We start from the raw sequence: 72,089 nt of genomic DNA on the forward strand, positions 1-72,089 counted from the left end.
TGAGTGAGCTGCGTGTTGGATGCGTTTTGTATTTTTCGGAAATTGAAATTGCATATTTAAATAGGGCAACACTGGCAGCACCCTCTTTCTCTCTCTCTCTCTCTCTCACTCTCTCTCACTTTAAGCCTGCTCCAAAAACAGGAAATAAATGCTTGTTACTCGTACTGGTTACAGTTAGTCAAGTTAGTCAAGTGCCACTTAGCCTACGCTTCCATAATTATTATACCCTGTACTTCTTGTTCTAAAGGGTATGATGTCATTTAAACAAACACAATTTAACCAACTCAATATTATTTCCATTCCTACAAATGTTTTCCATTTAAATCTTCATTTTAAATTTTACAGGGTATCTGCCCGTTGAGAACTATTGCTTCAATCATTCTTATCGTATTTGTTTGGCTTATTGCGGTCGGAAAATACAGTTATTGTCCGTTATGTCCTTGTTTCCTGATTAGTTGCGCTCATTTCAAATTTCAAATTCCATTTGACTCTAGATTCGGTGATTAGCAAACCGGATATTGAGTGGAGCTTACCTTTCCGTATCCCGTTAATAATCAGAATGAAAATAATATAAAGTAAGTTTGAAAAACAAAAAGTTTTCATAAATGAAAAAATTTCGATATTCTAAGTCAGAAGATATCAATTTGGATCGTACTTTTTTATTGACAAAATTAATAACTTAATCACAATTGTAACAAAAAATCGAAATAATCTTAATAATATCAAACCTACAGAAAATTATCTAGATTACCATTCAATCATAAATATAATTTTTTAGATGTTGTTTCCTAAAAAAATGATATACTTTTAATTTCAATATGAATAAGATTCAATTTAATTTAAAAATCATCAGTTTTTGTTTTTAAAATTTAAAATACATGTTTTTCTTTCAGTTTTTGTAATAACATGCTATCAAAAAATACTAAGTTAAATTTTTTTTGAATCTTTTTAATTATTTTGGTGTGAATGATATTTTAATTTTCTGGTTTTTTTTTTTTAATTAAAAAGTCACTTTATATGAAAATTAAATATATTACTTATAATAATTAAGTTATTATTTCAGCATTTTATATTCAGACCAAAAAATAACAATTATTTTTAATTTTTTAATAAATATTCACAAGAATTTTTTTATTCTTTAATTAATACTTACTTTTTTAATTATAATTTCAAATCCAAAAATTTATATGGTTTTTAGCTCACTTTTTATAAACCACCCAAAAGAAATAAAGCCAATTGCACTCGTTTAATTTCATTTTTATTTATATTTATATTTTTCTTTTTCTCTTTGTCACATAATACTTTTTGTTATCTGCTTTCCGCTTGCTGTTTTCTGTTTTCTGTTTTCTTTTCCATTTTTTTTATGTTTTCGTTTTCGTTTCGTAAATTTTTGCTTTTTGTTGTTTCGTTTGTTATGGTAAAATAATAGTATAGGTAAAATAAAATGATAGTATATAATTGTTTGCTATGAATTGTTGTCATCGGTTGTTCAGTAATTTGTTTGCCATTTTTTATTCATTCATATTGTATAGTTGTAGTAGTTGTATATGTATTTGTTTATAGTATATATAGTATTATATCATCGCATATATGTATAGTTTATTTGTAAGTAGTATATATATATATATTTTGCTTATATGGCAACACAATAGTAACTTACAGTCGTGTGGAAATCGTTTTTCATTTATACAAATAGATCATTTTTTTCTACTACTCCTAATTGTGGTATGAAGAGGGGGAAGAGGGGAAATACGTTTTCAGAAACGATATATAATTGCACGAATTCTTAACTGGCGCCGATAACGATAACTAAATAACAAATATGTTACAAACGCATAAGCTAATTGCTATAAAACTAAGTGCTATCTTTTACTTGTCCACTGTCCAGCACTGTTGCAGTTGTTCTTCTCTTACACATGTATAATATATATATTTATCGATATATTGTATTTATCGTTTACAAAAAAAAAAAAAATACAATACAATTATTATGATTTGGTTTGCGTCCTACTTAAGATAAGCCTAAAACTGTAGTTTATATGCATTTAACGCGCTAGTCTAAATTTAATTTATGTTATCCACTTAGTTATCGATAGTTCGATAGATCGATAGCTCGATTTCAATTCGTTTTTGTAGCATTTTTAGCTTTGTTTTGCTTTGCTTTTCTTGTATACTCATGAATTTTGTCTATGTAGCCCATATATATATATATTAATATATATATGTATAGGTATGGTATGGTATGGTATATGGTATGGGCATTACTTAATTCTGTAGTGTAGTGTTGTTCTTAGCATAATATACATACACATGCATACATATATATTTTAACTAGTTAGCTCTCTTTATTATATTTATATATTTATTCTATTCTATTGTATTATATTGTATTTTATGCCCAACTTTATTTCATTTTCCTCCTGCATTTTAATATTTTTTTCTTTTGGATTTAATTTTTTCGCACTTGTTCTGTTTATTTTTTTTTCTGCTTTTTATACCCTTGCAGAGAGTATAACAGTTTTCTGAAGCAGTAAGTCACGCCTTTTTGGCATACATTTTTTTGTTTAATTCGTCTGTCTATGTGGATGGAACTTGTTCAACACTTTTATCATATAAATGTCCTAAATCTAGCTCAATCGGACTACTATATAATAGGAGTAATCGATCCAAAAATTTAGTTAATTTCAGTTAGTTTCTGCTATCGGAACAATCTGCAAGGGTATTTAAGCTTCGGCTTGCCAAAGACTATAATTATCTCTTGCTTATATATATATATATATATATATATATATATATATATATATATATATATTTTTTTTTTTATTTATAGAAATCTTGTGTATACTTTAAATGAATATTTATTTTTGATCTATTTTTTTTAGTATTGTTTTTCTGCATTTCTTCTCTATTTTCCCAGTTTTTCTTCATTTACTATATATACTATATGTATTCATATAAGTTTTGTTTTCTTTAGTTATTGTCCACCCATCCAGTTTACGGAAATTCTTATTTTGTTTGCTGTATCGCATTATTCATACCCTTGCAGAGGTTGCTATCAATTACTTATAGAAAAGATTTTACAGATCTTAGTTGACACTAACTTAATAAATAAAAAAAAAAAAAAATGGAATCTGATCAGAAGATTATAAAAATGGAAAAATTTTTAAATTGGAAATTAACAATTATTAAACAATTATAAATCTTTGTCGCAAAATTTAAAATAATTAAAATTACAATTAAAATTATTTTAAAAACATTTTAAATATTAATATTAATTTTATTAATATAAATATAATATATTAATTAAATACAAATATTAATTTTTAACAGGATTTCTATAACTTTTTGTTGTAAACACTTCTGCAAGAGTATTTAAACTTCGACTTGAGCCAAAGTTGTTGTACTTATTTTTTGTTATTTTATTTGTTGTTGTGTTTCTTTTGATGTTGTTTTGGTGCAATGGAAATGCAATGATAAATTAAAATTAAAAAATATTTATTTATATAAACAACAATAATGTTGTGCATAATCAATAATTGGCCATAAATAAAATCAAACAAAACAGAAAGTCGAAAGCAATTAATAAACAAATTTCCCAGCTATACATATAACAAATATATATGTATGTGTGTGTGTGTGTGAGCGTGCATAAAATATATATACACCTACTAAATTAATATTAGACCCGAAAATATTTATATTATTGCATAAATCTGATAAGACAGCAATTAATTTATGGCAATGTGACTGAATGTGTGGGAGAGCACAGTGGGCAGTACGACTGAATTTGCTTGCAAAATTTCGGAATTCAAAATACAATTGCAACTTTTTATTAATTTTTGCTTAATTTTGATAACTATTATATGACAGATTTTAAAGTTCAAAATTTATAATTATATTTGGGTAGAATTTAAGCTACGGACATAAACAAATATACACTTTATATTTCTTCGAAATTTATTATCAGTTAACTGGTTTAGTTGATGTCAAATTTAATTTTTGGGGATAAAAAATATATTAAAAATGAAATATATTTAAAATAAACAATAATAATGCAAGCAAATCTAGCGGCTTTGCCCACTGTGCCCACTATCCTGCATTCCACCACCTTACAACTCACTACACACATACCCACGCACACACCCATCCACCCACACACACACAAACACATTGACACTCACATATGCGCCGAATGCAACACATAAAATATAAATATTTAGGCGTGAAATTAAATTTTCAGTCTGTGTGCGTTTTGTGTGTGTGTATGTGTGTGTGAGTGTGCCTGTGTGTGCGTGTATTTTACTTATGTTTAGGCTGTTGTGATAGCTATTTTATTATATTTTGCGGTTTTGTGGCTTTTAATGCGTTTTTCGTTCGTGTTTTCCCTTTTTATTCCCATCATAATTTTAACATTTTGTTGTTATACCCTAGAATACCCTTGCAGAGAGGGCATATTCGCTTGCATTTTCATTAAGACGGCTGTCGATGTCAACGAAACTTTTATTTCCAAATACAGTCTTATTTTTATAAAATAAAATGTAAAGATTTGAAATATTTTAAGTATTAAATAAGTCTAGAAATATTAAGAAGATAGAAATTAAAAAACGGATAAAATCTAATAAAAGTCGTTTGGTATTAAGGCAAATAATAAATTATCTCAATAAAAAATATGAGCTTTAATCATAAGTTAAAATTAATTTGTTAAAAATATCAAATGTCAATAAAAAAATAAAAAATTAAAAAAGATAAAAATCATAAAAAATAAATTTTATTTTAATTCGATTTTGGCGACCTAAGTAATTTTTTTAAATTAGTTTTGAATAACTTTGAATGCTTAAAAAATTAAATTTCAACAAGAGAGTTAGAGTTGATATTTTGTAATAAAATAAAATTATGAAAAAGAGTTTTATAATTCAGATGTTCTTCATAGCAAAGCTGGACTGTATTTCATATAGCTACCATAGGAACAATCAGTATATTTATAATATTTTTTTTTTCCAAATCGCTGTCATAGGAACAAACTGCAAGGGTATTTTATAAATCTTTTTCTTTTTTTTCTAAATTAAATTCTATAGCTTTTGTAATTTTACCGTATTGTTGTTGTTGTTGTTGTTGTTGTTGTTGCCCACACAATGCGATATTTGTTGTTGTTGTTGTTGTTGTTGGATTGCATTTGTTGGAGAAGGAATGTTGCAAGCCAAACGAATCCTGAGCTCGTTTCAAAAACGTTAATATCAAATTTGAATGCGGCATCAAAAATGCGAAATGCAGTTGCAGTTGTTTTTGTTGTTCTTGTTGTTGTTGTTGTTGTTGTGTTTATAGCTGTTGTTGTGCATTGTTGTTGTTGTTGTCAACGTATCAAAAGTCCCGTATCGGGTGACCAACGATTCGCTCGATAGTACATATCCTTTGACATGGAAGGACATGCATTTTGATTTTGCTGCAAAAGGAATACAAATAAATCGATTACTTACATTAACTCATATTTAGATATTGCCATCAAATGCAGAATTTACAAATGTTGCTCAATAATTAAAAAGTTGTCAGTTAAATAAGTGATTTTTTAAAACACATTAACGAAATTTCATATTTTTTTTATATTTTTCGTATATATTTTCCATGAGAATTTGCAAATAAAAATTAATTTTGTTTTTTCTCTGTGAGTTTGTGGGAAAAGTGTTATTTTTAGTTATCACTGCTCAGACACTTTTGTGTTTTTGCTCAACACAAAACACATGAAAGATAACAGAAAATAGAAAGGTCTGTGAAATCGGAAAGAAATTCAACTGTCTCTATAATTTTAAGTAAATAAGTGTGAATATTCTGAAATGGATTTATCATTGAGAATTTTATAATATCAATGAATTTTTAAAAAAGAATTCTATAGTTTTGGCTGCTTAAATTGACACTCGGTCTTTTTAAGTAAGCACTTAAAGGGAGTGCGGGGATTATCTTTACTCACCTTATGACGCTTAAAATCTATGTTCGTCCTTACGGTTCTATGGTGTAAAGTTTGCACGGGTCGTGCATTATTACCTAATGGAGCTTTCGGTGTACTCTCGGAGCCTTGCATCAGTCGTCGGAGTTGATATAACTGCAATAACGCAAAGACAACAAAATATATCGATTAGTTATCGATCAAAACTAGAAATTTATGTATATAAAACTCTTTGTCCTGACTGACTGACTCATTGATCATTGCACAGCTCAAACCATAAGAGCTAGGAGGCTGAAATTTGCACACAATATAGCTGAGACAATATCATATATATTTTATTGGGGAGTGTTTGGAATAGTTTGAAATGTGACCAAGTATTTGAAAATATATTTGCAAGTTTCTTTAATTTGGAAATGCAAAATATATATATTTAGAATTGGTCATTGCATATTTTTGCTAGAAAATATTATGCCTTACTATATTTAAATTAAAAGTGAATTAATTTTTCTATTTTTTTGACATTGCGTTCAATTTACAGTTTCATATGTCATTGTGGAAAACCAAAATAGAGTTAAATTTTTATGTGAAATAATGAAATGAATTGATCTATGTTAATTCGTTTGATTAAGGCATTGTTTCTGATTAAGTTATATTATTGACTAAATGTTGCTTTTATTGTTGTTGTTGGTTGTCAACAGGCGATTAAAAAATTTTAAATATTTTTTTTAATACTCCGCATAATTTTTGTGTTATTTATTTTTGCATTTATTGTTGCATTTAATTCTTTTTTTTTCTAGTTACAGAATTGCTGTTATTCCCGGCACTTAATGCATATGCAAATTGATTAAACTAACCAAATATTGTTTTTTAATTATGCGCAGAGTAGCGCATTGACCGCGACTGAGCCGCAGTTTCCCCATTTCCCAACTGTTTTCCCCATTGATCTGAAATTTTATAATTGCATTTGCAAAAAAAAAGACACAAAAAAAAAAAACAATTAAGACCGCTAAAGTCGAGATGCTGGACTTGTAGATGCCCAGTAGCTGTGTATTTGAAACAGTTTGTTATAATCATAATAAATAAAATATAAATGTATATAGTAACAAGAAAAATATTAAGAAATGTATTAAAAAAAAACTGACAACTCCTTATTATTTTTAATTTTAAAACCATGTTTTTTTTAAGCAATTGTTGTATTACAAAAAAATATTATTTTCAGGGGACATAATATTTCTTGGTCACATTTTTAAAAAATTCGTATTAAAAAAAATATATATACATTAAAGGAAATATGAAAATAATTTATTGGTATATTTTTTGAAAAATTTTTATTAAAAAAAATGTATATATATAAGAAGAAGTATTATAAAAAAAAGAGACAACCCTTTTTCGATTGTTGGAGATAACATTAAAAAATATTTTTCTTACCACATTATTAAAAATTTCATATTTGCTTTTCAAAATATTTAAAAAATTTTAATATAAAATAACGGAGTTGCTCTTAACTCTTGTAGTCCTTAAGATGAAGAACAAACCGACATTGCCCCAAACTAATAAGCCTTTGTAGCGTTTTGTATACTGGGCTAAGTAACAGAAAAAAAACTCCCTAATTGCAATTTGGAAAACTCAAATGCATTTTATTATTTGCGGTCGCTTGTAAAATCAATGAAACTCATTGACCCCTCTCGATGGAGAGAGGGTTTGGTGAATGGGGAGGGGGGGTTGTTTTACCTCTTGTTTCGTGATATAGATGGGTTTATTAACTATTATCCAGACGGTGCTCTCCCAGCAGCCCGGATGCGTGGTGGATCCTTCATACGTGATATAATGATCCGTATTCGGCAAAAGCGACCTCACCGATATGTGACGAATGGGCGTCGAGAAGCCTGCAATCAAAGAGGAAAATAATTACCACAAAGGGGGAGTTAATTAAGACATTCAGCATGTGAAAAATAAGTTCTATTATTATAGTTGTATAAATTTAATTTAAATTTTACTCATATAAAAAAAAGATATGGACATTTATTGACCAATTTTGCAGATAGTTTTTGTTCCGAAAATCAGTAAACTTAAGCTAATTATAAATAAAAATATCTAAAATTCAAATAAATTTAAATAATGAAATTCAAATAAATTCCTGCCCATTTCCTCCCTTAAGGTGTGTTTAATTTTTTTTATTTGATGAGCTGCATCAATTTTAAATTTTTAGTTGAACTAAAATAATATTTTGTGTAATTCTTTGTCCTGACTGACCCAAGCCATAAGACCTAGGAGGCTGAAATTTGCACACAATATAGCTGAGACAATATCATATATATTTTATTGGGGAGTGTTTGAAATTGTTTGAAATGTAACCAAGTATTTGAAAATATATTTGCAAGTTTCTTTAATTTGAAAATGCAAAATGTATCTATTTAGAATCGGTCATTGCATATTTTTGCTAGAAAACATTATGCCTTACTATATGAGAGAGATGAAGAGTTATCGGATATTCCAGACAAATGAATTTTTTTTAAAAAACTTTATTTAATTTAATTTAAAGAGCTTTCGCCCAATATTTCTTTAAAATATGGAAAACAAATAAATTGAAAATCCACATTTAATATTATTTTGTTTTTTTTTTTTTGTACTTTACTCTTGGAGTAGATTCTTTTGTAGAAATAAATTATTTTAGACAAATATTCTGGTTTTTTTTTATCAAAGTAGCCATATATACATAATTTAATTTAAAATTGCTTTCTCCCATATTTTACATGTATGGTTAGTAGCTCATGTTACCCTTTAGAAGGTTTTGTACATTAGCAGGGTATGGGTATCAAAGTTCAAGGTGCAGCAACTGAATGCTTGCAGTTCAAATAGTCCTAAGTTCGCATTTATACTTGCCTCACTCGTTTTCGAAAAGGAAAATAAATAAATAAATATGAATGCAAAACGTCTACGAGTCGACAGACCTAATGAATAATTCAGACTAGACTCAGAGTGGTAAAGGGGAAAATAGGGAGGGGAATTACTCGTTGGGATCGCCTTCTAGTTGGTCACTTGAACGTCGGGACTCGACTTCATTCATACAAATCATTATGCCAAGCCGGAAATGAAGCGCCTCGCGGTTTATGATTCGGCGGAAAAACGCGCACGGAATTCACGTAGAAGTCGACAATGAGTGTTGAGGAGGGACGGAAAGGAAGTTAAGGGTATTCCTTGGAAGGCATTCCTAAAGAAATTATTTGCATCACAATTGTTCGTTTCACTTTTTTTGAATACGTGCAATGCATTTTATACACTGCAAAAATATCGAAAATACCAACAATCAAGCATGTAGAAGTTATCGATATCGATAACTATCGTTTATTACTTTGAGAATTATATTGAAAAAGGTACAAAATAAAAACTTATTAAGAGAAAATTGGAGTTTAAATACGAATCTATCGATAATTATAATCGATATCAATTATTTACATAGCTCGCTAAGTGTTGTGATATCTCTATGAGATAAATAGGAATGGTTGTTGTTAGATTTTTATCAAAAACGTATCGATATATTATATCGATAACAATATCGAGCAGTTATACTGAGTAAATGTGCTAGTTCGATAAAATCTAGGTTTTACACATTAATGGATGCATATAATCGGTATCAAGTAGTTACATTTATCGATTAATAAAATGATATCGACACAAATATTCCAATTATTGCTGATTTTTTTAAATTTTGTATTGATTTCGATTTTAAAAACTAATTTATTGAATATAGCGCTGGAAAAATCAAAAATTTTTATCGATAACAATAGAAATGCACTGTATTGAGAAAATTTTGTTTAGTTTTTATATAAGTTGATACTCTGTAAGCGAGTGAATTATTCAGAAATTGATTTGACTTTGGTTTTCACTTTCACTCAAATATAAATTGTTTGCTCAACTTAGAAAGTGTATTTCATATTCGTGCATTTAGTTTTATTTTATGTTGCAGCTGCTTAAGTTGAAAGTTGTTTTTTTTTTTTTTTGTTTTATTTGTTGCTGGTTCGCAGAAATTGGCCGCATATTTTCTTCAGTCGGAACGTTTTTCAGTCAAGCACAAGTTGAAGTCAAGGCAAAAACTTGGAGCAAAGAGGGAAATGTGGGAGAAATGAGGAGAAAAAAGGAGGAAGAGGAGGAGGGATCTATGGTTGTCCGGCGGTTTTTGCACGGGTCTACATAAAGTTGTACGACCTGTAAAAAGGCTATTAAACTGAAACCTACAACAGAGGCGGCAAGAGAGAGAGAGTGAGATGGAGAGAGAGAGAGAGAGAGAAGGGGAATTATTAAGTGTCGGTTTAGTGTAATTCGAGGTTTCATTTTCGTCACTTTGCGCCACGGCGCCAATTTCGCAGCAACTGCTGTCGAGCAATTTTTATGGCTCACTTTGGAACTTGGAACTGGGAACTGAGAACTGGGAGCTTGCAACTTGAAATTGTGTGGCACACACATAATTATGTTGCTGTTGTTGCAATTGTTGCAGTTGCTGCTGCTGCTGCTGCTTTGGTATGACATCATAAAAGTGCTGGCCACAGAGCCAAAGAGGCAACCTAACGTGGCAGGTTGCAACATTTCCGGTGCATTTTGCGTAGCGGAAATGAAGTTGCCCCCGTCGAAGAGAGAGCGAGAGAGAGAGAGAGAGAGCGAGAGAAGCCCCAACAAAAACCGAAGAATTCATTGAACTCCTCACTGATTTAGAGATGGAAGCAGACACTCGTGACACGATTCAATTTGATTGATTGAAAGAAATATATGACACTTTGAAGATTTTGAAATTGTGTCAAGGGAAAAGTATAGAAAACTGGGAGTGTAATGAAATAAAATTAAAATATATTTTCCAATTTTGAACCAGAATCAAAGAACATTCCGCTAGGAAATCGGTTAAGTTTTGTCAGAGTCATAAAGGTTTGTAAAAAAGTTAAAAAAAAGTTAAAAAGTATGAAAAAATGTAAAGTAAAGGAAAATATGGAAAAAAAAAATTAAATTTTTCAATTTTAATGCAGATTCAAATAAGAGCATAAATTATGATAAAATTTACATTCCTCGAGGAAATCGGTTTAGATTTGTCAGAGTTATGAAGGTTTGTAAAAAAGTTAAAAAATGGAAAATGTATGAAAAAATGAAAAGTTAACGAAGAAACGGAAAAAAAATGGACGGTGAGGGAAAAAATTAAATTTTCCAATTTTGATGCAGAATCAAATAAGAGCATAAATAATGTGAAAATTGACATTTCGCGAGGAAATCGGTTAAGATTTGTCAGAGTTATGACAGTTTGATGTTTTTAAATACGTTTCTAGTGGAATGTATAAAAAAAATGGACAGTGTTCAAATGTATGAAAAAGTGAACAGTGGAGGAAAAAAAAATTTTTGATGCAGATTCAAATTAGAGGCCAAATAATGATAAAATTTACATTCCGCAATGAAATCAGTTAATTTTTGACGAAGGTATGTCAGTTTGAAATTTATGAAATGTGTCAAATGAAAAGTATAGGACAAATGGACAAGGATGATAAATACTTAATATTCAAATTTTGATGCAAGTTTTATGAATCAAGTTTAATAAAAATCATTCATAAAAATTAATTTCATTAGCTCAATAATCGAATTATTGTACTTAAAAAAAAAATCGATTTACAAAATTCGAGTTGGTGAATTTTAGTGTATTTCAACATCGATAAGTTAGGAATTTCAGGTGCTTTACGTTAAGATAAGAGTGAAATCTTTAATTTTTAAGTGTTGTGTCACTTTTTAAAAATAAGCACAAGTCAAAAAGGGTATGCATAATGCGATAGGATGTCAGCACGTTGTCATCTCTAAGAGCGGTACCCACCTCTGTAGAGCACCTTATTGAATGTGCTCGTTATGATGCGCAACTCGGGATTGGGCGTCTCGCCAATTTGCACCATCAACGAGAGTCCGACAATGCCCTGAGATTTGTGCTGTGCCTCGGACATGTTGTGATACAACTCCTTGTTGAAGCCATAGATTTGAATCTGTGTATGGAGAGAATAGAGAATAGAGAATCTATAGTTTAGCCTTCTGCCTGTTTCCCTTGGGAGTAGCTCACCTCGCCGGGAAAACTGTAACCCTGTATGTAGTGCTCGGAGCCGCGACTGTTCTCGGTGCCGTAGTGTATGTAAATCTCCTCGAATTGATAGCGATAGGCCAAAGGACCGCCGGATATGTTAACGTGCTGCTTTGTGTCCTTGTCCACGCGAAAGACGAGCGACTGTCCAGTGTTGTGCAACGTGCCGGAAACCTGTTGACGACAATTGCAAAAAAAATGGAAGAGAACAAAAAAAAGAAGAAAACACCACATGACAACCCCACATTCAATCAATAAACATGGCGTCAGTTATGGCAAAAAGTTTTGTTTAATGTCTGTCCTGTTCAGTTCTGTTCTTTTCTGTTTACCCTCAGGCAGAGAGGGTGCTATTACTCAGCGAAAAAAAAAACAACAATATTTACACTTTGATTCAACTATTTTTAACACCATAAACGTTTTTTGTTGATTGAAAGTGTTTTTTATTATGTACATATTTATCTATTAATGTTAAATCATGTTTATTTCAGCCATTAAACCATATTATTGTATTAGTTAATTAGGTATAAATAACATTTTGTTTAAATATGTTTCAGATTAAAAGCAAAAATAATTACTATACAAATTATATTTATGAAAATAAATACAAATGTCTAAATAAACAGCATTTTTTTGGTTAACTGGCGACAGAGAGACGCACAAGCACCCGAGCAAATAAGTGCCGATCTCGAGCGAGCTTAGCAACAGAATATATATGCAGTGTTGGCGCCAATCAGACGCACAAGCGGAATTATGCAATAGCAAAACATACGCAGTGTGTGCTCGATGGAATTGGCGCCAAAGCGACGCACAAGCGCCCGAGCGAATAAGTGCCGATCTCGAGCGAGCTTAACAAAACAATATATTTGCAGTGTTGGCGCCAACCAGACGCACTAGCGGAATTCTGCAACTTTTTGTATATTTTGATCGTACATAAGGATTGGTATTGATCCTCTGATTCAAATCATCCATTAGTGAGAAAGTAAGTGAAGACTGACTACGGAAATGATCCGGTAATGATCCTTTCTTAGTGCTTAACGGAACCGATTAAAAATTCGAAATTAAACCTGCAATATATTTGACTTTTATATTTTAATAAACTAAAATCTAGCATTTAAGGTTGATTACAAAATTAACAAATTATTGGAAACATGTTTAATTTTAATACAATTTCATTAAAATCAAAAATTGTTTCATATAAATATGACTTTACCTTAAAATAAATATGGCATTCTTAGTTTCAAGTGTTTTTCACTTCAGTTTAACTTTAAATTTGATATTTTTGTGTGTTTTAAGTTAAATCAAAGTGTTTTATTATTGATTCTAGTACGAATTATGGAGTTACAAAAGTAAATGACACTTTTATTTGTTACAGTGTAGCAGCTACACTCGCAGTGACAGGGTGACCTTACCTTGTGCTTGTCAATGTGCAACGTTCGCAGGTACGGATCGAAGAGCAGCTTATCGGGCACCACATCAATGGGTGACTGGCGTCGTCCTTTGTTGCACATGTTCCACTGTGGATTGATGAGGCCCCAGAAGCTAGGACCTGCAAGTGAAATATGTGTGTGTGTGGGTGAGAGCGGGTCGAGTGTGCTCGACTTTCAGTCGCATTAACTAAAACCCTGTGAATCGAATCGAATGAAATCTTTTCTATAAGTTTGAGGCTTTTTTTGGGCTTTTTAATAATTGATTCTTTCTCGAGGCGAGTGTTCTCGACTCAGAAATATTCGATTGATCTCATTAATTGAATCTATTTTATAATATGGTAGTTTTAGAAAAGAGCATTTTTTCGCTTTAATTTTTAAGTAAAATATCTTAATTTCAGAAACATATTTTTTAAAAAGGAAGCATTTTTATTGTTATTTTTTGCGTGTACTCGACTTGCAGATACCCGGTACATTAACTTTATGTGAATGAATTTAATCTAAACTGATCTATAAATTGGTAGTTTTAAAGTTTAGACTCTCTCCTCTTTTTTTCTTTTACAAATAAAGTGTGCTCGACTTTGAAATACCCTGTAAATTTAATTAAATATTCTTTTAACAAAGTAATTTTTACGTCCTATACTCTGTATTTTAATTTCGTTACTCAAGTCGAGTGTGCTCGATTTACAGATACTCGATACTTGAATTTAATCGTAAAATTGTTATATAAATTGGGAATTTTTACTGCCTCGGTACACTCGAATTTAATTGCTGTCAGTGTCTTTGGTGCTTTTGCTGTTTACAGGGTATACAGAAAAAAGAGCTCTGAATGCAGTTGAGCATGAGAGATGGCTGTCAATCTTTTTGCCAGCTGCTGCTGTTGATGCTGAAATGGAAAACGTGTCCTAGTCGCCTCTCAAATGTAAACAGCGAATGCAGGAAAAGTGGGTACAGAAAGGAGCACTGAAAGGAGTACAGAAATAGGTACAGAAAAGGGGATGAGGGGATGAGGGTTGTTGGTGGACAGTTCGATGAGTTCGACAATTCAAACACCAAATGAAATTCCATAAGCTTCACGTTGATGTCGAACTGCCGCTGTCCGTCAGTTTAAATAGCAATTAAATGATCTAAGGGGAGTATACCTACACCTACCCCTACCCCTACCCCTTCCCCTATGGTCCTAACGGCACTTCAAAGCCCTTTCCCCCTCCTGACAATGTTCATGTGTTGTTGATGTGACAGACAAAACTGTCGAAACTTTTCAAAACAATGAACTATCGAGGGAGTTTACATATGAGAGGGTTTTTTTGTTAGGGTTGTAGGGGGTGTTAGAGAGGTAGGAAAAGTGAGAGAGACAGAGAGACCGCCACATGGCAAATTAAATATTTCTCACTGCACTTCTCGTTGAAATACAAAACACACATTGCAGTTTCTGTAGCATTTTCTGTCATACCCTGGAAACTGCAATTGAAATGAGTCTCAAAGCAGCTCGAAATTTGAATGAATTGTCAGATGATAGGAAAATTTTTTATTCAAAATTTTAAAATGGAATAAAAAATAGAGAGCAAAAATAAAATGTCATTTGATTATTCTGAACATTATCATTTTGTCCAAATGATTAAAGATTTTTTTTTTAAATAAAAAAAACATCAACTTATAATTGTCCTAGAAAAAATTGATTCACACCAAAATCTTTATAATTTTACAATCTCTGCATTTCCGCCATGATTTTGAAGTTTTTGATTTTTTGCATGTTTTTTCAATCATTAGTTTTGTGTAATTTGATAAAACATACACCATAATCATTATTTTTGATAAAAAAAAAAATTAAAAATGAGAAGTAATCATTATTTTTTATCCAAAAAAAAAAAAAAAAATATATATAAAATAATCATTATTATTGATCAAAAAAATAAAAATCAAAAATGATGATCAAAAATAATTTTTTGCGCTCAAAATAAAACTGAACAATAATTTACGGATTCTTGTAATGAATGTAATTATTTTAATATAACTTATAATGATTAGGGTCCCTGATTTTCTTCCTCTTTTTTTCTGCCTTTCTCTGTCTTTCTACAGTTATTCTTCTCTGTTCCTCTCCTTATTATTTGACTTTCTCTTCAGTCGCACTTTCTCTTACTTTAACTGTTTAGCTTCCCCTCTCTTTCTTCTTTCTTCTTTCTCTCTTCTCATTTTTTATGTCTTTCTCTCTTTTTCTGTCTTTCTCTCTGTCTCTCTCTCTTTCTCTCGTTAGCCTGCTGTGTCTCTCTTTTTCTCTCTCTCTCTCTCTCTCTCTCTCTCTCTTCTGTTACTCTTGTCTAGTCTCTTTTTTTCATACAAAAAATTTTTTTGTTTTCTTCTCTCACATTTTCTCTTTATCCGATTTATTCTCTCTTTCTTACTCTGTTTTTCTGTTTCTATCGCTCTCGCTGCATGTTTTTTTTTTTTTTAATAAATATTTATATTTCTTTCTTTCTCTCATTATCTTCTTCACTTTCTTTCATTCTCTTTCTACAATTTGAATCTTTTCTCACCCTCTCACAATTTTTTTTTCACCTTTCTCTTTCTCTTTCTGTCTCTCCCCTTCTTTTTTTAGAGTCTCCCAGTCGTGACAGTCTCCTAACTGCATTTGGATAATACATAATACACTCACACTTACTCACACACACACACACACTCACACTCATACACACACACTCGCAATAAATGTCAGAGGTTGCAACATTAAAAAGAAGAGGGAAAAAAAGAGGAAGAGAGGGGGAGAGAGAGGGAGAGAGGGAAGGTCGCTTGATGTGTCACGTGCCGCGTTTTGTTGCATGCTTCGTTGCTGCTGATGCTCATTTGCTGTTTGTATTTATTCACTCACTCAATCATTCACACACTAACTCACACACGCACTCACACACTCGATGCATTCATTTGCTTTGTTTTTGTTTTGTTTTGTCTGTTGATGTTGTTTTTGTTGCTGTTGTTGTTGTTGTGTTGCATAAATAAAACTGCGTCATGTTGCAAGTTGCCACTGTGCAGCGTAATAACAAATATTCCCACTGCAATGAATGAGACAAAACACACACACACGCACACACCTACACACACACTCACAAATATAGCATATCGTATTATTCACAAAAATTGCGCTCGTTTATTTAATTTTCTTTTTTTTCTATGCTCATTTTTATTTAATTTGTTAAAACACTTTCAAAGTACATATCAATTTTATTGACAAAACAAGCTAAAACCTATTTGAGAAGCTATCTATCTATTGAAACGACTCAATTATGATATAAGGTGTTGATTAAAAGTGAAAGCTTGATACCTAAAATTATCCAAATTTCAAAGGGACCCTTTGCATAATATCGAAAACCAGATCGAGAGGGACAATTTTTTTTTTTATTAAATTTAATTAATTTTTAAAACAGAATGAATTTAGAGACCGAAACCTGATTAAAATGACATTCTATTTTAAAATCGGTTCAGTTTTGACAAAGTTATGCAAGTTTGAAGTTGTTCAAACTTTTGACCTAGCAACCTTGCAAGTCAAAATTTTTGTTAAATTTGACGTGATTTCTTACAAGAAAATTAAGTGTCTCAGAATCAAGTTTAAAAGGTTGTTTTATACTAATTACGATATAAGGAGTTGATTAAAAGTGAAAACTTAAGATTTGAAATATGAAATTTTTAAAATTCCAAAGGGGGGACCCTTAGCATCCAACTCAAGATCTAGAGGGCAATAATTTTTTTTGAACAAAATTAATTATATTTGAATGTAGAATGAATTGAGATGCCAAACCATGATCAAAATGACATTCCGCTTGAAAATCGGTTGAGTTTTGACAAAGTTATGAGAGTTCAAAGTTGGTCAGACTGTGGATTTGGCAACTTTACAAGTCAACATTTTTGTCCAATTTGACATGATTTTTTACAAGAAAATTAAGTGTCTCAGAATCAAGTTTAAAGTGTTGTTTTATACTAATTATGATATAAGGAGTTGATTAAAAGTGAAAACTTGAGATTTAAAATTTTCAATTTTCAAAATTCCCAAGGGGGGACCCTTAGCATCGAACCAAAGACTTAGAGGAAAATAATTTTTTTTACAAAACTAATTATTTTTGAATGCAGACCGAATTAAAATGCCAAACCATGATCAAAATGACATTCCGCTTGAAAATCGGCTTATTTTTGATAAAGTTATGGATAATTGAAGTTGGTCAAACTTTACTAGTCAACATTTTTGTTCAATTTTCCATGATTTTTAAAATAAAATTGAAGTGTCTCAGAATCCGTTTTAAAGGGTTGTTTTATACTTATTACGATATAAGGAGTTGATTAAAAGTGAAAACTTCAGATATGAAATTTGAGATTTTTAAAATTTCGAATCGGGACCCTTAGCATTGAAATCAAACTCATGACCTTTAGAAAAAAAATTGTTGAATGATATTAATTAAATTAAACGCAACTTGAAATAAATAATTTTCAATAAATAATTTTTATGCGAAAAGTCTTGGCATCTTAATTAAATTTGCCTCTTAGTCTTACATAATTAAAAACACTCAAAGTTGCCCATTAATTTCTGTGGAAGCACTTTAGGTATGAATTTCCTTCGATTCAGATTCAGAAGTTCAGTTTTGTCAGGTTTTTCTTCTTCACAATTAAACGAATTTTTATTTATTTCAGTATTATTTTTTCAATAATTTTACTGAATATTTGAATAGTTCTTTAAATTGAATTGCAGTTTAATTTTGGGTGAATGAAAAGTAAAACTTACCGGAAATGCCATCGTATGTCCACCATTCCTCCCAGCTGGATAGGACTTCTGCAAATGCGAAAGGCAAACAAAGAGATGGAATAGAAAAATGTTTTAGTTCATAGAGAGAGAGACAGAGGGAAAGAGTGAGAGAGAGACAGCATATTAGATAGATGCATTAATGTGCCACAGCTTTAAGCCCAGTCCAGACAAAACCACTTTCATTTCAATTCCCATCCTGTCTTTGATATCTATAGAAATTTGTCTAGCAAAAGTCTCAATTTACCACATGCGACTTGACGGCAAAACAGCCTCTCAATCTACTTTGCACCCGGAGAAAAATTGACTAAGAAAAGTCAATTTATTTAACACATAAAACACTTTTATTAAACATAGCTCAAATTTATTTTTATTATAAAAGACACAATCTGTAGATTTCGTTGAGAAAGCTCAAAAGCCAAAATAAAAAAAACCAAAACCAACTCAAAGTGTGAACTTTGACCCTTAATTTGTAGGTCGAATTTTCCAGAAAGCCACCTTTTGGACGAACAAATTATCTCAGCTACGTTGTGTAAAAATTTCAACTTTCTAGGTCTTACGGTTTGGTCTCCACAATGTTCATTCATTGAATCAGTGGGTCAGTCAGGACAAAGAGTTTTATATATTTATCTATATAAATTGTATATTGTGATGAAAGGCAAGCTATTTATGTTAATTTTAATTTAGAATTGTTTATATATAAAAAAAATGATACCATTCGGCATAAAACTGAATAAGAGAAAACGTAGAGGCTTTTTTTTAATAAGTTATTTATGTGGTATATCTCCGGGTGTGTTTATTATCAAACTAAAATATTTTTAAATTATTAGGAAATATTTTATATATTTAATTTAATATCGTTCGTCACAAAGTTAAATATCAGAAATTTTGAGTCATGAATATGCTCTCATTCTTAGACCTTAACCACTACTAGAGGCTTTTTTTTAAGATATTAATTTTTCTATAGGTGTATACATAACCTTATGCCATTTTTGGAGAGTGCAAATCGAAGACACATGAGAAAATGGTAACACGTCAATGACACGAGAATATTTGGTTGTTGGCTCAAACAGAGATAAGAAAGCGGTCATGGACCCAGTTCTTATTTTGGGAGAAGAAGCATGTGGTGAGTAGTTTGAATTGGCAGCCAAATCTTTTGGCTTTTCAATGCGCATAATTCGGTGCCAATGTAAACAGCGCATGAAATGCATGAAATCAACTAATGTAAGATTTCCTTATGCCACAGACGAGTGAGAAATGAGGCAGACAAAACAAACAAGTAGCTTCTGTTGCCCCTTGTTCCTCTTACTCTCTCTCTCTCTCCCTCCTGGAGGGTTGCTTAAACTCTAGCCAGACATCGAGACGCCATCGCCATCGTCTGGATTTATCCAAATGCGTATCGCATGAGTCAACGTCCAACATGGTAAAAAGGCTTCTGTTTTCGAGTCGAGGGGCAGGACTATAGATTGTAGGGGGGGTGGGGGATGAGGGTGAATCCTGCTTGTCTAGCTTGTCTGGGATGTCGCCAGTGCCCGCTGTCGTTGTCGCCAGTCAGACGGGCGCCAATAAAGTTTACACTCAGTTGCCACATTTCGTTTATGGGCAAGTTCTGCTTCCGCTTTATCAAGCGACTGACAATTTTCGCTATTTTTCTTCTTTTCGGACCAAAAAATTCTCCACCCAAACCCAAACCCAAACCCCAATAGCCAACCCAAGCCTCTACCAAATTTGGAGCGTATTCAAAATTTATGCTATATGCGTCGTGCCGCAGCGGGTAGCACAAAAATACTGCACTATGGCACATTTTGGCAAAGTGGGTGGCAAAATTCTAAAATTTGCAATATATATTCTAAACATTTCAAAGCAAATTTAGAACACAAAATAAATGTAGGCGTGACATGTGAAAGAACTTAAAATAACAATCAAACGCATAACTTTTTTGTTTTTCAATATTTCCAAATCAAAAAAAAATTGTAAACAAATTTTTCAGTATGACTTTATTTTTAGAATTTTTGTTTATATTTTTAGAAAATTCAGACTACAAAGTAGAAGTAGGCGTGGCATGAAAAAGCGCGTAAATTAACGTTGAAACGCAAAATTTCGTTGTTTTTATCGTTAAAAAATCGATAAACATTTATTTAAAAAAAAAATTATAAATGAAACTTTATTTTTCCATTTTTTGCTTTTATTTTTCAAAAATTGTACATTTTTTAGCAAGAATTTTAAGTGAAAAGCAACATTTTTTTGCACTTACTTATTGATATAACTTCGGTTAATTCAGTTCACACAAATAAGTAAGTTTAATACCAAACCCTTTCTTATCTTAAGAATATGCTGATTACAAATGTTCCCTAAAACGCATTTTTTTTCATTCCGTAATTTTTTTTTTAATACCTTAACTTTGAAAAGCTCCACACGTCACAGAAATTTAGCTACAAATATAAAACTTTCTCCATAAATTACTGAACCAATGCTTGATCGAGTCATTTTTGCCACAAAATTTTTTAAAATGTGCCATAGTGCACTGGCTGACGCTGTGGCAACGCTGTAGCAGCGCTGTGGCAACTCTGGGGCAAGGGGAATCTGGGCGGAGGATGGCGGCAATAAAGCCAAAAGAAATTGCTGCAAGCCAAAGCGGAAGTTGGGAAAGGGAGTCGTTGGAATCGCTGCTGCTTCCTGCTTCCAGCTAGCAAGCGTTATGCGATGTCTTCTTTTCAAGTACCCTTTAAAAATATGACTACTTTAACTATGTGGAGCAATAAGCACCAAGTTATTGAAAACATCAACTGCTAACCAATAAAATTTTATAGAAGAATCTTAATTCAATTTATGGCAAATTAATAACTTTATTTTCTCAGATGTCTTTTATGTATGACTCTTATGAACTATAAAATGGAAGCCAAGGGAAAAGATGTCTTAAATTAAAATGCAGAATGAATTTGGAGACCGAATCTTGATTAAAATGACATTCCGTTTCAAAATCGGATCAGTTTTAACAAAGTTATGCAAGTTTGAAGTTGGTGTGAACTTTGACCTTGCCATTTTACAAGTCAAAATATTTGTATAATTTGCAATAATTTTTACAAAAAAATTAAAAGTCTCAAAATCAGTTTTAAAGTGTTGTTTTATACTAATTATGATATAAGGAGTTGATTAAAACTGAAAACTTGAAATTTTTAATTTTAAAATTTCAAAATTCCAAAGGGGGGACCCTTAGCATTGAAAAACGAACCCAAAATCTAGAGGAAAATAATTTTTTTTACAAAATTAATTAAATTTGAAAGCAGAATGCATAAAACTGCCAAACCATGATCAAAATGATATTCCGCTTGAAAATCGGTTAAGTTTTGACAAAGTTATGAGAGTTCAAAGTTGGTCAGACTTTGGATGTAGCAACTTTACAAGTCAAAATTTTTTGTTCAAATTCCGATGATTTTTGACAAAAAAATTAAATGTTTTAAAATCAGTTTTAAAGTGTTGTTTTATACTAATTATGATATAAGGAGTTAATTAAAAGTGAAAACTTGAGATTTAAAATTTTGAATTTTCCAAATTTCAAAGGGGGGACCCTTAGCATCGAGACCAAGTTTTAGAGGGAAATAATTTTTATTACAAAATTAATTAAATTTGAGTGCAGAATGAATTTAGAGATCAAATCATAATTAAAATGACATTCCGATTGAAAATCGGTTCAGTTTTGACAAAGTTATGGAAGTTGGAAGTTGGTCAGTCTTTGGATCGAGCAACTCTACAAGTCAAAATTGAAGTTCAAATTCACATGATTTTTGACAGGAAAATAAAAGGTCTCAGAATCAAATTTAAAGTGTTGTTTTATACTAATTGTGATATAAGGAGTTGTTTTAAAGTGAAAACTTGAGATTTAAAATTTTCAATTTCCAAAATTTCAAAGGGGGGACCCTATGGTCTCAAAATCAAGACAATGATCTACAGGGAAAATTAGGTGTTGAGTAATACTCTTAATGACACAAGAAATGAAAACTAAAGATTTAAGATTTTTCAAAAATTATTTTCAGATAAATACAAAAAACTTGAATTGGAATTGGAAAAAAAGTGGAATTTGTGCTTTGAAATGCGTTTTATAAGTGAAACTTAACCCGGTATTTTACTACTTTTTTTAATAAAATTGTAGAGCGTTCCAGACTTGAATATAGTCATAGGGACTTTTCGAAACTAGAAAAGTGTATAAATAGGGTGCTTATGTAAGACTTTAAGACTGTTCAAGATGATAACAGGGATGTGGTGGGCAGGGTGAGAGAGAGAGGGGGTGAGGGGGGTTGGGGAGTAAAGTAGGCGGTGGTTTGTCGTGTTGCTTTTCTTAAAATAACAATGAACGTCCGTTTTGCGTTGAGTTCGCGAGTCGCGAGTTGCCGTCACTTCATTTTGTTTGTTTGTCGCGTATTTTGTGGTAAAGTTGCTCTTCTTCTTCTGCTCCATCTCCTTCTTCTCCTTCTTGTTGCCTGCTTAGCGCTGAAAAGTATGCTATTAAATTGGCCTCAGAACTAAGTCAAACTGAAAAATGGCACAAAGCTGCTCAATAAAAGGCATTTTGAGAATGTTTTACGGCATTTGCAAGGGTGCTACCCTCATTCACTTATACCCTACCCCCTCTACCCCCTCTAGCTCCCTTATCCTCCTTTATCCTCCTCCACTTGCTATGCTCAATTTCTAATCCCCCGTTGCCAGTTTATTCTGTAGTTTTCCAGTCTCAATTCCCTTCGATTCATCTGTGATGATTCGTCAACAGATTGCACATTTTTAAGGATCATCCTCTTTCTCTTTCCCTTTCCCTTTCTCTTCCTCTTCCTACTCCCACTCCTTTTACCACTCCCCCATTCTGTAGCTTTTTCTGCTGTTGTCCCTTTGGTCATTTGGCAATTTGGTTTTATGCTGCAACAGCAACTTAATTTATTGTTATAACAGTTTTTCGGTCCACATTCCGCAGGGTGTTTTTTTTTTTATCCTTCCACAATCCACCAAATTTGGACCGAGTGTCGCCACTTTGTTGAATGCTTTATGGACACTCAGATTAAGGCACTTTCATTATCTATTCAAAACGGCAAACCATCGTTCAGACTTCATTTTTTATTTGCACAATCTTCAGAGTCGATTTTCCAACTTAACTTCTTAATTGGCGTCAAATCGCTGTCAGTAAAATCGCTTTCAACTCAATTTCGCTTTTATTAATCGTATTGCAAATAACAAATTCAATATAATTAAACCAGAAAAAAACTTATCTGTCTCAATAGACAAACGTCTTTGATACAAATTAAAATTAACCCTTTTTTCTTTTTAAATGAAAGTTTAGTTTTAATCATACCAGAACAAAATGATCTAAATGATTAGAAAATCTAATGTAACAAATATTAATTTAGACTTTTTTTTTTGATAACAAAAAAAATTGGTATACTTACAATGAAACTTCATAAGAAATATCTGGATTATTTCAAAATTATCTGATATAAATTTAAATAAAAAAAAAAAAAAATAATGAAATAACATTTAATTTTCCATATTTATTGTTTATTTATTTATTTTAAATTGAAATGGAATCATTACAAAAACTAATAAAAATAAAAATAAATTTAGACTCATATTTTTGATTAAAAAAAAAATTGGTACACTTACAGCGACACTTCATAAGAAATATCTGGATTATTTCAAAATTTTCTGATATACATTTTTATAAAAACAAAAAATAATTAAAAAATATTTAATTTTCCATATTTATTTGAAAATTATTGTATAAATCTTATTTTAAGTTGTTATGGAATTTTTGATACAAATTTATTTTATTTTTTTCCATTTGATAATAAAAAATTAAATTACTATCAAACACCATAATTATTTTCTAGATTATTTAAATGAACGTTATATTTGTAAATTATGTAAATAATGAAAAAGTTAAACCAAATTTTTTTTAGTATAGTATAAAATTAACCAAAAATACTAAAATATATTTTTTAATGTGTTAAGATAATTTTTATATTGTTTTTAATTTTTATAATTTTCCATATAAATTGTTATTCTTAATTATGATACACAAAAAATAAATAGTAAGAGTTTAACTAGGATTTTAAAATACGCATTGAAATTGAGTAATTGAAATTATTATTATTTTTGCAGATCAAATTAAAATAGCCTTTTTTAATTTCAAATTAAAAATGAAGTAATAGATTTTATTTTCTACTGTATTTTCTTGGAGATACCAATACATTAAAGGCTTCGAACTGTGGTAATATTGTAGTTGAATGTGATTAAAACCAAGTCTCTATTAACTTAAATATCGCCTTTATGCTGTGGTAACAAGTGTAATCGGTTAGTGCAACATTTCGATGTTAATCTTTTGACTGTTTGCTGATTATAAACACATTTTGTGAATAGTTTGGACTTTGTACAAAAGTCAAACAAAGCACAAAACGTAATTAATCCACAAAACAAAACAAAACAAAACATAAAGGGGGGGAAAACACAATAAACAAAGTTTACGGTTTCTGCATATTGAAAATGTTTGACGAGCCCTTTTCCCCATGCTCTGTCTCACTCACTCTGTCTCTCCCTCTCTTATCGATAACAAGCGCGTTGCGATGACTAAATTAAGTCAGATTTGTTGTTGTTGTTATTAATATGATAACTATTGTTGTTGTTGTAATTACGAACGTTAAATCAAAATCAAAATAAAGACAAAAGGCGACAAGAAAGGGATAAAGGATGAAGGATGAAGGATGGAGCATAAGGAGTCGTAATGCGGTTCTTCATGCTCCTTGACGATCCAAAAGTGGCTATGAAATGACAACAACGCACAAAAGTCACGCACACACTTCACACACACACCACATGTGTGTGTGTGTGTGTGTGTGAGTGCCTATAATGACGTCGCGCATCAAAGGACAACACGCCTCAGCAACTAATTCTAGTTCAGGAGCGCATTTCAGGCGCCAAGAAGGATACATCTATATATTAAATCTCTTTTATAGTTATTATCATATTTGCTGACATATAATATTCCAAATAAAAATATAGTGCATATAAAAATCTCAATTAAAAACATTCCACTAAAATATACTCTTCTAAAACTATTTTAATTCTTTCAAAAGTAAACAATTCTGGAAGAAATAAAGCTAAAATACTACAAAATAATAAGTAAGAATAGAGTAAGTTAATAAATATGTGAACTTAGATTTAAGTATTATCATTTTAATTGTGAAGATGTTTTTTATTGTTGTGACTAGTGCCTTAAATATAAATTCAACTTGTAGCGCTAGGATAATGATAATTATAAATAAATAATTTATTAATTAACAAGTAAATTTCGAATGCCAAGGAAAATCTCAAGTTAAACTGTGCTGTTTGAGAAATAATTAGATAAATCTTTACTAGTGCCGGAAGTCACACCCGTATCAGCAATAATTTACTGAAAGCTTAATTTTTGAAAATATTTTCAAACTCTAGTGAAAAATTTTACTCAAAATATAGTTGAGACAGAAACAAAGCATATTTCAAAGTAATTTACTAAAGTGTCTTTTAAAGTCTAATAATATTTTTTAGACTGATTGCAATACGAAGAATATGTTATTTGTTTCTGATTCTCATACTAAAAATATGTTATTTCTTCTCATCTTTTTTTTCCATTATTAAAAATGTAGCTTTTAGTATAATTTTAGGCAAAAGTAAATTTATCAATAATAAATAGCTAGCAACAAGTTTTGTAAATATTATGGGTATTATTTAGTACAAATAATTTTGAATTTAAATGAAAATTGGTGACAAAAAAAATGTTTTAAATTTCTATAAATAAAATATTTTAATATTAAATATTTAATATTTGTCTTTTTTATAATACGATCATTAATGCACAAAGTTAAAGGTATTATGGTAACATAAATAATGCGCCGGGTGAGTAAATAAAAAAGTAAATCGGAGTTAAATTAAATACTTCCCATAAAATTAAATAATATAGGAACTTAATTCAAAAATTAAGCGTTTGTATTGTGCAGAATTATATTGGTTAACTAGAGTATAGAGAATAACTAGAGTTTCTAGATGGCGCCCAACGTGGGGCGGTGCAGCGCTCCTGTTGTGACTTGGAGTGGAAATGAAATGAATGCAACACACGCCACACGCACAAACAAAAGGCGAATAAAAGCCAAAGTCAAATTCGTAATCCAAAGACAATGGACAAGACCGCAAAGACACGCACACACACACACACACACATAGAGAGAGAGAGAGCCCTTTTATGTGTAAATTATGGGTTCAATATAATATTGACAAAGAATCAATAAAGGAAATGTCCTTAAAATTAATAGGCGACATTCTGATATCGAATTACTCGCTATGTCATCGCTTTTAATTAAAATTTCTAGACAAGGGCGCGACACACACACATACACACACACACACACACACACACACACACACACACACACACACACACACACACACATGTCTTGGCATGTCGTGGCGAAAATTTATGAGTTCCTGTTAAACGCTTAACGAACGAACTGAGAACTGATTAGTATCTGAGTATCTGAGTATCTGAGTATCTGAAGGATCCATCCTTGTCGACGGCTTCAGTTTATCAAACTGTCGCCTCGCCGCGAAGATTGACGGCCATAACTTTTGCTATCTGCCTCCACATCCATATCCATATCCTTCTCCACTTCCACTTCCACTCCCCTTCCTTCCCACTTCCTTCCCACTTCCATTCATCTCAATAGGCCCACAAAATGGGTTGGGATTCGGTTTTTGGTTCCTGGTTTGGGGTTTCTGCTTTTGGCTTTCCAATTGAGCAACTGTTTGGCACTTTGACGGGATTTTGTTGTTGTTGTTGTTGCTTTTGTTGTGGCAAGTTTTTGGCATTGGGTTAATTTGTGTTAATGAACTTTGTCGATTGTGCGAGGTAACATAATACTCCAGGAATTTGAAATGTCCTAGACAGCTATTAACAACAAACACCATCAAAGTGACAGATTGGCTTCAGAAATTTAACTAAATTAAATGCACCTTAGCTGTCCTACATTAAATTAATATTTATACTAATATCATAAGTACAAAAGTGTTTACTGCTGCATGGTATACCCTTTATTTCAAGTGTTTGCAGGCCAGAACAATCAACTGTGTTCGGGCAACTGCAGTTTTGAGATATATTGAAATATATATATTGAAATATAGACCCATCCTTAGTTACCTTTTCACTCTAACACTTATTTAACAAGTGGGAAAGGCTATATTCAGGCTTATTTCAACATATATAAAAGTATTTTAAAGAAACTACTACCTAATAAAAAACTACTGCATACTTTAAGGTGATTGTATTGAAAAAATAACCTTATTAATAACTTTGGTTAGCTATTACTCCCGCTCTACTTGTCGAATCTTGCTTTAATTTAGTGGTGTTATAGATTATATTCATATATAAAGTTATTTACCATAAAAACTGTTTTATCTTAAAAACTGCGGATGTGGTAGATCATTAATTTAAAACAAATTTGACCTGCGTGGGGTCTATAGAAATCTGTGTGCCAAGTTTGGTTGCTCTACCTCTTCTAGTATGTGAGATCCTTTTGCTCACGCAGACGGACAGACAGACAGACAGACAAACAGACAGACAAACAGACGGACATGGCTATATCGACTCGGCTGTTGACTCTGATCAAGAATATATATACTTTATGGGGTCGGAGATACCTCCTTCTCCCTGTTACATACATTCTAACAAACACAACATACCCTTTTACTTATTTTTAAAGTATTGTATCTTGAAAAACCACATACGTATAGTTATGTTGCCAGCAAGACGCACAAGCAAAAAAAAGAACATGGAGATCGCATTGCAGGCGACATTTCATTTTTTAACACTCGTAAAATTGGATAAACACAAGACAGAAACGCTAGTTTTGTTGTGGATGGGATTGTAGAAGTTTTTGTAATGCTGACAATTTTAAATTTTGTGCAAACGGATAAAATAAATCAAAGGAAACCAAGTATGCTACAGATATATATAAAAGTGTCTATATATATTTATCGGAATACGTAAAATCAATTTTATTTTTCTATAGTGTTTCCAAAGTAATTCTGTTTGAGTTCTTATTTGTCTAAAAATTATAATTTTATTTAATTTTTGAATTTTAAAAATACGCAATAACCATTATTTTGAATATGTTATGAGAAGCAAAATTAAAAGTCGCCCAATTTTATTCGCAAACTTCTTTTATTATTATAAAAATTTTGTCAGAGTTGTCATTATTATTAATATATGGCTTTTAAAATCTGACGCACGATTTGCGTCCACGTAGTCATACCCTTTGCTATATACGTTTAGAGGGTATAAAGAGCGACGTAATCTTTACTTTTCGAATGTTAGAAGCCTCTCATTGCAATCTTCTGCAACTGCAGCTCAGCAAGGACTGATGAGTAAGGAATAAGGACAAAGTATTTAATCCTTTCGCAGCAAGACTCTTGAATCGTGTTGAGCTTTTGATAATTCTCTGTTTTCTTGGGAAAAACAATTTACATTTCACACACATTTAGCACTTAATTACCAAGCAAATTTAACAACAGCAATAACAACAATTTCAACACTTACAGTTACAACAACATCAGGAACAACGACAACAACAACAATTGTCGGGAACATTACATGAAAACTCTGTAAATGTTTTTTTGGCAACTTTTTGTCTGTCTCTTTGGCATTCTTGTTTATGCGATTTCCAGTGGCAAATGAAAGAAGAGCTGGCAATAAAGCGTTTGGCTCTAAGATACCCTGTATTTCCTTTTATCAAAAATTTTGAAAGAATTTAATGTGCTAAAAATGTGAACTATGTGAAAAAGGGGAAAATGAAGCCGGTGAATTCTCTGCAATTGTTTTCAGTATGGTATTCGACTAGCAGATACCCTGTAATTACCTTTAGCAATTACTTTTGGTATTATTTGTGCACTCTAAATATGATTAATGTGAAAATGTTTGACAACCAAGCCAATAAATGCCCCTGCAAAAACGTAGAAAAAATAATTCGACTAGCATATATCCTGTAAATTCATTTTTGACGGGAATTTAGCTAGCAGTTTTAATGTATTCATTAAGATTAGTAATTTCTGGTAAATTTTAGGTTTAAAATATGCGAAATATTTAAAATTTACAAATTAGGTTAAACTAGTAGATACCCTATGACCAGACTTGTTCTTATCTTTTTTTTTAAACAAAAAATGAGGAGCAAATCTACATAAAATTTGTAAAATATATATTCGTTGCATTATTTTGGGTTTTCAAAGTGTTTGGTTAGCAGACACCCTGTACTGTTTTTAAACATATAATACATTTTAATTGAGGTTGTTTTTCTGCTTTTTCTCTTTCTTCTTTTCTTTATAAAGATCTTTAGTTCTAGCTAACTTTGTGTTCATCCATATCCAGCAATTTAGATACAGGGTATAACAAGTGAATATGTTGGCAATGGTGAAAAGTATTTGTTATTGTTGCTTGTTTGTTTGTGGATATTTTGCGGGTAGCATTTAAAAAAAAATATGTAAATTGAAGAGTCGAGTGCATAGAGGGAGAAAGAGAGAGAGAGAGAGAGAGCGAAAGATGAAAATAGAAAACAAAATAAATGAAATACTTTTGTTGCTTTTTAAATAAAATTCCAATTTCATCTTTTGGCGCGGCATCAACAGTCAGAGGGGGAAACGAGTGGAAGAGGCGACTCCCAATAAAAGTAAATTAAAAACTAGGTAGAAAAAAATAAAATAAATAAAAATAACAGAGCGAAAAACAACAACAAACTTAGATGAACAACAAAATGTTCAACTCACGCGATGAGTTAACAGCAAAAGTTTATTGTGTGTTTCATTCCCCCTCCCCTCCTAGCCTGTCCTCCCCTTTAACGGTGACCCCTGTGTCCAGGGGTGCTATTTCCCTCCAGCGGGTGAAGTTAAATGATATACCACAGTTATTATTGCATTTAAAATAAAATTCATTTGGTCATTGAATGTTTTGATCTACATCATTTATTTTCTTTCTATATCTCTCTCTCTCTCTCTTTACTTCCTCTCTCTCACTCTCTCTTTATCTCTCTCCCTCTCTTCCCTATTTACTTCCTTTATCTTCCTTTTCTTTAATGCAATCTCATGCAGTTTATTCTTGATTAACTTTTTCATCAAACTTACTTTTTCACTTTTTGAATTTATTAGGTTAACATTGATTTGCAGCAATTTTTAGTCTCTTAACAGCTGTTAATTATATGTAAATAATTTTTAACATATTTCCCACCTGGGGAGTAGCTTTTTGTCACATAATGGCAGACAGAATGAAGAGCTAAACTCTTTTTCAAAATAAAAGATATAAAACGAAAGTTGGCACAATTTTGGATTAACAGTTTCTTTGTTAGCTACTTGATATAGCTAACCGATTTGAATAAAATTAGGCTATTATGTATAAGAGCAGCCCAGATCCAAAATTTCAAGCCTCTAGCTCTTATATTTCCAGAGATCTTGTTGTTTTTAGAAAAATACTGATAGTGTCACAAAGTCATAAGCCTTTGTATCCCTCTGGGTACTGGGCTAACAAGCTGAACAGATTTGTGGTTTTTCAAAGGTCACCAACAGTAAAACAAACAAACAAAATGCCACCCCCACCCCCCCTACAACAACTCCCCACCCACACTAAATGAATAAAAAGCATGCAACACTTTTCATTCTTGCAACGTTTTTTAACACTGGCAAATTGCATGGTCCCGAGGCGCATGTAGAGTTCACTCTAATGGCCAATTCCTTGGCATGCCATCACACACACACACACACACACACACACACACACACACACACACACACACACAACAACTGTGGTAAGAATATGCTCATGTTTTAGTTTTATATTCTGTGAGAAACGTGGGTAAGAATTGTTTTTATTTTTTTTTGTGAGGTAACTTGTGACTTGAAAAGGGAGTAAGGGTGGGGGGTAGATGGAATAAGGGGCGGGGCGACATTTGAAAACCATAATTTGACTAAAAACCGTCTAGACGCGCAACTAAACCAACTATCCAACTATCTTAATAAGTTGCTGGCAAAAAACTTTTTGCGCCCAGCAAAAAGAGGAAGTCAAAGAAGAGAAAGAAGCAGTGAAAGAAGCAACAGCAGAAGAAGAAGCAGCACACAGTGCGAAAAATTAAGTATTTTCTACATTAAAAAACCATATCTCAAATTTGATTTCTCACTAAGATTGAAATAATTAAAATGTTTTTGAATTTTTAGACTTGAAATTACTTTTGAATACACTTCATCAGTTGATTTACAATTTTTAGAAATTTTTTGCTCATTATCAGTAATTTAAATTTATTTTAAGTATAAATTTTAAGTATCGACAAAAACGCAATTCAAAATCATTTGAATTTAATTTTAGTACGACTTTTTTCTTCCTGTGTAAAAGCCCGATAGCTGTAGAGCTTAAGGGAAGAGTATTATAAAAGGTGAGGGGGGAGCTTTGAGGCAAGAAGAAGCCCAAAAGGAAGTTGTAGCTGCAGTTTTGTGGCATATACAATTTCGATAATAAGCAACAGCACTATTGCATTTTCTGGAAGAACAGGTTGAAGAGAGGAAGGGTTGTGGAAGAGTGTTAGTGAGGGGGGGAAGGGGGAGAGGGGAGAGTAGGGCTGAGTGGGCGTGGCACACACGTGTGCAATGTTAATGCGAGTCACGTCAACGCTGCATACGAAATCGTTTCCAAGTTGCCACAACTTTCCTCTCCCACTCACTCTCTCCCCTTCTCTTTCTCTCTCTCTCTCTCCCTCCTTCTCTGACTCGCTGATTTACTGTCCAAAACTTGGCTCAATTATTGGCGTTGCATGCAACCTGCTGTATATGTGGCATTGGCCTTTAAATAGCAACAACTACATAATGTATTTAAAGCTAGCAAATACCCTGTAAAACTGTAAGGAAAGTAGGCTTATCGTCGGAACAATTTCAATTCAATTTTCGGCTGATTTTTTCTATTTAGACAATGCTAACAGCACAAGCCGTGAATTTGTTTTAGATAACTCTGAAAACAAAAGAGTTGTTCATACTAAAACTGGATTTTTCTCTGTTCAAACTCTACACATCTATTTGATAATATAGTTGAATTTAAAAAATAATTAATCAGTAAATCAATTAAAATGGTTTGAGATAAATCTAAGAACGAAGAAAGTTTTCCATTATAAAACAATTCGTCGCAGTGTAAAATTGGACCACATATTTCATGCAAGTCAGATTATTGAAAACGCCGTCTAATTGCAAAATAAAAATTGTCCTAGCCACGTTGTGTGAAAATTTCAGCCTCATACCTCTTACAGCTTTGACTTGACAATCAAAATTCAGTTATTAAAAAAGCTGAGCTTTAATTTAAATAACAGGTCTTTCCAATTAAATGATAAATTCATTGTAAATTTATAATATGTAATATGAAGAGACCACACAAGGGACTTGTATGAACTGATGCTACCCATTATATGCATTGTATTTTGCCTACAGGGTATATGTAAGTGTTGCTTTAAGCGTTTCAACGACAAATTTCATTTGTCTCGATGCCCGATTCCCGATTCTCAGTTCTCAGTGCTCAATTCTCCATTGGCAATTGTCAGACGCGATTTGTGCCCCGCAGAGTTGCCTCTGACACATTTATTGGCATCTTTTGTGGCAGACAAAGACACAATCAGCTTAGCAGACAGACAGAGAGGGAGAGAGAAAGAAATATATAATCCATGTCAAAGTGATTTTTCACCTCAAGGGCAAATTTAACACAATAATTTGCACAATTTGTCAAAACAACCCTCGGGCTAAATGGTATCATAAACCAGAACAGCAGGCAGCACAAGTCACACACACCGACAACACACACACACACACACACCGACAACACACACACACACACCCACACATACACACACCCACAAAATCCGACAAGTTGAATGTTCCTCATACAGTTAAGCGCAACGCCCTTAAGCTATTTTATAATACAAACATGTAATACCCTGTAATTATAGAAATGCTCTAAAAACAGCAATTTATATATACAAAAACTTTAAAGCTTTTCATAGGAATTTCAAACATTATTTATTTAGTAATTGCAAACACACAATAAGTGGTATAATTTATCAGAAATTAATTTGTATGTCGATTTATTTCAGCTAATATAAGCAGCGATTGTCAATTTCAATTTGAATTGAAAAATCAAAAATAAAGAAACAAGTTTTCGATCAATCGGCAAATAATGCAACGAGTTACAAATATCTTGTTTTTCCAAAAATATTTCATTTTGAAGAGTGTCGAGGGGAAAATCGTATGAGAAAAATGCGTTTGGAAAAATATTTAATTTTTGAATTTTGATGCAGAAACAAATAAGCGGCCAAAAAATGAAAAGCTTTACATTTCGAATTGAAATTGTTGGAGTTTTGACAAAGTTATGTGTGTTTGAAGTTTTCAAAATATTGCAAGGGAATAAAGTACGGACAATATGGGGCAGTGTGAAAAAATTAACAAATATTAAAAAAATAAAGTGTTTCCAATTTTGATGCAGAATGAAATTAGAAGCCGAAAAATTATTAGATCGACATTGCGAATGAAAATCGGTCGAGTTTTGACAAAGTTATGACTGTTTGAAGTATTTGAAAAAGCCTCAATAAGAAAGTATGGAATAAGTAAAAAGTCTCAGAGCTTCTGTAATATTTTTTAGGTTCTGAGAACAAGAATTTAAACATTTTTGTGTATCAAAAAAAAAATGTTCCATATGTAGAAGAGGAAATAGTTAATTATAATTTTTTTAAATTATTAGCTTATATTCCAAAAAGGTTCTTAAGTGTTAAAGTGGCTTTATTTTTTTTTTTGAAAGGCCAAAAGAGTTGTTTATATTTAATTAGCGACTAAAGATTGTAGTTTTTCCTAAACTTCTGTTGACATTTTTGACAGTTTCTCAAAGAGAGAGAGAGAGAGTATTTAAAATTTGTTGTTTCGCACATTCCTTTTGGCAATTTGTTGTGTTTAAGTTTTGACTTTTGTTTTGGTTTTAGCATTTGACACACTGCAAATTTGCTGTGGATTTTCTGTGGCATAAAGTTGGCTTTTGGATTACTTTTATTAACTAGATTCCATTTCCTCTGCTCACACTCTCTCTCCACTCTTTCGCTGTCTCAGTCTCAGTCTCCGCATAGCCGCAAGGTGAGGGGGCAAAAATAAATTGTGTATAAAAATGCAGAATGCAGAATTCAGAATTCAAGAGACTCGGAAAAATGCACTTTATGAAAAATGAAATTTCTGCTCACATATCATTCCTTTTGTTGTATTACTTTATTGTTGTAGTTGTGGTAAGGATTTATTTATTGATTTTAATCAAATTGTTAAAAAGTATGCATTTGATTATAAGTACATATTTTATTTGGTTTTATTTGATTCGATTTCAACTTCATTTTTCTGCAAATATTTTGCAACTCAAACAAAATGGTTGCTTGCCAATTTGTGTGGCTGAATATTATTTGAAAAAAAAATAAACAATTAAAAAAATATCTGATAGTTATTAAATTTTTTTGTCGCTCTCATGCAGCCATTAATTTTTTCACTAAGCATCTAAATAAACTACAAATAAGGCTGCAAGCTTTCAAAATTTTGCTAAAGTTTTGGTTTGGAGGTTCGAACCCTAGAGCAATACTTAGGTTCAGCTCGCGAACCAGCTAAATACCCGCTAAGCTCAAGGTTTGAGTTTAATTTTTGTTCAATTTATTCCATAAAAATATTTTTATTGCTAACTTTTTTTCTTGACTTTTTAAAAGTTAAAAACATTTTTTTTTTAGGCTTTGACAAAGTGTTATAATATTTTGTTACTGCTCAGACACTTTTATGTTCTTGCTCAGCACATAACATATAATTATAATTTTTTCTTGACTTTTTAAAAAATAAAAACATTTTTTTTTTGGCTTTGAGAAAGTGTTATAATAATTTGTTACTGCTCAGACACTTTTAAGTTGTTCCTTAGCACATAACACATATTTTTCAGTAAAGAACGTGTTTTGTTGACAGCTTCGACCTCTGGATTTGTAATTCCCAACTGCTTAAGGCAAAAACGGCAACAAAGTCAAGGTTGACAAAGGGAGAATTTGGGAGAATGAATGCAATGAATGCAATGAATTTGAATGTGCTTGAAGTAACTGCAACTTGCAACTGGCAACTGGAACTTGCAACAAGCGAAATATTTATGTAATTGTGCAACAAAATGCATTAATTCAACTGAACTGAGTTGAGTTGCAATTGCAATTGCAATTTCTAATGCAGGAGTGAGAAACATGTCTTCGTTCGCCCTCTCTCTCTCACTCTCTCACTCTCACACTCTCTTTCTCTGGGTTTCTTCAAAAAGTGCCTCGCAAAACATTTTACATGACGTTTTCATTGCCAGTTGCAACTTGCAACGTCAACAGAAATAGAAACAGAAACAGAAACAGCAACAGAAATGGAAATACTAACAGAAAATGGAAATGAAAATGGAAGTGGAATGAAGTACGAGTACAACAACAGCAACAACAACAACAAGCTGAGCTGTTTGCTTCAATGAATAACTGGCCAAGTGACTGAGTGAGTGTATGAATAAATGAATAAACAGTTTTCTTTTTTGAAGCTGCACCAAAGTTTCAACTCAATTTGAATCGTTTCGATTTTACTTGCAATTCGCTACATTCTATTGTAGTCTCTTATTTAAATACCCTGTGATCGAGAAATATTCTGTAAACATATTTTGGGGTACACCAAATCTATATATATAAAGCTCTTTGTCCTGACTCACTCACTCGCTGACTGATCATTGCGAAGGCCAAACCGTATGACATAGAAAGCTGGAATTTTCACACAACTTAGCTAAGACGATTTGATCGTGTATTAATTATAATTAATAACTAATTAATTATTATTTAATTATTAATTAATTAATTATTTATATAAGTCTACAAATAAGTTCGAGATATTGAGAGTAACTATTTTCAAAATCTCTAGAAATTTGTAGAAAACACACATTTTCATTTGTATTTCTGTGGAATTTAAAAATATTTGACTTATACAAAATGTTAGATAAATTGAAATTTTTGTGACTTTTCTTTAATTTTTTAAGAATTTGCACTAAAAAATCTCTAAAGATTTGTGGAAAAACATTTCAACTAATGTTTCTAACTTTAAAATACGTGACTTTTAATATATGTTTGGAAAAAATAAAAACTATATTTCAAAATGTGGTTCTTTTCAAAGAAATTCTGTAGAGATTTGTGAAACACAATTGAATTATGTCTTCTTAATTGTATATTTTTATATGCTTATTTTTTTTATATATTTTCTTAATGTAGCATTCTGACTTCTTTATTCTCCCATTTCCCCAAAACCAAGACTCTTAAATCTCAAGAGGTTTGTGAAGAATGTGCTCCGAACTTTTTTATTGCATATTTGGATTTTATCGAATTGTATTGCTTTGGTATTTTGTGGCTTACAGGGTAACTACACGTCGTGCACGCTGCCTTATTGGTTTGGTCAATTTGTGTATGTGTGTGTGTGTGTGTGTGTGTGTTTTCTTTATTTGAAGTCGTTTGGAGAGCATATTTCACTTACCGGAACTGCAAAGCAGAACGATTGCTGAGCAAGCGATAAATCCAGCTGTGGAGAAGCAGAAGTTGAACGTGTTGTGTCCTTGCAACGTCATGACTGCTGCGAGGGGCGATTGAGGAGTTGTAGACTGTGAGTCTTGTGCTCGAAAAATGAAACTCGTTTAGCTGCTGGTTTGATAAGGCAGCAACTGAAGAAGCTGCCGTTGATAACGCTGATAAACTTGATAAACTTGATGATGTTGCTGTCAATGTCGTTTGTGGTTGCTTCTTCTTTCTATTTCTCTTTTCTATTTTTTAAGTCAGTTAATGCATTAACAGATCTCGCTGTCTCTCTCTCTCTTTTACTCTCTTGCTCTTTCTGTCTTGCACTCAAATCAAGTTTATTTAGAAAACAGAGTTTTTGAGTGCCGGCATTCACAGAGATTTGGGGCAACAATAACAGTGGCAACAACAACAGTCATCTCACTCTCATCTATTGGCCACATTGTTGCCACATGCCACACACACACACACACACTTACACACACCTCGAGAGTCTGTTGCTGATTTTGATTCGGTTTCGGATTCAGTTGCACATGCAAATTTTAATTTCCGTTGCTTTCTTCGATGTGCACACAACTGACATCCTTCATTTCCGTTTTCTACTCTTCCTCCTCTCTTCTCCTCTTCTCTCTGCTCTCTTTTTTTTCAAAACTTTTCAAGTTCAGCTGTTTTGAATTCGTTTTTCAATTCAAATCGCTCTTTTTTAAAACACAAACAAATCAACAAAAACAAAAAAAAAATCTCTTTCTATTTGCTTAATAAAATTTTAGTGCTCTATTATTTTTTTTATTATAATTTTATTATTATTTTTCTACATTTATTTTCATGCGATTTGCGTGTTTTCGATTTACGCGTTCTTCAAAAACTTCAGTTATTTTTCTTGGGCAACGCAACGCGTCCGTTTGTAACTGAATCCGAATTGAAACTGAAACTGAAAACTGAAAACTGAATTTTTGTCATTGCTATCAGCGCCAAAATGAAAATGCAACTTCGTCAGTCGCTCGTGTCGTGGCACGAACTCACAAATGCCGAAGCGAGTCGAAGTCTAACGAAGTCGAGCACGAATACAAGGCAAACGATGTCCACGTATAAGTTACAATTTGTGTAGCATACTTTTAAGGATATTTGTGGGCTTAGGAAATTTTAGCAAGAAACCATTGCCCAAAAATTAGACCTATATGAAATATAAATATGCCAAAATAAATTAATTAATATAAGATATTAAAAATATATTTGCGCTTAAAAACTATGTATTTTGTATTTTTGTATTTTTAAATTAATTCCATATTTCACATATTGTCTTACTTATTGATTGTATTGCTTTAAATTTAAATTTAAATTAATTAGTTTAAGCTTTCATATGATATCAAATAAAGTGCTTGTTACTTGGTAATATTTACAAAATTAAAATATCTTTTAAAAAAAAAATTAGTTAGTTACAATTTATATAGCATACTTTAAAGCATGTTTGTAAGATTTGGAATTTCCCTACATTTGCAATTGCAGGAGCATTTGCCCCAAAAAGTTAACTTAATTTAAGGTTAATTTATGATTTTTATATATATAATTATTTTTTTTTTTTTTTTGCCAATATTACTTTTATTTCATTTCAACCATTATTGTGTTTTTAATATTATTAATTTTTTTATTTAATCTTTATTTAATTCCTTATCAAGACCATCTCTATTTTTACACAAATTTTGTACTGCATTAATATTAATTATTATTATTTACTTGTATTATTTTTTTTTTATTTTACGATTATTTATTTCCATTTTAATGCAGTCTTGATTTTTATTTAATTTTTTATCAATACCATCTATATTTTTACAAACATTTTTTACTGCATTTATATGAATTACTAGTACTTATTTTAATTACTATTTTTTTTATTTTATGATTTTTTATTTCCAATTCAATGCAGTCTTGATTTTTATTTAATTTCTTATCAATACCATCTATATTTTTACACACATTTTTTACTGCATTTATATGAATTATTATAACTTATTTCAATTATGATTATTTATTTGCATTTCAATGCAGTCTTGATTTTTATACAATTTCTCCATTGAAAATTGCAACTGTTCCCATCAAATTCGTTCCCAATTTGCCTTGTTTCTGTTCCCTACTCAGTATTTTAGCCGGCTGCAATACCAATTACTCTTATACAAACACTAATACAGCTCTTCTACATGTGCTTTGGGCATATTTGATGATAACGGTGACGAGGACGACGACGTCGCGTCGCGTCGCTGCCGACGCCTGCGCGACAGCCTTCGGTTATTTTCAGCGAATTACAACGCTCGACGGCCACGTGCGCTGCCTTCTGCCGCTGCCTCTGCCGCTGCCGCTGCCTCTGTCGCTGCCTCTGCTGCTGTCTATACTTCCTCCTTATCTGCTGGCGCTGCTTCTTTTACTTTGTGCTGTTTTGTGCCGTTAGCAATCAGCGACGCGTCGCTGCTTCAGCTGTTCTCATCGTTCTTGTTGTTATTGTTGTTCCTCTGGCCCAGTAGTCAAAGCGTACCATGGGGTATGCGTTTGTGACAAGGTGACAATGAACAGACGGACGGACAGACATAATGAAAAATTCCATATTTTTATATTTTATTATATTTGGTGAGCTTATGTTTTGGGAAGTTTTTTGTGCTGAAGTCAAAATCTGGGACCGCAAATAATTATTATTCTTTTTTTTTTTTAACAAAAATCACTCGATTATCATTATTTTTAATCAAAAAATAATACTCAAAAATAATAATTTTTTTAAAAAAAATAAAATAAAACTAATGATTTTTTTTGTTAAAAAAATATAAAACGCAAAAATAATGATTATAAATGATTTTTATTTGTTTCGCTCAAAATTGAACTGAACATATTCTTGATCTATGATTAAATACCTTTCATATGATTCATCACATGTCGGCAAAAAGTTTAACACAGAAGCCGTAAACTATTGTTGAGTTTTATTTTGAGCAAAAAAAAATAAAAATCATATATAAACATAGTTTTTGAGTTTTATTTTTGGGATCAAAAATAATGACTATCGGTGTAGAAAATCGTTAAAATCATTATATAATCGTTAAGACTTGATTTTTAAAATAAAACTTAAAATGATGACGGTCCTTGGGCAAAATTGGTAAATTTATACGATAATTTTTTTTTTAAGACCATAAAAACACAATTTTAGGCATGTGGAGTGATTTCCAAACTTATAGATTGCAATATTCCAAAAGACTTTGCTTGAGGAAAATTCAAAAAAAATCCAATGCCTTACAAGTAAAAGACCATAGAAAAGGGAAGCTTCTTTAAAATCTTTCAAATAAATATTTTGCATGATAATAACTGATAATAGTAGTGATGAAGTTTGATTGATTGATAGGGTACGCTCATGTCTTTTAATTATTTTGGAATCGAACAGTTGCGAAGATAGGGCTATTGGGTATCTAATAGTCGAGCATCGCGACTGCAGTGTTCCTATTTTTTTATTCAGTTGCTGTTGTTTGTTGCGCTGCTTCTGCTTATCAGTGAGAAGCGCGAGCTGCCCCCTCTCTCCCCCTCCCACCGCCTCTCTCCCACTCCCCCTCTCCCTCCCCCTCCCTCTGTTCAGGGCACATCCTTGTCGTTATGTGATGTCCTGCCTCGTTTGGCGCTCGTTCATGTCGTGTGCGACTTGCGAAAAGCTTTGATATAAATTCTTATTGGCGCATTACAAATTGTCGTCTGTGTGTGTGTGTGTGTGTGTGTGTGTGTGTGTGTGTGTGTGTGTGTGTGTGTGTACATAATGTAATCACTCACATAACACTACAACAGAAAGAGAGAGAGAGAGAGAGAGAGAGAGTGGGAAAGAAGTGCGACTCTCGCTTATTGTTTGTTTGTCATTAGATTTCGCGCATATTTTCCATAATTAGATTTTCACTTCATTTGCATACAAATGACAAACACAACAAAAAATAACAAAGAATTGAAAGATTTTTCACATTTTCATTGTTTTGTCTCATGTCCTTTTGTCTTCACATTTATCACCAGCCTCTGCTTCCTCTACTCTACATCGTACACGCATAAATTAAGCTGCAGGTTAAAACTGTCAACTGCCTATTGTATTATTTATTATATTTTTGTGCCTTCAGATACTCGTTACTCGTTTTTAATCACTCGCTGCTTGATAAGCCTATAAATGTGTTCATTTTAATCCCATTTTCCTTTGTCCTCTGAGCTGGAATCACTTCCCTACTGCTGCTTATTACTACACACTCGTTATCTCTTACTCGCTACTTTTTACTCGCTGCTAGTTACGTATTTTTTATGTGTCATGTGTCCAGTTCAATCTCTCGCTTCATTCTGTGAATCACAATCACTTCATTACTAGCTACTTAGTACTTGTTACTCGCTACTCGTTACTCGCTACTCGTTACTCGCTACTCGTTACTCGCTACTCGTTACTCGCTACTCGTTACTCGCATGCTTCAACTGTACATTTCAAGCTTCCTCCTTGTTCATTTAATGATATTCTTTGTATTTATGTTACTCGCTACTCGTTACTTTCTTCAATAATAAACATTGTCTACTCATTGTAAACGCGTTGATCGTTACTCGCCACTCGCTGAACTCTACTCGTTACTTTTCTAGTCTCTTCTTTTGCTATGTAATTTACTTTTTTTACCTTCCTCTGCAACTTGTCTGTTTTTCAGCTACAAGTTACTCGTTACAAACTACTCATTCATTATATACAACAACTTTCGCTTCAGGTTTAAATTGAAAAACAAAACACATTTGTGAAAAGTGCTAATGGAAACATGGCTAACATGTTTTTTCGCTCAGTTACTTGTTAATCGTTACTCGCCAAATCCTAATAATTAAATAAATGTCGCGGGCAAATGGAAAATGAAAAGCAATCAACAGAAAGAGTAGCTAATTCAATTCAAATGTCTTAGCTCAATTTGAGTGGCGTCTCGTTGCATTATTAAATGCCCGCACAATTCAATCAAATTCTCCACGCAAATCCCACACACACACACACACACACACACGCACGCACACACACACACGTCTGTGACCCATGCCACAAAAATCAAACCCAAAAACCGAAACCAATCACTTGACATTACAATTGAAAGCGAAGTCAGTCCCAAATTGAACACACAACAATTCCATGTTCAATTTAACACTACGAATTGACTTTGAAATGCTCTGCTTAAACGATTTGGGAATTAGACTGAACATTGAGTATTTATAACTAAAAACTATAGGTATTTTATGATTTTTTTAGCAGATTTATCAGACAAGTTTCTGGGCATCCAGAGAAGTTTTCAAGTATTATGTTTTATTAAAGCTAATTTTTGTTTCTTTTACAAACTGTTATACTTCTATAATTAATGCATTTATTATTTCTTCAAAATATTCTTTATTAAATAATACTCTACCTTGAATTTTCAAACTTGACTTTAAACTTTCTCAAAGATTATTTATTCATTATTAACTTTTTAAATATTATGCAATAAGTTTAATTTATATTATAGATTATTCATTTTAAATATCTTATACTTATATATAAATTTAGTCGCTTTTGTACCACTTCTATTAATTTTTCAAGCCATTTTAACTTTTTTTTTTAATATTATTTCAAGGCATCATTTTGTAATATTTGCACATACATTAAACGTTGTTTTTATTTTATATTTTAAATTCATGCCACAATCTTGATTTGTATTAATACATATTTATTTAAATTAATTTATTAATTTAGTATGTTATATTTTCAATTCATGCCACAATCTTGATTTGTTTTAATACATATTTTTTAAAATTAATTTATTAATTTAGTGTGTTATATTTTATATTCATGCCACAATCTTCATTTGTTTTAATACATATTTCTTAAAATTAATTTATTAATTTAGTGTGTTATATTTTATAATCATGCCACAATCTTGATTTGCTTTAATACATATTTATTTAAATTATTTTATTAATTTAGTATGTTATATTTTATAATCATGCCACAATCTTGATTTGTTTTAATGCATATTTTTTAAAATTAATTTATTAATTCTGTATAACGTTTCCTTTGTTCTCTAAGCTGATGTAGGCTGTCATTTCGGTTAGGGTATTTTGTTTTTTGGTAGATGCAACAGCGCAACAAGAGCGTCAACCTGCTTGCCACAGGCACCAATAATTGGTAGCAGGCAATTCGCCATTCAACCGGGTGTAAATCCGCTTCGACCCGTTTCAACCGATTCGCCTATTTTGGCATTGATTAAGGCAGCGCCAAAAAGTATGCAGCACATTTTTGCAATTTTCGCACAGAGGCTGTTGTTGTTGTTGTTGTTACACCTTGCACTCTGCACACACACACACACACACACACACACAAAGGGAATAAAAGAGTATGAGAGAGGGAAAGTGGTAGTAAAAGAGAGAGGGAGAGGGAGAGAGAGAGAGACACCGTCAATGCAATTGAATTCGTGGCAGTTTTAATGTAATTAGTTTTTACACCTTGGTGAAGCAGACACACAAAAGACCCTCTCAGGAGGGATTGAGGGAGGAAAACAGGCAGAGGGAATAGCTTTTGGCTTTTTGTCTGCACATTTTCTAATTAAAAACGCCAATGGCAATTGTTATTGGGCTCTGTCTCTCCGTCTGTCTGTCTGTCCGTCTGTCCGTCTGGCTGTTTGTCTGAGCCGCAATTGGATAAAGCTCCAGCTAATTGGCAACAAGATAAATCGCTGTTGCAATTTGCCGCTGAAATTATGCGACAAGATCAATTTGAGGGCCAAGGTCTGCAGCTGTTGTAAATTTCGCAGGCAGACAACTATCCACTATCTGGCAACGCCACCACCCCACACCCAAAAGCAATTGCAACCACTCAACCACCTTATCATAAAGGTCTCGCCTGAATGTGGGGCAATTCAAGTAGAAAACAACTTGAAATGCTGCAATTGAGAGTGGATTGACTATGAGATACCCTATCGACTAATTAATTGTCGAAATAGAAGAAATGTAGAAATGTTTATTTTGCGATTATAAGAAAATAGAATGGAATTTAGAATAGAAATATAATATAATAATCTACACTTTTATTAATTTCAGGACTTTATTCTACAACAACTACTATTGTTAGTTTGCTTTTAAAAAAATCTAAAAGAAAAACTATGATTTCTACTAATTACGATATAAGGAAAAAATTGGTAAGGTATGGTATTAGGGTCAAAGCCCGTATGTAAAGAAAAAATATTTTTTTTAAACAAATAAATAAATTTTGAATGCAGAATGAATTTAAAGGCCGAATCATGACTAAAATTACATTCCGCTAGGAAATCGGACAAGTTTTACTTAAGCTATGACAGTTTAAAGTTGGTCAGACTATGGATTTATCAACTTTACAAGTCAAAATATTTGTTCAATTCTACATGATTTTTGACAAGAAAATGAAGTGTCTCAGAATCAGTTTTAAAGTGTTGTTTTATACTAATTATGATATAAGGAGTTGATTAAAAGCGAAAACTTGAGATTTAAAATTTTGAATTTTCAAAATTTCAAAGGGGGGACCCTTAGCATCGAACCTAAGATTTTGAAGGAAATGATTTTTTTTACAAAATTAAGTAAATTAAAATGCAGAATGAATTAGGAGGCCAAATCATGAACAAAATGACATTCCATTTGAAGATCGGTCCAGTTTTGACCAATTTATGAATGTTGGAAGTTGGTCAGACTTTGGATCTATCAACTTTACAAGTCCAAATTTGTGTACAATTCCACATGATATTTGACAAGAAAATGAAGTGTCTCAGAATCAGTTTTAAAGTGTTGTTTTATACTAATTATGATATAAGGAGTTGATTAAAAGTGAAAACTTGAGATTTAAATTTTAAAATTTTCAAAATTTCAAAGGGGGGACCCTTAGCATCGAACCCAAGATCAAGAGGGAAATGATTTTTTTTACAAAATTAAGTAAATTAAAATGCAGAATGAATTAGGAGGCCAAATCATGAACAAAATGACATTCCGTTTCAAAATCGGATGAGTTTTGGCAAAGTTATGACAGTTGGAAGTTGGTCAATTCTTTGACTTAGCCACTTTACAAGTCAAAATTTTTGTGCAATTTGACATGATTTTTTACAAAAAAATCAAAGGTCTCAAAATTGAATTTAAAGTGTTATTTTATACTAATTATGATATAAGGAGTTGATTAAAAGTGACAATTTGAGATTTAAAATTTTAAAGTTTTTAAATCTCAAAGGGGGGACCCTTTGCATTTAAAACGTTTTCTAGATTTAGAGGGAACAAATTTAGTACGACAATTGTACTGGAACGTAGCGATACAAACATTTCTGTTTTAGGTTTCTGAAATGGGCTTTATTTTTGGATAAGGCTCCGATTATAGTAATAAAAAATAAAAATTAATATTGTCGACTCTTCGTAAACATCAATAGAAACTATTCAATAGTTGCTCACTGAACTGAAATACGCTATTACTGTGCCACACCAATGACTACAGGGTATGTATCTAGAAAAATTGGAGGCAAAACTCATAACAGTTTTACGACTTTTGGTTTACGCCTTTCGCGTATTAAAGTCATCAAATGTGAGGGGCGTGGCAGTGGCTGAGGTGCTGTTGTGGTGCAGTTGTGGTGCGGTGGTTGGGTCGTCGGGTCGTCGGGTGGTATTGCAAGTGTTTGCCTCTGCTGCGAATTTGAAATTAATATAACTAAAAGGTTTTCACGCTGCGTGTATCTGACGGATGCTTGTTTCGCCTTAGCTTCCCCTCAATATCTATCTATTTTCTATTTTTTTCCTTTTTTTCTATTTTTTTTATTTATTTATTGATTTCCACTCGCCACGCGGGCCAAAGAAAACTGTATTGATAAAAAAAAAATAAGTAGAACTCTACAGTTGTTGTGCTCGACTTTTAGTTACCCAGTATTAGAAGTGAAAGAAAAATTAAAAAAAAAAAAACAAGTAAAAAAATGTGGATGAAATATTTAAATAAGTGTACAAAATGCAGGATATATTAATTTCATTTAATATTAAATACATAAGAATTATAGAAAACAATAATATTATATATGATTAACGCCTTGCATGAAAAAATAAATTATTAGGTATTTAAATCTATATTATCTTCTCTTTTTATTAAACAATCAAGATGAAATTTTCAGCAACTGTTAACGAACTAAAAAACATTTAAAATGCCAAATTTCAAGACTGTAGCTTTAAAATTGCTCTTCTTATTCGTTTTTTTATCAACCGACGGTGACTGTAAGATTCTAGAACATATAAGATTACTGCCAGCACATATAGTTTTTTTAATCTCTGAAATCTAGGTGCATCAAAAGAACAGACTTTGTCACAAACTCATCAGTTCTTGTACTCATTTGGTTGCTGGGCTACAAATAGGAAATGGCAGAATTGTGAGGTTAGGGTTAGCAGAGGCAAAAGGACGAGAACGCTGCCTGCGGCCGGCGTTTAGTTTTTGGCCTGGTCTTTTGGCGTTAAAGTCGTCAGCGAATGTGTTGCCAATACACACACACACACACACACAGTCACACACACACACACACACAGAGATAAGAGGTTGTGTATGGTTTTAACCCTTGACTGATTGGCACTGAGTGCAGTCTGAAAGCATTTACAGAGCTCAACTTTGATTCCGCTAATGAACTAGTTCCGGTTCACTTGGTTCGTTTGCTCAATTGACACTTGAGAGCAGCTCAGCTGAAGTCAATCGAGTGGCTTATCAATTACCAATCTGTTGAAAGAACATGCGCTTTGTGACGATCTGGCAACGCTGTGCAGAGTTATTTGACAGAGAACATGTCTTCAGGTAGTTGCAGTGAATTGGAACAAGTAAACAGGTGAGTTTATTAATTAAAAAGCTTAAGAATTGCGTCTTAGAGCTAAGTTTTGTTAGGTGGCAACGCTGTCGCTTCAAAAGAGGTAAATGAAGAGAATTACACTTTGAAGAATAGAAAATTGTATCAACAGTTAGAAAATGGTACATATATTTAAGGCTGAAATTTGTTCAAGCGTTGCCACTTAGCTTGTACATTTTGAAAATCCGAAAATAGTAAATTGACAGCCATTTTGTGATGGATAAATCCGATGTAATATTTTAAATAATAGATCTTTAAAGATTCAAATGTGTATGAAATAATTCATTTGTATTTAAAATAGAAAAACGAATTATAGCAGAGGCTTGTTTTTCCTAAAGGGTTGCCACTTGGCTTGTGTATTTATATAACTGAAAAGAAAAACATTTATAAGGACTAAGGAATAATGGGAATAACTCAATAATAGTTGCAGTTTATAAAGTGTTAAGCTAAGATTTTGTATAGAACGTTGGCAGTTAGTTTATAAAACAATTATTTGACAAGGTGGCAGCACTGTCTATGTTATCGCGATACACAGAGCAGTTTTTATTAGGAAACAATTACATTTTCATTTAACTGTAAGTTAGCTGTACTTTAAATGGTTTCTTTGGAACTAGTTCATTTGGATCAGCCATACACACACACACACACACACACACACACGCTCGTATACACACACACACAAGGGTTAAGGCCTGTTTCAGACATATTTGATAGCACACATTGAAATTGTTATTTATTTATTTATATGCATTTGACTGCGGTTTCTTTCCATCGTTATTTTTCTACCTCCCTTCTTTTTTCTGTTCCCTTTCTTCTGCCCCCCTTACTCTATTTTTCCCTTTCCCTGCTCTCTTTACTATCCCTAAGATGGCAACTATTTGGCATATTTATCATAGCAAAACATTTATGCGTTTACTATAAAAGGGGGCAATATCAAGTGTAGAATTGGAAAGAGGAAGTTTTGGAAAGGGACGAGAAGGAGGGGAATGCAAGCAGGAAGAATTGGCAACGCGTTGACTGCAATTGAATTCAACGGAACCACTGAACTGAATCTATTAACTTCAATGATGAATGTCTCTTTAATCGATAACAGAACTTGACGCCACTTGAAATTAGTTCCTTTAGTTCCAGTTCAAACAGTATATATTTTTTAAATTATTTTGAGATTAAAACATAAAATTAATAAGATTAATAAAATCTGTATCTCTGTCTGTATCTTTACCTGTATCTATATCTGTATATTTGTATCTGTATCTCTGTCTGTATCTTTATCTGTATCTGTATCTACATCTGTTTCTGTATCTGTATTTGTATCTGTATCTGTATATATGTATCTGTATCTACATCTGTATCTGTATCTGTGTCTCAGTCTGTATCTGTATCTGGATCTCTGTCTGTATCTGTATCTGCATCTGTATCTGTATATATGTATCTGTATCTGTATCTACATCTGTATCTGTAACTGTATCTGTATCTGTATATTTGTATCTGTATCTCTGTCTGTATCTTTATCTGTATCTGTATCTATATCTACATCTGTATCTGTATTTGTATTTGTATTTGTATCTGTATCTGTATCTCTGTCTGTATCTGTATCTGTGTCTCAGTCTGTATTTGTATCTGGATCTCTGTCTGTATCTGTGTCTGTATCTGCATCTGTATCTGTATCTCAGTCTGTATCTGTATCTATATCTATATCTGTATCTCAGTCTGTATCTGTATCTGTATCTCTGTCTGTATCTGTATCTGTATCTGTATCTCAGTCTGTATCTGTATCTGATGCTCAAGTCCTAGACAGGCAATCAAAGGAACAACAACTTTATCGCTGCAATTTCTGCGTCTCAGGTTGCAACTGTTGCTGTTGCTGTTGTTGTTGTTCTGGTTGTTGTTGTTGTTGTTGCTGGTGATGGTGTTGTGTGTACATTACGCTAAATTACATTTTGAATATTGAATCGATGCTGTTGACCTTCCACCTTTCACCATTCGAAGTTTACCTCAGTCAGAGTTGATTTCATCATCATCGTCATCTTCTTCTTCTTCTTCTTTTTCTTCTTCTAGTTGGCAATCGAAAGCAAACCTTCCCCTCTTTTAAGGTCCTCTCAATTCGCTCCTTTTGCTTCCTTACAACCTTGTCATCATTGCAAATGTTGTTGCTGCAATTTTTCAATTGAATCTTGCGGTAACTTGACTCTGAGGCATCCACATCGAAGTCAACTCTCAATGATTCAATATTGATAACACAACTGATAATTTTACATTTGTCAGCGTTATTCATCTGTCTCTTTGACTTGATCATAGAATATATTCATTAAATATTTCAATAATATATATAATAATAATATAGTGTTAAAAATACATAATCCGTGAACAGGGTTAAAAAAAAAACAACAATTTATTTGCATACCAAACAATTTTCTTGTAGTGTGAACTTTGATCCCGAATTGCAATTTAAATTCTATCTATTTGTCTCAACTATGTTATGTCAAAATTTTAGCCAATTTATTGTTTGTATTTATATTTATTGATTAGGAAAGAGCTAGAATTATGAAAGCTGAGTGAAAGTATTTAAGATTTTTGGCTGATATAATAACTAAGCTCAAAATTAATATTTTTGTCTCAGAGCTAATATTTTTGGAGTTACAAATGGGTAGAGAACCAAAAGTTCCTAAGAAAATAAAAAAATATAGACTAAATCTTATCATTTTATGTATTTTTCTATTAAAGTTGTATTATTTTACAAAATGGAATATTTAAAGAAAATCTTAATGAAATTATATAATTCTTATAAAAAAAAATGGCTATAATTTTTTATTATATAAATATTTAACGTATTTTTATTATCTTAAAAATAAAATATTTTTAATTTCTTGCGTATAAATAAATAAAATATTATTTCATCATTTTTGTGTATAATAATTTTCTACAAATGCTTAATATTTTTTAAATAAATATTGTATGGTGAATTTCTTTAAATTTAAATGCTGGTCTATTTATTTTTTATTACAATCTTAATTTATTTAAGCTCTAATTGAGTCAATAATTCAAATTTGTTAAATATCTATGAAACTATTAAATTCTTGTACTTTTCACCTTTGAAAAGCAACAACAACAATAACACAAAATGAATGAGAAATAAGCAAAAACAGTAAAGAAAAAAATAGAGGAAAAATTGAAATCAGAGCAACAACACTTTGGGAAGTCGTGATTTTCCGATTGAGATTCAGATTGTGATTGAGATTGATATTGAGATTCGGATTCTAATTTCGATTCGTGTTTTTAGCCAGATTAAGCGTCAGCTACGTGTGAAAGGTGCGAAAAAGAAAAAGCTAGAAAAGGAAAGGGGCGAAGAGAGGAGAATGGAAGAAAGAGAAGCAAAGAAACTGAAGATACTCATATATGTTATATGTTTGCTGTGAGTGGGAGTTTGAGTTTAGTCAGGCATTCAGTCACGCACCTGGCGCAAAACATTTCACAGCCATGCAACACCTCAGCTCAATACACACGCACACACACACACACACACACAAAGCACAAGGACACGTAGGTGAAGCCAAAATTGTTGTATACCCTGTAATAAGAGCATGCTAGAAGTGGGATAACATTACGTAAAGTAAAATTAGTAAAGTAAAAAGAAGTGGGAACGACTATAGTCAAGATCCTGACCATAGAATACCCGTTAATTATATCAGTATAGATAAAAGTACTTTAAAAAAATTGCTACCCAATAAAAACTACTGCATACTTTAAGGTGATTGTATTTAAATAATAATTTTATTAATAACTTTGGTTAGCTATTACTCCCGCTCTACTTGTCCAATCCTGCTGCCGTTAAGTGAGATTATAGATAATATAAATAGTTAACGGTAATGACCATAAAAACTGTATTATCTTAAAAACTGTGGCTGTGTTGGCTCTAAAAAGAAGAGTTAAAAACATATCTTATACGTAAAATATATACTGCTTTGTATGGATATCAGATAAAACTTATTTTATTGCTAAAATAAACAAATTTCCTTTAATTTTTAATTTTTCATGGTTTTCATTCATATTATTTCATTTTTAGTGCATTTTTTAGATCCGACCAAATTTTAAAATTATAATTTTTAGTACAAATTTCTAATTTTTTTCTTATAAGCCTGCTGAAATGTTTACAGTTGTATGCTTTAATCGATATATAGTATAATTCAGCTGTCAGTAAATGTTTTTGCTCTTTCTTTACCTATTGTTCATATCTAGTTTTTACTGTATCTAAATTATTTTTCCTTTTTCAGCTTTAATAAAAGAACAATTAAGCCTTGACAAAATTTAGCTCAATTTTTTTTTTCATTTTAAGCTTAAAATAAATAAAATTTATTTTAGTGTTTGTGTTTCGCATTTAGTTAGTTACTACTGTACCTGAGTGCAGTCTTTTGTTGGTCTTTTTCAGTATATATTTTTGTTACTCTGGACTGGTTTTGCCTCACGTTTTATTACTCAACTTTTGGCTGTACACACATGTGTGTGTGTGTGTGTGTGTGTGTGTGTGTGTGTGTGTATGTGTGTCTTGGCTGGTAATAAAATGTAATTTTAATGTGTTTTCATTGGCAGCGTGTCAGGGATTAACAAGCTACAAGCTAAATGAACGAGAAGAAGGGGGAAATCAAGGAGGATAAAAAGAAGAAGAAGAAAAAAGAAGAGAAGCTGAAGAAGAAGAATGAAAGAAGAAGGAGAGAGTGAGAATAGGTGAATCATGGGGTCATTTGAGCTACTGTTGTTATTAACTTAAAGCTGCAACCAAGCGAAAAACGACGTTGCAACACCAGCAACCACACCAGCAACAACAACAGCAACACCAACAACACCAACCACACCAACAACAACCACAACAACAACACTAAGCAAACACGCGCCATTTTCAATTAACAACTTTTTCTATTTCAGCGAACTTTACAGCAACTTGAATAACAACAACAACTTGAACAACAGCAACAACAATCACAACAACAACGTGAACAACAACAACAACAATCACAACAACAACTTGAACAACAACAACTTGAACAACGTTTAACAAAACGCCGCTGCGTTTTCCTAATTGATTTGCCAGTGTCTGCTGCTAAACAGGTAAACCCATTGTTGCTTAAGGTCCTTAAGGTCCTTAAGGTCGCTCCTTAGGTACTTAGGTCCTTAGCTTGCCACGCCCTCCTGCCTTACTCCCTTTTCCTTTATTCCTCGCTCTCTGCTTGCCACCTGAACTTCTGCAATGAATGCATTTGCAGCCTTTCTTTCTTTCTCTCTCTCTCTCTCTCACTCTCTCACTCTTTCTGTCTACAACTTCATCTCCATGTATACCCTGCAGCAAATAGAAAGGTTGTATTACCTACTTAGTTTTATTTCAGGCAATTTTAAAGTAAATTCTTTCATTTAATTTAATGAGTTCATAAATAATTTTGATTTTAAATTAAATTGCTGAAATAAAATTATAGATAATAATCTCTATGTATAAAATTCTTTGGCCGCATTCACTGACTGATCAGTGCACAGCCCAAACCATGAGAGCTAGGAGGCTGAAATTTTCACATAACATAGCTGAGACAATTTTATCGGCGTTTTGCGAAATTTGAATTACAAGAGAGTCAAATTTGGGTTCAAAGTTTACACTTAGAGAACATTGCTGGAATATAGAATAATGGAATAAATATTAATGGATATCTACTAGTCGTGCACACTTTTTTAAATGGTTGTCTCTATTTAACACTGTGCTGTGTTTTACCTGTAGCTCTAATGCAGAAAAAGAAGGTGGAGAGTAGAAATAAGGAAGAAGCAGAAGAGTTGTTCTCTATCTCCATCTCTCTCTCTGTCCCCTCTCTCTCTCTCTCTCTCTCTCTCTCTCTCTCTATTAGTTTAGTTTTGCTTTCGTGCTCATTTGTTGCCAATTAGTTTGCGGAGCATCGCAGTCAATTGGAAATTTCTGTCTGTTGTTTCAATACGTTGTCGTTGTTATTGTTGTTGCCGTTGTTGTTGTTGTTGCTATTGTTGTTCGACTGGGCAATGATGACAAAGTTGCCCAAGGGTATACCGAGCACCTTTTCAACTCAATAGGGTTGTTCTTGTTGTTGCTGTTGTTGTTGCTGCTGTTTTGGTTATCCATTTATCGATGTGGCAAACTTTTGTAATGACTTTGAAAATAAAACAAGGAAATTAATGGAGACCCCAATGAAACCCCAACATACACCGCACAATTCACTTGCCCTCCCTTCTTCTTACCCATCCTACAAACAGATTCCCAGGTGAAGTTAAAGAAAATAAGAAACAAAAATTAACACAAAACGTACAGAACAAAAGACTAAATTATCTCCAACTATTGACAATAATGAGCTTTGCTAATGAGTAATACTGTACCAAAACAGAGAGAAAGAGAAAGAGAAAGAGAGAGAGAGAGAGAGGGGATGAGCCAAAAGGAGTAGTAAATGAGAGGAGAGGGAGAGGGAGAGAATAGGAGAAAGAGGAGCATACAAATGGTCAGTCCCAAAAACAATGTGCAAATGACAAAAGTTTTGTCTGTGGATTTGTTGCCCCTTTCTCGACGTTCTGTTTTTTGGATACCCTATAAATTTGAAAAGACATTGCTTATCTAATAACTCATAATATAATTATGTAAATAAATAAGTAAGAAAATAATGAATAAATTAATAATTAAATATATAAATTAATAAATAAAACAAAACAAAATAAGAAAGTTATAAGAAACTAATCGATTTAAAGGCTTTTTTAATTTGGTTCATTTTAGAGAAGCTCTACTGTATCTGTAGAGCAATGCCCACTTATATTAATATAAAGAACTATTTTTTATATCTCATATATAAAAAAAACTATTTTTTCCAGGGTATTTCCAAGTCGAGCACACCCACTTCTCTCGCTGCCAGCAGATAACATTAAAAGAAAAGTTATTGTTGTAGTTTTTGTGGGCGAAATTATATGTTTACCGTTAATTAGGTGCTGAATATTGGACATACCTCGTACTTTATGGCCACATGCGGCGCAAGAGTTGTGGCAACCCTATTAGAAGCCACAAGAAATTGCCCAATTCCCATTGGATTTGGATTGAATCGTAAATTCACGAGAATGGGAAATATTTCAAGCTCGTTCAACTGTCAGTCGAGTGCATTAAAATCAGAGTTCCAAGTTGAAATCTAATTAGAATTCGAATTAGGGTTGTCACTCGACTCTTTGAAGTGTTAAGAATATGTGGGAAAATAATTAAAAAGATTTACTGAGCATATTTCTAACTTAAATGTTATAAAAGTTGATCGATAACAAATTTCAATCATATCAAAAGCTCTGGTGGCAACTCTGCATGCATTTAGTCAATAGGGATTCAATATAATTATATATTTTTTTAATTACTTAAATTTAATGTGAACAGTTTACAGAAGAAAATGAAGTAAAAATTCTCTTAACTTATTTCGATCTGTAAAACTGGAATCGCCTATCGATAACAACTTTTTATCACTTAAGCAGCTCTAGCGGGATAAAAGATGTACTTGATTGGAATAAATTCGTTTTAGAGTATATTATATTAGCCTTGTTTTGATTTTACTACACATGTTGGGACAAAATATTAAGTTTCGAGTTAATTATCGTTTATCGATAGCTCAAGTGACAATCCTATTATGCTTTAAAGGCTTGCCTACGTGTTGTCATGTGTACTTTTATAACTTTATCCTTATGCAATGACCTCTGTTGTCTCGTCCATCCTCATTCTAAATTCCCTTCATATCTCCCTCTCTCTTACTCTTTCTCTCTCTCTCTATGTCTGCCTTTGTCTTGTCTGTGTCTGTGTCGGTGTCTCAGCCAAGTTAAGTTCTCCACAAATAGCCAGACAAGTTTGAGGAGCATAAAACAATTTGCCAGCTAAATAACAAAATGTTAGACAAACTACGTCATGCAACTCAACCTAACCTCACTTTTCTCCCATTCTAACCTCAAACCAAAATCCTGCTTGCATTCTATGTGTTTGTGCGTGTGTATGTGTGTGTGTGTGTCGCCAAACCACAACAAAGTGCAAATTTATGCCACAATAAATGTGTCTCCATGTCTCGTCGAGAGAGAGAAGTATTTTTTGACCATTGCAGAGTGAAGAATTTCAAAAGAAGAATGTTATGCTACGCTTCGATGACACCTACAAAACTCCCATAGATTGTTGCTAGCGAAAAAGAGAGAGATAGAGAAAGAGAGAAACTGAGACGCGTCTCGTCAATGGAGCCAAAAGTGAAAACTTTATCGAGTCCCATAAAATGTCAGGCATCGGTAACTTATCGACCCTTGGCATTTAAGTGGATGATTTTGGGTTTGAGATTTCCACAACAGCAACAGCAACAACACATACACCTGCCCAGACAGATACCCTGTAAAATGTAAAGACAGCCCAATTGGGGTATATTAGCTGTGGAGAAGAATGAATGAGATAACGATTATAATTTAACATATTTGTGTAATTTTTTATTATTATTTATTTATTTACTGAGATTTTACACGTCTGAGTAAATCAGATTCTAAATTTTGTTTTAATATATATACCACTTTATTAAAAAAAAAAAAAAAAAAAAATGTTGTGTACAGTGTACTACACTGATCAACAAAAAAAGGACCGATTTCTCGACTCAAAAGTATTCGCATAAAATATTTTATTTTTGAAATAAGACTTTTACAGAAACTAACAAATCTTAGTAAGCTTTTTTTTTTTTTTTTTTTTTAAAGTAATTTATATATTAAAACAAAATTTAGAATTTCATAACAATATAGTGCACTAGATTTATGTTTCAGCAAAGTCTGATTTACTCAGACGTATAAAATCACAGTAAATAAATAAATAATAATAAAAAATTACACAAATAAATTATAATCGTACAATATTAAATAACATTTTCTCATTTTTCTCATTCATTCTTCTCCGCAGCTATATACCTCTCTTGGGTTGTCATGACAGTTAAAATTTAGACTGCCTGCACAGGGTATCCTCTGGCCTAATATTGATATTGATTTGTTCTTTAAAATTTGAGTTTTGTTTTTTATTTTTATTTCACTTTCAATGCGGGCTTCTGTCGCTTTTCCGCTTTCATTGTTGTTGTTGTTGTTGTTGTTGTTGTTGTTGTTGTTTCTATCTGCTATTTTCTTTATGTTTTCATTTTGCTCTCGAAACTCCTTTTACCTCCTTTCTCATCATCATTCTCATCGTCGTCGTCATCATCATTTTATTTTATTTTATAAACTCTCCTGCACTTTTCTGGTCAACTTGACTGACTTTTAGTTGTGCCTCGACTTGTTGTGCGGGTGTGTGGGTGTGTGTGTGTGTGTGTGTGTGTTCTAGGTGTGCCTGTTTGTGGTTAGCTCCTGCTGCTGTTGTGGCTGCTGTTGGCCGTGCACGTCAAGTGTCCTTAAACGGATTAAGGGTGAATGATAGCGGCTTATGTCTTAGGTGTGTCTGACTCTCCTTTTGATTCACCTGTTATCCCTGCTCCACCTCTTCTTCCTCACTCTCTGTCTTTCACATTTTATTGGAGCTTTGCTGTCCTGTTTCGCAGCTAAACACAATTCTCGTCCTTTTAGCGGCATTTTGCTTGCCTCTTGACTTTTGACTCCTTATGAGGTGACAGGACTTTATAACAAATGCCCAGAGCATAATAATGCAGACAGCAAAGAGTCAAAAACAGAGACAGCAAGAGTGCAAGAAAGAGAGAAGCAGAGAATAGAAGCAGTATAGCCATTTTAACTAGAACATTTTAAGATTGCTATTATAAATTACTACAAATAATTTAAATTCATAGTTCACTGTTTTAATCTGTATATAAGTTAGTTGCTCACCTTGCTCACCTTACTCTTTCCGTTGTATTTTGAAAATTGACATCAAAACAGCTGATAATAATTTATGAAACATAAACCATCCCACAACAAACAACACAGCAATTGCTTTGCTTCGAGCTGAAACGCTGAACACAAATTGGGATTAGTTTTAGTTTGCTTTTTAAAACTAAAAATCTGACAACACTGACTGAGAGAATTTCTGTGAGTTAAAGAGTTAGAAGCACTACAAGTCATCTTCAACTTTGAATCAGTTTCTATTTTATTTAACATCTGCATTTAACATCTACTCCATCAAATGCCAGCAAAATTTTCAGAAGAAATTCTTCATGCTAATTGATTAATTTACAAATTGTTTGACAGTCAAGGAAAATCTCAAATAGTTAATAATTCATTACAAAGTTCTATTTAAATTAAATATTGTTATTTTTCGATTTTTACAAATCAACTACTAAAGAAAATATAAATAAATTTCTGAAGTATTTTATAGATCTTACATATTTAGCTAGTCATTTAAGTTTGTAAATCCTTAGAGGTTTGAAGATATTAAGTAGTTGAATTTTAGAAATATTTTCCTCAATTTCAAAAATTTTATTCACACTTGAGGCTCAATTTTTAGAGTGTTAATTTTAGTAAATTAACCAGCAAGAGTGGGAAATTGTGGTCAGTCAATGAATCGAAAAAAAACTGTCTAATTTTTCAGATGAATCAACAATTTGCTGTATTCATTGGCATTTTAAAATCAGCTGTTAAACTTGCTGTTTAGTTGGGATTTAAATAACCTAGAGGGAATTATGTCTTGACATTTATAGCTGGTGTTTTGAGAGTTTCTGTGAATTTCCCACTCTTCTCTCTCTCTCTCACTCTTCTCCCTTGCTGTTTTCACCCACTCTTTTCACTCTTTCGTCTAACCGCAAGACAATTAAAAAGTTGACGCCCGAAAATTGCCGGCAAATTGGCGGCTGCTTTTGTTGGAGCAACTCGCGAGCTGAAAACTCAACTTGTGGCACGTACGCAACTGCAGCAGCAACAACAACAATTGCAACAACAACAACAACTACTACAACAACTACTACAACAACAATTGCTGCCTATAGACAATGACACAAATCAAAAAGTTGAATCATGCAAAGTTTATGAGGCTTCCCCTCAACAAACGGAACTGCGGAAATGTCTCAGAATTTTCCAACATGCACAACAATTCGTCTACACTGAAAAAAAAGTGCAACTTCTAAAATCAAATACATTCAGCTTAAAAATTTTGTTTTTAAAATAAGAAAATTTTAAGACCATATTACTCATACTAAGAATATAAATCTAAAAAACCAAAGTTCTTAATAAAAGACTAAAAATCTTAAACTGTTAGGAAGGTATAAATATGTACTATTTGATATAAATCCCAAGGTTCGAATCCCACTCTGAACAAATTAAAATAACATTTTTAAAATTACCAAGACATAATAAAATCTATAAAAATCAAAACTAAAAAAAAAAATTATTATATATTTAAAAAATATTTGTTTGTTTTTTTGATTTTAATTTTAAGAGTATTTATTCTTAATATAAGAGCTTGTTCTTATTTGAAATGTTTTTAAGACCAAGATGTGTTTTTTTAATCTAAGAATTTTATGTTCTCAACGCATTTTTAGACAAATTTTAGAGCAAAATCTTGATTTTGTAACATTTTTTTTTTCAGTGTACCTCTCTCTCCCACTCTCCCACTCTCTCTCCGCTGCGTCTGCTTTTAGCTGTTTAAATTTTCTTGTCTAATTGCGTGGCACAAAACAAACTCAGCTCGCAAGCGAATACAATGCGGCGTATACGTGATTTATTTGCACTGTAGTATATATGATAAGCCCAAGCAGAGAGAGAGAGAGAGAGAGAGAGTGGGGTGGATTAGAGGGTGTATTAACACACTCCTCTCAGTCGCGTAATCTCAGTGTCAATATTTATAAAATATTTTTAAAATACGTGACCCAAAGTTGAAAATCAATTGCCAACAAGAGAAACGCGTCACATGGCAAACAGAAAGGGAGGAGAAAGGGGTGCAAAGTGGGGAGGGAGGGAGGTAAGAGTAGGGGGTGGATTAGCTTTTTGTTGTTGTTGTAATGTGGACAACATTTGAAAGCCAATCCGTTTACTTTCATTCGACAGTCGTGCGACACATGCGTTATACTACCCCTACCACCCCCCCTACCTCTACCTACCCCAAGTTAGACCCAATGCTTGGGCAGTCAATAAAACAAGTAAGCCCCCTTGATACCCCACTTCCAACCTTGAGGGGGGAAAATGTGTCACCAGCGGGTGAAAAGCACTCAAATTAATAAACTCCATAAAATGTGAGCGCAGACAGTTATGAAACAAGCGAATTTGGCGTATGCTCGACGCACAATATACCCTGTTATAGCAGAGATGCTCAAATAGGAGTCAACACATCTTTATAAAGCTCTTTTATAATTAATATACAGGGTATAGCAGAGACTAGTTATTCAATTTCTCAACTCTCGTTGTGATATTTTGAGCATTAAGACTAAATTAAACTATTTAGCAGAAATTGAAATAAATATTGATAAAATTTGCTTATGTATATTCAGTTCAAAATATATTTTAACTTTACAGGGCATACTATAGTCGAGTTTAGATACTAAAGTTTTGCAAACAGCTTATGCAAAACATATCTCCACTAAATGTTACATATTGTTGCTGACGTCAGGCATACCCCATTTTGTGCACAGCATTTTGCAGGGTATCAAAACAAAGCACAAGAAAAAAATTGATTCGAAACTGGACAAAACGTGTGTGTGCAGCGTTAAGTGGCCTGCACCCAGACAGCTGCCTCCACCCCCCATTCCCCCTCCCTGGCCCGTAAATCAAGCTGGGGGATGGGATGGGCAAGGGTAGGGGGGCTGGAAGGACAGGGGAGGGTAGTAGTCATGGCCATGACGGCTTCTGGACGGCTGCTCTTGGCCTTTCGCACGTCAGACACTCTGTCAAACTTTTGTTTGTCCTAGCAAAGGGAGGCAGGGGTGGAAAAGACAGGGGAAGGTGGTTGGGGGTTGGGGTTGGGGCTGGGGTAGAGGTCAGAGAAATTCACGGACACTTCACACACACACACACACACTGAGGTGTGCTGTCAGTTTGATGCAGCTGTGGGAAGGAAAGGTAACCAAGGTGGTAAAGGGGGTAGGTATAAGGGTTGGGGTAGCTATAGCATCAGCAGGGGAATGGGAGAGGCACTTGAATGGTGACACTGAAGCCGAAGCTGTCAATTGTTTTGCAGTCTGCACTGGACACGGGGCCAACTTTAAAATTGTCTCCGAGTGAGACAAAAACAGTGTTGCCAGACCGCTATTTTCCCGTCAAATCTGGCTTTTTTTAAGATTCAATTCCGGAAATTATTAATTTTGACTTTACACTTTTATAAAAACTTATTACTTATTTTGAATATTATTGAAAATCTATAAATACCGCTTGCAGTGAGTTAGTCAGTTAGGACAAAGAGTTTTTTATATATACATATATTGTGGATTTTAATGAAAGTGTCTTCCAAAAATATTTATCTTTTAAATTGTGATGACAATTGCATTTGAAAATAATCGAATGAACAGAAATGTCAGCTTCATTTTTTTTTATGCATATTTTCAGAGTCAAAAAGAAAACGAGCTGATTTTATTTATACTTCCCACTAAAAACACATATTTTCGCCTGTCAAAAGTTGACAACACTGGCATGCGGAAAGAGGGGGAATTGTTTGGAGTGGATTGGGCAGGGGGAAAGCAGCTCTTGTTTGTCAGTTTTAACATTCATCAATAGAGGAAAATGGGGGAAGAGCAGGAGAAGGAGGAGTTAATCAACTTGACAATTTTCACACACCACAAAAAATAAAAAAAAAGCGAGTTAAAAACAAAAAATTGAAAGATCAATTTTTTTAATTGAGAACAAAAGGATGGCAAGTCAGCAGGAAGACAGAAGGGGGAAGGGAACAGACAGAGAAGGGAGGAGACAGCGAAAAAAGGCAGTGCAACAAGTGGCAAGCTGCAAGTTGCACAGTCTGTGCCACAATTGATAAACTCTTAAAAAAAATAAAATACCAACAACAGTTGAAAGAAAAACCAACGCTTTTCCTCAATTTTTCACAGAATATTCTGTGTTTTTATATTATAATTTAATATTTTTCAAAAGGATTATAATTTGAATTTTATTTAACTTAACCTAAAATCATATTTCATACTGTTGATTGATTTTTCTTTCCGGAATTCTTTTTGTGGTATTCTTTTTCCTAATTCTATCTAAACTTTCTTATATTTCCCAAGTATATAAATCTATATGAACTTTAGGCAAAAATCGAAGTGTTATTGTGAGGATTTTATGCCTCAAATCCTATCAAAGCTAATGATTCTTTTTTAAGATCTGTCTTTAAGACTCTTTATTATAATTCTCCCTTTTAATTTCTCCCCCTCAGAAATGTCACTCCTCTTTATAGTTACACATGACATATAAACATATAAATTTTTTATTTTTTATAGCTTATTGAAGAATAAACTTTCAGATATCGAGCCTTCAATATTTCCCCAACATTTTTTGTGGTTTGAAAAACGTTTTCGAGTCTCATTGCGAATTATAATTGAGTCTGTCAGCGGAGTGGCAACAAATAAACTGAATCTGTTGCAAGTAGTTTTCATTGTTCACGTTGACAGCTGACAGTGAAGGAAGTGAGCGAATAACGAGACAAAAAGGAGGGAAAGAGCGGAGGCAAGGTGGAAAGGGAACAGAAATAAAGCTACCTCACTCGGTGGGGATAGAGGGATGCAAATAATCATCGGCTGGCATTTCAATTTGTTAACCAGCGGCAAATTGTTTGCGTTGCGCTGCAACCCTGGCAACCCTGGCAATTTGCCAGTCGCCAGCTGCTGCTGCAACTTCTATCAACAGTTCTTGTTGTTGGTAGAGTACTCGAAGACTACAAAGGAGTACCAGTTTGTGACAATATCTGACTGTTTCTAATCAATATATTAAATTAAAATTTGCTTCAGCTATGTTGTGTAAAAATTGCAATGTTCTAGCTCTTACTGATGGGCTTCACAAGGAGTGATTTAGTTAATTTAATAGTTTCAGTTTAATATACAGCTAGCCAAACAAATGTTTTGGCAATATAAAAATAAACATTTTTGTATTTTTTAATTTTAAAGTTAAATTCAATGAAAGTAATTTTAGTAAAAATTTAAATTAACTTAAATTCCATAAAAATATATAAATTGATTGCAAGAGAAATTTCATAATTTTTTTTTTTTTTTTTTTGTTAACTCTCTTTATTAACTAGCTGTTTAAAGATAGTTTAATTGTATTTTTATTATTTGTTCTATTATTTGCTTGTTTCTTTTATGTTCCTATTCAATATATTAAATTAAAATTTGCTTCAGCTATGTTGTGTAAAAATTGCAATGTTCTAGCTCTTACTGTTTGGGCTCCACAATGAGTGCTTTAGTTAATTTAATAGTTTCAGTTTAATATACAGCTAGTCAAAAAATTGTTTTGACAATATAAAAATAAACATTTTTGTATTTTTTAATTTAAAAAAAAAGTTAAATTCAATAAAAGTAATTTTCATAAAAATTTTAATTAAATAAAATTCCATAAAAATATATAAATCAATTGCACACAATTTAAAAAAAAAATTTTTCTTAAAGTTCGTTATTGACTTGGTGTTTAGTTAAATTCAATGAAAGTAATTTTAATGGAAATTTAAATTGAATAAAATTTCATAAAAATATATGAATTGATTGCAAGAGAAATTGCATGAATTTATTTTTTTTTTTTTGTTTGTTAAATTTCTTTATTGACTAGCTGTTTAAGGATAGTTTAATTGTATTTTTATTATTTGTTCTATTATTTGCTAGTTGTTTTTCTATCTTTAAATATTGCATAATTTTGAGATAAAAAGTCATATACAATATTTTTAAATTGCAATTTAAATTGTTTTTTTTTTTAAGCGGAAAGATATTTGTATTCGAGTCCAAATATTTAAATATTTTTAAAAATTTTTTTGACTTTTTAATATTTTTTTAAATTTTTCTTAATAATATTTTTGTGTAACTCATTTATCATTAATTGATGGAAGATACGGCTACTGGGCATCTCATAGCCGATCATCTTCACAGCAACGTTCTTACTTGTAGTTGTTATTGTTGAAGTTGTAGTTGTAGTTGTAGTTGTTGTTTTACTTTGGGGCAGGTAATGCACACGTCTAAAGCATTTACTTAGGGCCAAGTTTTGTCTGTTCACTGCTATCAACGTGTCTCCACATTTGGCAGCTGGCTAAAGTTGTCTCTAAAGAGACAAAGATAGGGAGAGAGAGGGAGAAAGAGTAAGAGAGATAGAGAGAAAGGGGAAAGAGAAAGCAGTGCATTTCATTAGCCAAGAGGCAGGCAGGTAACAACTGCCACATTTTTGCATAAGTTTAGTAAATATTAAAAATTTTTTGCTAAGCAAAACAACAGCTGAAAACCGCAAGTGTTCGAAAAAGAAGACTAGAAGATACCCTATACATGTTAAACTATTGTTAAAACTTCAGCTGATTACAAAATGAGCTAATTAGCTGAATAGTCTAAATAACTAACGATTTAAAAGATGGCACAACAAAGGTTGGGAAATAAAAATTGCATCCAAAATACAGAAAAATTTATGATTTGTGTTGCATTGACATTTTTTAAAAAATATAGTATATAAATAAAAATAGCTTTAGATACAAAACACTTTGTCCTGACTGACTTACTGAGCATTGTACAGGTCAAACCGTTACACGTGCGACCTTGAAATTTGGACACAGCATAGCTAAGATTAATTCATCGAAAAATAAGACGGCGTATTAAATTAATTGGTACCTGTTTATGTTTAACTCTATAGCACTCACTCTGATTTTTTTAATGATTACAGGGTATTCGCAAATGGAGAAGTGCAAAACTGAAAATCAGATGACAAAAGTTGTCTGCGTTTCTTCTGTTGGTTGTGGCAAAAGTTTGTCGCTTTGCTTTGCCTTTCTTTCACTTGCCTTTTCCTTTTTCACTCTTTCACTTTTTCACTTTTTTTTTACCCCATTTCTCTCTTCCTCTTGCCAGTTGCAAACGCTGTCAGTTGCAGCCCTGCCACGCCCCCTTCATTTACTCCACCTGCCCACAAAAGCCGCAGGTTAAGGCAATGCAACTTTAATCCACAATTAATGTTACTCTATTTTTGGAATTTGATTTCAATGTGTTCCGCATAAAAATTATTAATTGAAAGTAATTTATTTCAACTTGCATTCAAATTTAGTTAATTTCGTTTAAAACATGTTTTTCCATAGATCTTGATTTTGATTTCAATGGTAAGGGTCCCCCCTTTGAAATTTTGAAAATTTTAAATTTTAAATCTCAAGTTTTCACTTTTAATCAACTCCTTATATCATAATTAGTATAAAACAACACTTTAAACTTGATTCTGAGACACTTCATTTTTTTGTAAAAAATCATGTCAAATCGGACAAAAATTTTGACTTGTAAAGTTGCCAAATCCACAGTCTGACCAACTTCGAACTCTCATAACTTTGTCAAAACTGAACCGATTTTCAATCGGAATGTCATTTTGAATATTATTCGGCTTTTTTATTCATTCTGCATTCAAACTTAATTAATTTTGTCAAAAAAATTATTTCCGTCTAGATTCTGGGTTCGATGCTAAGGGTCCCCCCTATGGAATTTTCAAATTTGAAAATTTTAAATCTCAAATTATCACTTTTAATCAACTCCTTATATCATAATTAGTATAAAACAACACTTTAAAATTAATTCTGAGACACTTCATTTTTTTGTAAAAAATCATGTCAAATTGAACAAAAATTTTGACTTGTAAGTTGCTAAGTCAAGGGCTTGAAAATCTATAAAAACTCATAACTTGAGTAAATCTCAACCGATTTTCAATCGGAATGTCATTTTGATCATATATCGGCATTTAAATTTATGCTGCACTTAACTTTTATGAAATTTCACTTATTTAATACTATATGGACTATGGAAATGTGTAAGTGCATTTGGCCAGTGTTGGTTAACGTTGTTAAAGTGAATGTCTCTCATATTTTGCATTACGAAGCAACGCACAAGCTCTTGGATAATGCATGCAAATTGAAGGACAATGCGAGAGAGTGAGAGAGAGCAAAAATAAGAGGAAGAAAGACAGAGAAAGCGTGTTAGAAAAGTTGTTTTTGGTGTGCGTCATTTTGGGGCAACTTGTGAGGAACTTTGCACCAATTAAACTTGTTAAAACGCTCGTTTTCGGTTATCCAAAAGCTGACAACTTCACTACACAAAACTCTAATTACATTTTACGAATGCACACACACACACACACACACATACACACACGCATGTATGCAAAGCTGCCTTTAGTTGCGCATAATTAAAAGTTATTATACCCTGAGCCCATTGAAAATGGGCAAAAAAGGGTATAATGTGTTTGGCAGAATGTATGTAACAGGCAGAAGGAGGGGTGGCAGACCCCATAAAGTATATATATTCTTGATCAGGATCAACAGCCGAGTCGATCTAGCCCTGTCCGTCTGTCTGTCCGTCTGTCCGTCTGTCCGTCTGTCCGTCCGTCCGTCTGTCCGTCTGTCCGTCTGTCCGTCTGTTTGAACGCGTCGATCTCAGAGACTGTAAGTGCTAGGGACTTCAAATTTGGAATGCAGGTTTGTGAATACCATACGCAGGTCAAGTTTGTTTCCAATTTTTGATGCCACGCCCCCTTCGCTCACAAATTGAAAAAAAAACGATTTACAGGCGCAATTTTGACATAGCACTCCCTAACTGAACAATCAGTTGAGAAGTATGCGTAGTAAACGACCCTGAAAATTTCAAAGCGATTGACCCATAAATAAAGAAGTTATTTCGGAATTTAGATTTAGTTGAATAATTACATTTGGATGGCAAATCAAACGTGCGAGCGAGACAGCATGTTCACGTTTGTATGCAAGGCGCGCACAAAGACAGAACGAATTAGTACCAATTTTTTTTTGGTACCAAATAAGAATTAAGCGATAAGCAAAAATATTATCGATATCATGTAATGAAAATGTTAATGTATAATTTATGTATATACAAATATACAATTTGATTAAAATATAATTGTGTTAATATATAAATATGTATTTTTGCATGGCAAAAATCAGCAGAAGCTGATAGCTATGTATGTATGAAATTGCATGAGAGAAATAGCGATCATTATGCAGCACTACTCTTGCATCTTTGCCGAGCACTGAAAGCTGCAAAATAATAATTTTAGTTATTAATATTTTCGATTCCTTACACATATATAATAAGTATCTGCTTATTATCGTTGTAAAAAAAACTTAGCATTATCCGCTTTAAGAATCTCATAAAATTAGACATTGCCTTTATTTCAAATTTCGCGCGCACTGCAGCAGCCTTGGCAGGCTTGAATTTGTTGCGTAAGTGGGAGAGAGTGAGAGAGGAAAATGGGTGCTGCCAGATTGCAGGCTGAGCAAAGTTGTAGTTTGTGGCTACTCTTGACACACGCTACATCGATTGTAAGCGATTATGATTATGACTTCAGATTTACATTTATCAATTTCTAATTAATTTTAAACAAGTTTATTATATTAAAGTTTATTATATTAAACTTATTTAAAATTAATTAGAAATTGATAAATTGGTAAATCGCAAGTCGTAATCGTAATCGAGTGATGTATTAGTTCAGTGAGGCATTAATAACGTAGTCTGCAGTGATAAGCACAGTGACTTCAGAAAACCGAAAGTTGTTCATAGTTTCGCGTGTGTAATTTATGATACCCTGAGCCCATTGAAAATGGGCAACAATCAACTTTTATAAAAGAGTACATGGGCTCAGGGTATCCTACTGTCGAGCGTGCTCGACTGTAGCCGCACCTCACCGCGAGCGAAGCGAGCCGGGGGTAGGCGAGCGAAGCGAGCAGGGGGCGGAGCCCCCTTGTTTTATTGTTGTGTCGAGCACAACAAGTTGTGGCAACTAGAAATGCATCCAAACTGGGGAGAGAGAAAGGGAAATATTTATGAAGGAGTGTGGAGAGAAGAGAAGTAACAGGGGGGAGGGGGGGAGGGGGGAAGAAGGGACAGCAAGAGAGTGAGAAGACTCTTGTGAGCTTACCTAATAAGCTGTGGCAATATGCTCGCTTTGTTGCCACTTTTTGTGGCAAGTTGCCCACAAAGTAGCTCAAAAGATAGTTTATGCGATAGTACAAACGATAGATAAAGTTAAAAGTTGAGGAAGAGAAAAGATAAGATGAAAAAGAATAGAAATTCATAGTAAATTCATTATTTCTTAGAAGATAAATCTTTTGTTGTACTTCGGTGTCGTAAGAGCACTTAGAGCTAAAAAAGCGTCGGTGCTCACCGATGAAAATATAAATAGGAAAATTTCCATCGCTTTTTGATGTCGGTCTAATGTCTACTACTACTCATGAATTTTTGTATGAAATATTTCAGCTTTTTTGAAAAAAAAAAAAGAACGACGGGATTTTTGTCTAACAAGCGATGACAAATTCACCGACGGTGAAAAAGTGTTGGTTTATGTGCGAGCAATAAATAAAAAAGTCCTCGTCAGCGCGAGAATTATGCTTATGCGACTGGCTGTCGCCCATACTGAATATATTTGCTTTTTCTCAGCTTTCTTGAGTGCTTGTGCGACTCTCTGGCGCCAATTACAATAAAATGGAGTACAGAGATAACGAAACACTGTCATAACTTTGTTAAAACTCAATCGTTGATTATTTTCCCAGCAAAATCAAATAAATTCTTAATTCTTATGTTAGATATCTAATTTTATTTTCTTTTGGAGTCTACAAAAGAAAATGTAATTCGATTTTTCTTTGAGTTGAGCTTTCAGTTTTGAGTTTTGAGTGTTGATTCAATTTGTTGCCGTGAATTTGTTTGTTCATCTCTTGCCACGGGTTTTTTAACTTGGCCACAAGTTTTAATTGCCAAAGTTTGCTTCGTTTCGTTGTCTTTTGGCTTCGTTTGTGGTCAGCCTAATGGCTAATAAGCATAAGGCATTAAATAAAACAAGGGGGCTCCGCCCCCTGCTCGCTTCGCTCGCCTACCCCCGGCTCGCTTCGCTCGCGGTGAGGTGCGGCTACAGTCGAGCACGCTCGACAGTAGGATACCCTGAGCCCATGTACTCTTTTATAAAAGTTGATTGTTGCCCATTTTCAATGGGCTCAGGGTATCATAAATTACACACGCGAAACTATGAACAACTTTCGGTTTTCTGAAGTCACTGTGCTTATCACTGCAGACTACGTTATTAATGCCTCACTGAACTAATATCATCATTACGATTACGACTTCAGATTTACCAATTTATCAATTTCTAATTAATTTTAAATAAGTTTAATATAATAAACTTTAATATAATAAACTTGTTTAAAATTAATTAGAAATTGATAAATTGGTAAATCGCAAGTCGTAATCGTAATCGTTGCAATCGATGTAGCGTGTGTCAAGAGTAGCCACAAACTACAACTTTGCTCAGCCTGCAATCTGGCAGCACCCATTTTCCTCTCTCACTCTCCCACTTACGCAACAAATTCAAGCCTGCCAAAGGCTGCTGCAGTGCGCGAAATTTGAAATAAAAGGCAATGTCTAATTTTATGAGATTCTTAAAGCGGATAATGCTAAGTTTTTTTTACAACGATAATAAGCAGATACTTATTATATATATGTGTAAGGAATCGAAAATATTTATAACTAAAATTATTATTTTGCAGCTTTCAGTGCTCGGCAAAGATGCAAGAGTAGTGCTGCATAATGATCGCTATTTCTCTCATGCAATTTCATACATACATAGCTATCAGCTTCTGCTGATTTTTGCCATGCAAAAATACATATTTATATATTAACACAATTATATTTTAATCAAATTGTATATTTGTATATACATAAATTATACATTAACATTTTCATTACATGATATCGATAATATTTTTGCTTATCGCTTAATTCTTATTTGGTACCAAAAAAAAATTGGTACTAATTCGTTCTGTCTTTGTGCGCGCCTTGCATACAAACGTGAACATGCTGTCTCGCTCGCACGTTTGATTTGCCATGCAAATGTAATTATTCAACTAAATCTAAATTCCGAAATAACTTCTTTATTTATGGGTCAATCGCTTTGAAATTTTCAGGGTCGTTTACTACGCATACTTCTCAACTGATTGTTCAGTTAGGGAGTGCTATGTCAAAAATTGCGCCTGTAAATCGTTTTTTTTTCAATTTGTGAGCGAAGGGGGCGTGGCATCAAAAATTGGAAACAAACTTGACCTGCGTATGGTATTCACAAACCTGCATTCCAAATTTGAAGTCCCTAGCACTTACAGTCTCTGAGATCGACGCGTTCAAACAGACGGACAGACGGACAGACGGACAGACGGACGGACGGACAGACGGACAGACGGACAGACGGACAGACAGACGGACAGGGCTAGATCGACTCGGCTGTTGATCCTGATCAAGAATATATATACTTTATGGGGTCTGCCACCCCTCCTTCTGCCTGTTACATACATTCTGCCAAACACATTATACCCTTTTTTGCCCATTTTCAATGGGCTCAGGGTATAAATATGGCCTAAAAGCGGGCAACATAAAAACCAAATTAATATATCCTTGGAGACCAGCAACTTTCGAACTTGGCCCAAAAACTTGGAAGGCAGCAGCTGATAAGCAAATGAAGATTGAGATAAGATGGAAGACGATAGGTATGTGGATGATAATGATGATGTTCTTGTGGATGATGATGATGATGATGATGAAGTGAGCTTTCAATATGGCCAAGGACAAGTTGTACAATTGTTTGGGCCCTGTGTGAATTCTTGTTGACGCTTTTTGTTGTGCTTGTGCCATTTTCGGCAGCAGCTGCTAATTCTGTCAAAATCACACAAAGCAATACATCACACACATGCCATCTCCCTCCCTCTCTCTCCCTCTCTCTCTGTCTATATATCTCTCTCTCTCATCAGTCGACTGGACAAATTCATGGCAGCACTCGAGATAGATTGCCAGGCTGAAATCCACTTTCCACTTTCCACATTCTACTTTCTACTTTCCACTTGCCAGATTCGAACCCAAAACGCAGTTCACAGTTCACAGTTCTCTATTCTCCATTCTTCATTCTCCAATCTCAGTTCTCCATTCTCAGATTTGTGTTGTGCATCCACGCATTCACTATGCAACCTCCTTCCCTCACTTTCCCCCATTTCCCCCCGTTTCCCCCTTCCATTTGCCACATTTGCCACAGCTGAGATTTTGTGCAGAGTTGTTATACCCTGTAAAAATTAAATTCCATTCAAATAGAGTTGCATGCAGACAAAATTAGTTTAGCACTCAACTTTGCTTTCTTTTTTTAAATATCGATACATATAAAATTAAGCTTATTTTTTAAATTTTTAAACGAAAAAAATTACTTAAAATTAGGGAAAAATTAGAAAATAAGAACTTAAAGAAAAGTATAATTAAAAAAAATTTAAGTATTAAAAAGAAAATTGTTTTTCGCATTACACCTTCGACTATAAGTCTTAAAATTAATTATGTATTAAATTAAGCTTAAAAAAACTATTTTAGATTTACACATTTTTAACTTATTTTGAATATAAAGGCTTTTAAGTTTCACTAAGACGTTTCTTACCTCTTAGGAGGAAAATTACTTGTGAAACTGCTTTGCATTTCCATCTTATTTACTAAGAGGAAAAATAAATATATTATTAATATAAAATAAAGAAAAAAAATAATATTAATAAAAAGCTTCCTCAACATTTGAGCGATGGCGTAAAATGCATTTCCTTGGGTGGAAAATAAGTGTTTAGTTTAGGTTGTAAGCTTATAAGTTTATTTAATGTGCAATTTATATTTATATAGTTAAAGTATAATGAACTTTTTTTATCACATTTTACTGGATACACCTCAGCGGGTGGAAAGTAATTTATCAGGTATAGCTTTAACAGCTATAAATAGCAAACCATACCGAATAAATTCGTCTAATTTAGTCATGTTATTAAATCTACTCTGTATATATAAAATAATTCTTTGACCTGACTCACTGACTGATTGATCATTGCACAGCCCAAACCATAAGACCTAGGAGGCTGAAATTTTCACACAAAATAGATGAGACAATTTTATTGAGCAGTAAGACGGCGTTTTGCGAAATTCAAATTGCAAGAGGGTCAGTATCCGAGTCAAAGTTCACACTTTGAGAAAATTGTCTAGTTATTTTATAAAAAGTTATATTTTTTCTTAAAATCTCAACCGATTATTTAGTGGTGTGAAAGTGCAATAAGTTTATAAGCCCATTCATTTACAGAGTGTCTGCCAGTCGAGCAGAGTCCGAGTTGGCATTGTTGTTTGTTGCAGGCTTCTTTGTTTGCTCCATGCATTTGGGGGCAGAGTTGCCACGGCATTTGACAGCCGCCGCATCCATTCAGCGCAATTTTGCTTTGCCACGTTTTTATTTTCATTTTGACATTTCCCAATTTTCCTTCTTCGTTCTCACTCTTCACATTTGTCCGAGAGTGTTTTCGTGCCACTTTTTCTATATTTTTCTGTCGACATGGGCGCTGCATTTGAGATAATGCAAATACTTTGAAGTTGCCACATTCAAATCGCTCGCATGCTGTGGCAACAACAACAACAACAACGACTGTGCAACATGAGGCCAGCAACGTGAAGCGTGCAACATGGGGCAGCCAACGTGCGACCAGGCAACATTGACTCTGCTCCATATTTAAATTAACATTGAGATATAGATACTTTATTAATATAAATAAATTAAATAGCTAAAACATTTTTTAACTGCATAATTTAAATTTTTTATAAATCTGACACTTTCCAAAAGGAACTCAGATATAGGAGCAGAGGTATCGCTGAATACCTATCGATAAATCAGGCATTGAGATCTAATTACTTTGATGTAGAAATAAAGTTGTTTAATTAAAAGCAATTATAAATATGTAAGAGTTATCGATAATTGTGCAAGTTTGTAAAAGGTCGATTTTTTTTGTAATAAAGAAATAAAGCATAGTAGCAAAGCTATCGATAAATTTGTATTGATTTTTATTTAAAATAATATGTAATGTAGAAAGTAATTTAAAAGTATTCGCAGAGATAAATGAGACTTTGAAATATATTCATCGATAAACAGTTATCAAAGATTTATCGATAAATCTGCTTTTAGACAAAATTAACTACAGCAAATTTTCCATTGCTCCTTGCCTATTTTCCGCATAGTAAAATAGTAGATTTATTGATAAATAGCTAGCAATTATCAAGTAGATTTATCTATAAATCTTCTTTTTCAAAATATGAACCACAGCAAGTTTGTCATTATCCTTTGCCTATTTACCGTATAGTATAAAAGTAGTTTTATCAATAGCTAGTTATTAAAAAATTATCGATAAATCAGCT

At 32.7% G+C, this 72,089-nt stretch overlaps 1 protein-coding gene across 1 annotated transcript; it reads right to left on the bottom strand.

The window, feature by feature from the left end:
* Nucleotides 1-5,328: 5,328 nt before the first annotated feature.
* LOC117793413 (carbonic anhydrase-related protein 10) lies at nt 5,329-36,954 on the bottom strand. Its single transcript, XM_034633722.1, has 8 exons — nt 36,864-36,954; nt 18,225-18,272; nt 13,445-13,581; nt 12,018-12,209; nt 11,781-11,943; nt 7,670-7,824; nt 5,963-6,094; nt 5,329-5,440 (listed from the first exon to the last, which is right to left on the bottom strand). The coding sequence occupies exons 1-8, from the start codon at nt 36,952-36,954 to the stop codon at nt 5,351-5,353; spliced, it is 1,008 nt and encodes a 335-aa protein (XP_034489613.1). The 3' UTR covers nt 5,329-5,350.
* Nucleotides 36,955-72,089: the final 35,135 nt, after the last annotated feature.

Source organism: Drosophila innubila, chromosome X (assembly GCF_004354385.1).
Source record: "Drosophila innubila isolate TH190305 chromosome X, UK_Dinn_1.0, whole genome shotgun sequence".
Taxonomy (NCBI): Eukaryota; Metazoa; Arthropoda; class Insecta; order Diptera; family Drosophilidae; genus Drosophila; species Drosophila innubila.

Coding starts and splice junctions, on each gene's coding strand:
- LOC117793413 (XM_034633722.1), bottom strand. CDS start 36,954: ATGACGTTGCAAGGACACAACACGTTCAACTTCTGCTTCTCCACAGCT. Junction 18,273..36,863: donor CGTTCTGCTTTGCAGTTCCG/GTAAGTGAAATA, acceptor TCGCATTTGCAG/AAGTCCTATCCAGCTGGGAG. Junction 12,210..13,444: donor TGCACATTGACAAGCACAAG/GTAAGGTCACCC, acceptor TGTCGTCAACAG/GTTTCCGGCACGTTGCACAA.